Source organism: Euphorbia lathyris, chromosome 3, assembly GCF_963576675.1.
Source record: "Euphorbia lathyris chromosome 3, ddEupLath1.1, whole genome shotgun sequence".
Taxonomy (NCBI): domain Eukaryota; kingdom Viridiplantae; phylum Streptophyta; class Magnoliopsida; order Malpighiales; family Euphorbiaceae; genus Euphorbia; species Euphorbia lathyris.
Genome location: NC_088912.1, coordinates 106,633,992 through 106,706,080, shown reverse-complemented (window position 1 = coordinate 106,706,080; position 72,089 = coordinate 106,633,992). Strand labels below are relative to the sequence as shown.

The window sequence follows — 72,089 nt, the reverse complement described above, 5'->3', positions numbered from 1 at the left end:
CTAATCACATTAAGATTAAAAGCTTTGATTTATTCTACTAATGTGTTTGTTCAATGTTGAGTTATAATTGTTTATAAGACACAAGAATCATAAGGCCCAAGCCCTATACGGAAGTCAAAGCCCAAGTCAAACATCTCAAGATAACTCGGCCCGCGTCTGTCAAAACGGTGTCGCTGAGTACAAAACGCAACTCAACGTAAGAAGGATCTAGAAGACCTTCTGTTGAGCGATTTCCGCAAGTGCACGGTTTCGCTTGTAGTAATAAAAAATATCGATCCCACAGAGATACGTTTTTTAACGAAAAACTTATTTTTGAATCTTTAATTTCGAACTTGTTAGATTTATAAAATGTAAATAAAAAGTGAAAATTGGATTAATTGAATTTAGGAAATTTATTTGATTGAATTTGAAAACTTTGAGTATTTGAAAATGCTGGAATAAGATTATATATTTAGAATAAATTGATTGTTAGAAAGATCTTCTGATTTTAAGGATGAATTTTACAAAACAGGAACATTCAGAACTTATTAGAAAAAGGAATGAATTTGTTCATTTGCATTAAGCAAAGAAAACAACTTAAACTTTGTATTATTATGATGATGAAATAAATGACGGAACCTCTAATTAATTGGCTTTGAACGCGACAAAACCCTTTCGGGATAGTTGCCCTTACTCAAATTAACACTCTTTCGAGATGATAATTTGCCTAAGTGTTCAACAAAGTTTCCTTGTAATGATTTTGAATTCAAGTGCATATTAATGAAAATACCAGCCTCACTTATATTGGATTGGTTACCATAAGTGCTGCATAACGATTTGTCGAATAGAACGGACTTTATTAGATGAAATGTAAATTGATACAAGTTTACAGAGAATAAGGAGCATCGAGTTCTTCGAGGGCGTGCAAGTGAAGGGCTTGATCGGTTCCGCTTCCTTGGGTTTCCTAGGAGGTTGTCAGGCTTGGGGGCAAACACTTTACTCAATCTTCTCGCTGTAACTTCGTAATAGGGATTCGGTCGGCCACTACCATGATGCAAACTAAAACTGGAACAATGTCTAAACGCTACTGAGTTGTAATTAAACTATAAACAATATGTGTACCTCATCTTGTTTTGTACAGAATCTAATTTCTAACTCTCGAAATGTTTTTACTTAGAACTTCGACATAAGTTCTACGCTCTGATTTCTATATCTATATTATAGCATTTCATTACACTTTTTCTCAACATCAACTCTTTATTTATAGATGTTGAAGGGTTGTGTTTGAAGTGATGTATCCGTTGGTTAAGAGTCGTGTCCGTTGTGAAAGGACGTCTTTATCCACTTGAACGAACGCGTTTCTTGGATTTTCAGCATGTGTTAAATGCTCTTGGTGAATTTCTGCACTTACCGAGGATAGTAATCCGCGGCCGTGAATGACGTAGCACTGAGCTGAGCGACGGACGAATGGGAGAATTGGTTGTACCGCGCGTGTCGCGGCCGCGGGTCTAGGATCCTCTGTCGCGGCCCGGCAGGTTTTCTTACTTCTTGCTTTCGTTCGTGTCCTCGACTTGGCGGTTTCGATTTACATCGTCTTTGACTCCTTTTGAAGGGTTTTTCTTCTGTTTTAGATCCTTTTTCGTTCCTATTTGGATTTTACCAAATATTCAAGTACCTTGCAAGAAAGAAAGATATTCGAAAGTAAAAGTAATCTAAACAGATATAAATAACACAAATTCGTAATAAAAATGATGTAAATGTTAATGATATTTTAGGTATATTTTGGGCTTAACAAATCTCCACACTTAATCTTTTGCTAGTCCCGAGCAAAATTTCACTGAATTTATTCCTTAACTAATCTCTTTATAAAAAATAAAACATATATCTTTGTGTTTACCTTTTAAATTAGTTAAGCCGAAAAGACTAACTTCACATGGCAAATTTATACGCAAAATATCAAACTAAATTAGTATAAATACGATATATCATTCGTCTTGTATTTCAATTTTTAAATTGAAGTATTCGGGACGATGTAAGCACGCATGTTATTGAGTTTTCCATCTCAAGGCATTTCAAAGCACCAAACTTCCTTTCCCAAACTTGAATTATTATATATGAGTATTTAGTTTAATTTATTTGCTTAGTTACGCCCGTGATAAGGGTGGTCTCGATCGTAACTTTATATGTAATTGTTTTGTGTTCGCTTAAGAGGTACCGACCATGCCATGGGTGGACGCAATCGTTACTTTAAACTTTAAACACGCTTAATTTTTCTAATTTAAACGTTCCTTCCATACCTCGATTGTGATAAGGGTGGTCGCAACCGTGGCCAAAAGTACGCTTTACTTATTAATTTCTTCCCTTTCATACCTCGATTGTGATAAGGTTGGTCTCAATCGTGGCCAAAAGTTAAGAATACGATTTATTGATTATAACTTGGGAAAAAGAAAATTAGCACATTCATCCTATATTGACTTAAAATTCAACATGTATTATGGCTATAGTTTCCTTAAAAACTTCAATTGGTGTTAATGTAAGACAAAATCAAAACCGAGCTAAAAATTGTTAGTTCAAATTTAATGCCTATAAACCTAATTGAAAATTTAAAATAAGATTTATTGTATCATGAATTTCATGATATGAAATAGAGATTAAAAATAAAGAATTTTTACTTAAATACATTCACTCGAGACAATTTTACTTAAAATCGTGTCGAAGATTTGTGAAAAATATATTTTGAAAAATATTACCCGTATAGAAATATTTATTTCTATCGATAATGATAACCTAAAAATAATCATAAAAATTTTAACTTATGATATTTATAAATGTAAAAATGATATTTCATAAAAAATAAATGTTAAGTTTTTTCATTTGTTGCAATATATTTAAAAGTGTTGCAATATACGTTGCATTTGTATTTTGAAAAACAAGCGATGCATACATTCATTCATTCATTTGCATACATTCATTCATTCGTTTGCATAAAATGATATATGTATATATCTCCTCCCACACTTAAATTGGACCATGTCCTCATGGGGGCAAAAATGGAGATAAAACACTAAAGATAAAACAAACGGAAATAAACGAAAGATATAGCAAAAACATTCATCATAAAATTAAAGTGAAATTAGAAATTGTACGAAACATAATAAATATAAAAATGTATGAAACTGAAATTGAAATAAGATAAGATAAAAATAAAAGATAAAACCTAAGCATGTGGCGGGGAATCCGGAGGTGTTGGTGAAGTTTCCACATTTCGGCGTCGGAAAAATGAAAGCATCCGATGCCGAGTTGAACGATGCGCACGCCTCAAAGTATTGAGGTTGTCATTCATCACCATATTGTTCTCCACCAAATCATCAATTCGCAAATTCATTTGTCGATTATTTGCGTTGATTTGGTTCAAAATCCGCCTTAAATCCACCGGATCAGTGTCTTGGGTTGCTTGGGCTTGTGGGGCAGCTTCTCCACCTTCCTCCGCTCCTTCTTCATCGGTACCTACATTATGAGAACTAGAAGCACCTCCACCCATAGTGCCACGAAGATGTGCAATACGGGTAGCATACGAAATAAAAATAGGAGGAGCCGCAGAAACCAATAAATGAGCCCGCTCAAGAGCCGCAATGTCCAAAACTGGAACATATCCATGGTAGGTGGACATATCAAAAGTAGTCAATTCATCCCGTGCTCCCAAAACAATAGCGGTGATCAAATTACCGAGAGGGACTTGAGTGGTGTGAGCCCTCGAAGCACGATACAAATTATCAAAAAGCATTCCAATGCTATCCACCCACAAACCCTTGAACAAACAATCCCAGACAAACAAATCCCGGACTTGAATCTTGAAACTCTCAACACGACCAAAAAGTGAAAAGCTCAAATACTTATGAAAGAAGAACACACAATTGTCCTTAATCAACTTGCTTGAAGTGTTTTTAGAATCAAAAGAAGTTTGGTCAGACAGAGTTTGCCAAAAAGAGTTATTGTCAAAATCCCGAGGCTTATCATAAAAGTCACTAGTAGGGAAACCAAACATATTACCCATAGCCTCATAATCAACTGTATAGGTAATACCCTTATTCCGAAAAGAAATTTCTGTCCTCTTCTTGTTCATCGTCAAAGTAACCAAAAATTCAACCACATACTCTTGAATTTGTGGAAAACGCATAGAAGCAAAAGTTTCCCATCCCAAAGTTTCAATAAAAGCAGTAATTTGTGTAGTGAAGTTCAACTTCCTTACCGAATCAAAGTCAAGAAATTGCATATCCACGAACTTACGATTGGCGTTTGAAAAGTGCTTGAAACGTCCAACTTCTTCTTCAGAATGAATGTCGAAATAAGCTCCGCAACTAATCCTAAGGCGATTAGCCTCAGTGACAGCTGGCTTGTGTCCAACACGCTTTGCTCTAGGCATGGTTGTGGTGTTTATATGTTATGAATGTTAGGGTTTTAGAGAAAAAGATGAAAAAGATGAAAAGAGAGAAAAGCTTGAGGTTGAAGATGAAGTATAAGTGTTGTGGATTCTTGAGGTTGAAAGGTGTAGGTGATTGAAAAGGGTAATGATGAAATTGGGAAAAGGAAAAGTAAGGTATTGGGAAGAGGTAAGAGTAGGGAATTGGTTAAAATTGGAGGTGGTGTAAGGTTTGTGTAAGGAATAGGTATATATAGGGTTTGAATAACAAGGTAAATAGTTAGAGTAGGAATAGGAATTGGAATAGGTAGAGTTGAAATAGGAAGAGTAATTAATATAGTTAGAGGTTGAATAGGAAAAGGTGTAAATAGAGGATGAATAGGAAGAAGAATAGGTATAGGTTAAATAGAAAAGGAAAAGGTATAGGAAGAATGGAAAAATAGGTCGAAAACCGGACCTGGAGTGCCTGAATTACGCGTGTCGCGGTCGTGGATGTATATCCGCGGTCGCGGATCGCGTTTTTCAACCAACATATCCTCTGAAATTTGAGAAGAAAAATCTGAAGTTACCGAGAATCCAACATTCGCGGCCGCGAATCGCGCTGGGCAGCGAATCTTGTGTCTGAAATTTTCTGGAATTTTTCTGATGTTACCGTGGGAGCGCATCCGCGGTCGCGGATCACCTCGTAGCTACCCAAATTCAGCTTATTTACTTCATTTCGTGCATTTTCTTGATAAATTATATCCTGAACTTCTTGAAAAATGAAATCTGTACTTAAAACATAAATGAAAATCATTAAATGATAAGGAAAACCAAAGGTTTATCCTTATTAATGAAAAAAAAAATAAATGAAAATGCTTTAATTAATGAATGTTAAAATTAGAAATATGAAAGGGTTGGAACTAAAATTAATTGAAACATTTATGTGCATTCATTAAGTTAAGTTAAATGAATCTTATGTTAGGAACTTGAAATTTAATTATTAATCAATTAATTAGTTAATGAAATGATTAAGTTTGCATTTAATTGATTCATTGGTCTAAATTTATGAAATTAAAATGTAACCATATAATCAAAAACAAAGTATAATGCAAAAGAGAAATTTTTATTTATTAACATTTATTTACAAACAAACAAAACACAAGCTATGCTAAAAATTCGTCCCCTTCAATCGGGATTTTCTTAGCCCTATATCGTTCTATTTTCAACTGCACGAAGGCTTGACGTTCTTGTGCAGAAAGAAAATTTGGTCCTGATCGAAAAACTCGCTTCACTAGACCTTCAAATTCTAAAAATTCATAGTCTAGCATCGGGAAAGATTCAGCATCACTCCAAGGAACAGAAATACTTCCCTTGGTCCCTAGAATTATTCCACATATAATATTCCCGAACCTAACCTTCTTAGCCTTGGATCTAGATGCTGCAACAAGACCCTCCATTAGAATTTTTGAAGAATCAACCACGTTGCTTTGAAATATATCGCCAAGGACATAAAGATCAGATTCTTGGACGACACTACTGAAAGTGCGACCGAACAGGCTGTGACTCAGAAACTTATGCAAATATAGTATATAGTTGGAATAGAAAGACTTATTATAGGCAAGTTTTGGGTGGAAAGGCCAGATACCGGTGAGCATTCGCCAAATATCAGTGGACGTCATATCTCTTCCATGATGGCGTTTGGTAGCATCCTTCATAGGAAAACCAAACCAAGCATGCAATTCAGGATATCCAAAAGTGAAAGTTTTGCCATCCCGACGAAAACTGAGACGCACCCGACGTTTGTTAACAAAACGCATAGTGCAAAAAAACTCTAACACCCAGTCTCCAATTATAGGAAACTTCATATCGACAAATCTGGTCCATCCTAGTCGCTCCATGTAACGACTCATATCTTCCTTAATTCCTAATTGATCATTAAGAAAATCGTCCATGTACAGCATTCCGACAAAGAAAGTGTATCGAAGTTTCAGGAAGCGCCTTCCCTCATCGTGATTGAAGATGGGAAAGTTACATCCATAACGCTCTGATATATCCACATGTTTATTGCGTGAAGCAATAACTTTCTTAGATGAAGTGTTTGAGGAAGCCATGATTTTTGGAAAGAAAAAGTTCTGAACTTAGTGTCTGGATTTTATGAATGGTAAGAAAATCAGAGATAGTTCTGATAGAGATGAAAAAGAAAGTGACAGAAAACTGGACCTCTAGTACCTATTTATAAGATCCTAGGACGAAAAGAGGTGTTGTTTCGAAGTGAAAAGGCATGAAACAAACCTTTTAGAAATGAGAAAAACTTAGTGTTTCATTCTGAATAGTTACAACTGCTGAGAAAAAGTTCAATCTGGGCAAAATTTCCCCCGTGTCGCGACCGAGGATGCTGACCCGCGGTCGCGACACGCTGATTTTCCTGCGAAAATCAGTTGTCAAAACTCTAAACTCCTGATCCTCTACCGAGAATCCTCATCCTCGGTAAGTTCAGAAATTTTTCCCTTCAATTTTCAATCAGAATTCTCAACTGAGAATCTGAAATCCTCTACAAGTCCATAAATTTTCCTGACTTCTAGCCATGCCTAAATTCTCAACTGAGAATTTGAAATTCTCTATAAGTCCAGAAATATTTTTACCTCCTTAAGAATTTTATATATGTGAATTCTCAACTGAGAATCTCAAATTCTCAACTGAGAATCACTGAATTTTCTAATTTTTATGAAATTCCTAAAAATTAACTAAAAATCATGACTTGAATATATTTTTCTATATCTAAAATTCTAATGTAAAATGATATAATCTAAAACAAAATAAAAATAAAAATAAATAAAAATAATAAAAACTAATTATTAGAAAAATGAAATGATTTATATGTCAGGAAATCTTTATACGAAACTAGTTCCTATTTCGGAAATATTTTCGTAATAGATTTTAATAAGTTCCCTACTAGCCCAATATTCTTTGTTGTACCTCAAATGGTTTGGTAACTCTTTAAGTTCTAATTTAGGTGGAATTACTACTGAAGGCGGAACTGGTCCATCTTCTCGAATCAAAGGCTCTGGGTCCTTATCTTCTAATTCTTCACGCATTATAGGTTCTATTATTTCTTCTCTTTGAACAATGTCATTAACACATTCTTCAATTAAATCAAGCTTCATACAAGCGAAATCCTCCATAGGATATTTCATCGCTTGATTCATATCGAACTCGATCTTATCGTCACCTATTCGTAAAACTACTTTTCCTTCCGACACATCAACTAGAGCACGTCCCGTGTTCATGAACGGTCTACCAAAGATTAGCGGACAATTAGCATCATAAACAAAATCTAAGATAACAAAATCAGTAGGAAAAATAAATTTGTCAACTTTTACCAAAACGTCTTCAATTATACCATATGGTCTTTTAGTGGATTGATCCGCTAATTGCAAAACCATATTGGTACGCTTGATGTCTTCTTCTAAACCTAATTTTTCAAAAATAGACAATGGCATCAAGTTTATACTAGCTCCTAAATCACAAAGACAACTTGGGAATTCCATATTTCCCAATGTACACGGAATGGTAAAGCATCCGGGATCTTTGAGTTTAGTAGGTAATTTGCTTGATACTATCGAACTACATTCTTCAGAAAGAGAAATGGATGAAATTCCTTCCCAACTAATCTTTTTTGAAATTAAATCTTTCAAGAATTTTCCATAATTAGGAATTTGCGTAATTGCATCCATGAATGTTAAATTTATATGCAAATTTTTAAGTTTGTCCAAAAATGATAACAGTTGTTTATCATGGTCCTTATTTCGGACCCTGTGTGGAAAAGGTGGCTTTGGTACAAAGGGTTTCGGATTAGAGTCAATTGGTGTATCTTTTTGTTTTAATGTATCTTCTTTGGATTTTGGTAAATCATTTTCAGGTAAAGTTGAAATTCCGGGCATTTCCGGACCTAAATAGTTTTTCCCCGATCGAAGAGTGATAGCCTTAACATGCTCTTTCGGATTTTCTTCCGTTTGGCTGGGAAGACTTCCCTCTTTGCGGGATGGAATTGATTTAGCAAGTTGTCCAATTTGAACCTCCAAATTATGGATGCTAGATGATTGGTTTTTGATAAGCTGATCGAATTTATTTTCGATCCGTTTAAAACCATCGTCTTGATTACTTACCTTTCCATTCATAGCATCTATAAATTTGTCGATTTTTGAAGATAAAGTGCTAATCGTATCTCTTGTTTGATTTTGATAATTGTTTATACGATATTGATTAGCATTTGCATTATTATTATTATTACCATCTTTCCAGTTAAAGTTAGGATGATTTCTCCATCCAGGATTATAAGTATTAGAATAAGGATTAGTAGTTTGGTTTTGTCCTTGGACAAAATTTACCTGTTCTATCTCGTTCATACCTTCGTAGTCAATGTCTCTCTGGATCGGATCATTAGGATCACATGGTGCCATAAATTTATCAATTTTGTGCGATAAGGCAGAAAATTGGGCTTGTAACATTGCTACAGGATCAAGATTCATTATACCTTTAACCGATGATGTACATGAGGATGATGGTTTCGCCGTTGGTATATGTCCACGCTCTGCGGGCCACATACTGCTGTTGATTGCCATTTCCTCCAAAAGTTCTCTTGCTTGGGCGGATGTCTTTTTCATAAATAACCCTCCAGACATAGCATCTAATGAACCTCTAGTCATAGGATTTAATCCATTATAGAATGTCTGCATTAAAAGTGCATCTGGCAATTGGTGGTGTGGGCATAAACGTTGAAGTTCTTTAAAACGTTCCCAAGCTTCATAAAGAGTTTCATTATCATTTTGTGTAAAAGATGTCAACTCTTTGATGACTCTTGCGGTTTTTGCTAAGGGAAAATATTTTTGTAAAAATGCTTGGGCTAATTGGTCCCAAGTTTCAAATGTTGCAGCAGGCATAGAAGTTAACCAAATTTTTGCCTTATCCTTCAAAGTGAAAGGAAAGAGGCGAAGTTTGATTGTTTCGGCTGTTACATCAGTAATTTTAAAAGTGTCACAAATTTCTAAGAAATTTGTCAAATGTGCATTAGGGTTTTCGTTAGGCAATTCGTAAAACGTTACGTTGTTTTGCAACATATTAAGCAAAGCAGGCTTAATTTCAAATTGATTTGCGTTTATACGGGGTCTAACTACACTATTAGTTACATCGGCCATTCCTGGCCTAGCATAATCCATAAGTGTCGGTGGATCGGCCATGATTTCTGGCTAGACTACTTTGGTTTTTAAGGGTGTTTTGTCTTTGTTTTTGTTGTTTTTCTTGTTTTTCTTAAGTGTTCTTTCAATTTCTGGATCAAAAGGATCTGGTGGCGTGCCCGAATTTCGTGAACTGTGCATCAACTTGAAATTGTAACACGAGCCAAACTACCTTCAAAACAAAATTGAAAGCAAATATGTTATAAAACTGAAATAAATAAAATATAAAAGTTGTATAAAAATAATGTATAAACCTAGATTCAAAAATAAAATGCGAAAAATAAAAATTTTGTCAAAAATTTTGGCGTATCCCCGGCAACGGCGCCAAAAACTTGTTGAGCGATTTCCGCAAGTGCACAGTTTCGCTTGTAGTAATAAAAATATCGATCCCACAGAGATTCGTTTTTTAACGAAAAACTTATTTTTGAATCTTTAATTTCGAACTTGTTAGATTTATAAAATGTAAATAAAAAGTGAAAATTGGATTAATTAAATTTAGGAAATTTATTTGATTGAATTTGAAAACTTTGGGTATTTGAAAATGCTGGAATAAGATTATATATTTAGAATAAATCGATTGTTAGAAAGATCTTCTGATTTTAAGGATGAATTTTACAAAACAGGAACATTTAGAACTTATTAGAAAAAGGAATGAATTTGTTCATTTGCATTAAGCAAAGAAAACAACTTAAACTTTGTATTATTATGATGATGAAATAAATGACGGAACCTCTAATTAATTGGCTTTGAACGCGATAAAACCCTTTCGGGATAGTTGCCCTTACTCAAATTAACACTCTTTCGAGATGATAATTTGCCTAAGTGTTCAACAAAGTTTCCTTGTAATGATTTTGAATTCAAGTGCATATTAATGAAAACACTAGCCTCACTTATATTGGATTGGTTACCATAAGTGCTGCATAACGATTTGTCGAATAGAACGGACTTTATTAGATGAAATGTAAATTGATACAAGTTTACAGAGAATAAGGAGCATCGAGTTCTTCGAGGGCGTGCAAGTGAAGGGCTTGATCAGTTCCGCTTCCTTGGGTTTCCTAGGAGGTTGTCAGGCTCGGGGGCGAACACTTTACTCAATCTTCTCGATGTAACTTCGTAATAGGGATTCGGTCGGCCACTACCATGATGCAAACTAAAACTGGAACAATGTCTAAACGCTACTGAGTTGTAATTAAACTATAAACAATATGTGTACCTCATCTTGTTTTGTACAGAATCTAATTTCTAACTCTCGAAATGTTTTTACTTAGAACTTCGACATAAGTTCTACGCTCTGATTTCTATATTTATATTATAGCATTTCATTACACTTTTTCTCAACATCAACTCTTTATTTATAGATGTTGAAGGGTTGTGTTTGAAGTGATGTATCCGTTGGTTAAGAGTCGTGTCCGTTGTGAAAGGACGTCTTTATCCACTTGAACGAACGCGTTTCTTGGATTTTCAGCATGTGTTAAATGCTCTTGGTGAATTTCTGCACTTACCGAGGATAGTAATCCACGGCCGTGAATGACGTAGCACTGAGCTGAGCGACGGACGAAGGGGAGAATTGGTTGTACCGCGCGTGTCGCGGCCGCGGGTCTGGGATCCTCTGTCGCGGCCCGGCAGGTTTTCTTACTTCTTGCTTTCGTTCGTGTCCTCGACTTGGCGCTTTCGATTTACGTCGTCTTTGACTCCTTTTGAAGGGTTTTTCTTCTGTTTTAGATCCTTTTTCGTTCCTATTTGGATTTTACCAAATATTCAAGTACCTTGCAAGAAAGAAAGATATTCGAAAGTAAAAGTAATCTAAACAGATATAAATAACACAAATTCGTAATAAAAATGATGTAAATGTTAATGATATTTTAGGTATATTTTGGGCTTAACACCTTCCGGGAACAACTTCGGAACGAAGCTGCTGAGTTGATTCGACAAAGCGTACGAGATAGCAGCTAGCTAAGGAAAACTTCCAGACAAAGTGTTTCCACTTTGGGTAAAGTTCAGATGACACAGTATGCTGTCTAGTTGACGTTACCATAAATGGAGAGACACTCGGCTGAGCTGACCAAAAGCTGACCGAGGATAGAAGATACGTGAATCTGATTGGCCGAGAGCTCTGAGCAAGACAGGATGACAACGACAGGAAGCCGTTTCCCTCCAACGGTTATTTCGAAATTCGAAATGATCGATGCCTCAAGACGTCTCTATAAATAGTGCCATCAGAAGCTTCATTCCACACAGAACTTGATCAAGCCATTACGCTGACCAAATTTCTACACAAGTTCTGCAAGCAAAGAAGCAAAGCAATCTTACACTACAATTCTTATATTTGTGTAAAAGTCTAGAGTGATTATTTCAATCGTCTAAAGTGTCTTAGCAAATCATTGTATAGGAAAAAACACTTATCATTTCTAGAAATAGAAAGGAGAGGCTGAGTACTCGGTTATAGTACTCAGCGAGAGATTAGGATTGAGTAGAGGTATAGAGGAAAGTACTCTTGTTATACTCAGTTGCTAAGATTGTAAAAGGTTTGAGGCTCTACCTTTAAAGAGCTCAGTAGAGGATTTGAAATCTCGGAACGTGTTCCGGGGACAGGACGTAGGCTTAGAAGAAGCCGAACCTGGATAAATCTGCTGAGTAAAGTATTTCTTACCTTTAACTCCTTATATATATTGCTTGCTTAAAATAACCAAAAACTGACCAAGTAAAGAGGTCAAGTTGAGTTGTGCGTGTTAAACATCTGAGCTCAGGAATAGACTCTAAGTGCTATCTCCTGACTCAAGCTAAGAAATTGACCTAGTCACCAGTTGACTAAGCCAGTATCTTGCTGTTTACTCAGCGCCGCTGTTAAAACCTTTTTCCTTAGAAAAAGAAGTCTGCCCTAATTGCGAAAAAGTTTAAATAGTTCCTAACCCCCCCCCCCCCTTAGAACTATACTTGCAACCTTATAAGGGACCAACAAGTGGTATCAGAGCTTAAAAGCTCACTACAAAAGGTCTAACAACCTTGAGCTGATCCCTACCATGGGCGAAAATAGCACTCGGTTTCTCCCTGGAAACCAAACAACTCAGATATTGCCTGAGGGGCTGTCCATTACTAGGCCTCCCCTATTCTTCGGGTCAAACTATACCTTCTGGAAGAATAGGATGAAAAATTTCATTCAGGCTACAAACATGAGTGCCTGGCTATCTATAGTCCAAGGCCCATTTATACCTGTCGAAGTTGTGGCTGGCCAAACAGTTGTAAAAGCTGAGGCCAAATGGACAGAGGATGATCTTAAGAAGCTCCAAAACCATGCTTCGGCTATCAATATGCTTCACTGTGCGCTCGATGCTGCAGAATATAATAAAATCTCAGGTTGTGAGTCAGCGCAAGAGATCAGGAAAAAGCTGGAAGTCACCTACGAGAGAACCAATAAAGTAAATGAGTCCAAGGTGAATCAACAGATGAGACTGTACGAGCTGTTCGAGATGAACAATGATGAGGGCATTTCAGACATGAATGCAAGGTTTACCAACATCATTAATGAGCTCAAGAGACTTGCGAAAATCTTCACTGAGGAAGAACAAGTCAAAAAGATACTCATGAGTCTTCCTAAAGACTGGGAAGCAAAAAAGACTGCTGTTGAGGAAGCTCGGGATTTAACCACCTATAAATATGACGAACTCATCGGCTCGTTGCTGACCCATGAGATATCTATGAAAAACTTCGAGGTGAAGGAAAAGTCTGAAGACAAGAAGCAGAAATCACTTGTCATGAAAGCTGACTCCACTGACGGGAGCTCAACTGATGACGAGGAGATGGCTATGTTCACAAGGAAGATGAAAAGGCTATTCAGGAAGAACGACAAATATTCTAAGAAGCCTTACAGAAAGTTTGATAAGTATAAAGCTAACTCAAGCGACAACAAATACAAAAAGGATAGCTCAAAGCCCATTACATGCTTTGAGTGCCATCAAACTGGCCATATTAAGTTAAGCTGCCCCACACTGAGGAAAGACAAGAAGAGCGGGAAGAAGGCAATGGTGGCTACCTGGAGCGACAGTGATGAGTCTTCATCTACAGAAGCTGAGGCCACCGAGTCAGCGAAGATATGCTTCATGGCTGACGAACTTGCTGAGCCGTGCGTCTCCAAGCATGCTGACCCATCCATCGCATCAGATGACGAGGAGCAATTAAATGAGGTAATTTCTCTTCCCCAGCTCAGAAACGATATGGTTAATGCCCTGAGTGATCTCTATACACTTGTCAAGAAGTGTAATAAGAAAGTTAGAGCACTCAGCAGGCGCTGTGACGAAGTGGAAGAGGTCAAACTGAGTGGCCTCAGATTCCTTCTTAGGACAATTCAACTCTGCATGATAACATGAAAATCATACATGAGTCTGTCTCTGAAGTCCAATCAGTTTCAAAGAAACTGAGAAAGGACATCACAACTATCCAGAACCAACTAAAGGTTCCAAATAAAAGTAACATTCCTCTGAGAACTCAGTACCAAGGTACTTAGCAGAGATGGAATCCCCAGCGAAAAGTCCAGTGTGACTTTTGTGGGAAGAAAGGACACACCACTAAGGTGTGCTGGCACGCTCAGCACTGGGGTGCTGACAAGTCAGTGAAACATCCTAAACAGAAGGTCAGCTGTGACTTCTGTGGAAAGAATGGCCATACTGTCCATGTATGTCGCCATAAAATAAAATATGATGCTTTACCTGTTGCACCTAACAAGCAAGGACCCAAAAAGAATTGGGTACCTAAAAGTAACTAGTTACGATGCAGGTAAGCCTGAGGTGTGCCGAGAAGTCAAAGATGTGGTATATTGACAGCGCATGCTCAAGGCATATGACGGGTGATGAAACTCAATTCATCACGTTTGAGCGTAAACGAGGAGGGAGCGTAAGTTTTGGAGACAACAAGAAGGGTAAGATAGTAGGGTTAGGAACCATTGGAGGTAATCCTACTATTGAATCTATCTCCCTAGTCAGCGGACTCAAATATAACTTACTCAGCGTAGCTCAGCTATGTGACAATGGGAGAAAAGTTATATTTGATGCTACTGGATGTAAAATATACGAGGGTAAATCAAATGAGTTAATTTTAACTGCCCCTCGGATAGATAATGTCTTTATGCTAGACTTAGAGAAAAAGTTTTCAAAAACTGTATGCTTAGTTTCAAAGGAAGAAAATTCCTGGCTATGGCACAGGAGACTTGGTCATGTAAGCATGGAACTCCTGGCCAAATTAGCAAGAAAGCAATTGGTTGAGGGACTGCCTGAACTTAAATTTGAAAAAGATCAATTATGCCACGCTTGCCAAGCTGGAAAACAAACCAAACAATCTTTTCATAGCAAAAATATTATCTCAACTAAGCGTCCATTAGAACTACTACACTTGGATCTCTTCGGTCCAGTCCAGCCGGTGAGTCTGGGTGGAAGAAGATTTTCCTTGGTAATTGTAGATGACTTCTCTCGGTACACTTGGGTCATCTTGCTCAGAAGCAAGGATGAGACCTTTGAGACATTTTCAAATTTGGTTAGAAAAATTGAAAATGAAAAAGACCTAAAATTAGCTCACATCCGTAGTGATAACGGTGGAGAATTCAAGAACCAAAAAGTTTGTTGAATTCTGTGAAGCCAGCGACATTGACCACAATTTTTCTGCTCCTAGAACACCTCAACAAAATGGGGTTGTTGAAAGGAAGAACAGAACTCTGGTTGAAATAGCCAGGACAATGCTGGATGAGCATAGGCTTCCAAAGTATTTTTGGGGAGAGGCTATTAACACAGCGTGCTATATTCTTAATAGAGCTCTAGTTAGACCTATACTCAAGAAAACCCCCTATGAACTTTGGAAAGGACGAAAGCCCAATATTGGATACTTTCGTGCCTTTGGCTGTAAATGTTTCATTTTAAATACCAAAGATAGCTTAGCAAAGTTTGACTCAAAAGCTGATGAGGCTATCTTTTTGGGCTACTCAACAAACAGCAAAGCATACAGAGTTTTTAATAAGCGAACTCAAGTTTTAGAAGAGTTAGTACATGTGGAGTTCGACGAAACTAACCCTGCAGGTAGATACCAGCCGCTGACCGAAGATGATCCACACTCAGTACCCGCTGACCCAGAACCAGCTACTGAGTCATTCACTAAAAGGCTGACCAAGTGTAAGAGTGAACCTAAGATTACTTTCACTGACCCATCTACTTCTGCAGAGATTGTTGAAACACAGACAGCACAAGACATCAATCTACCTAAAGAGATAAGGATCTCAAGAGGGGACTCAGAAAGTGCGATCCTTGATTCTGCTGGGAATACCCTGATGACCAGAAATCAACTCAGGAAGTACCTCAGCAACGTGGCCTTCGTCTCAGTTCAAGAACCGAAGAATTTCGCTGAAGGTGAGTACGATAAATTCTGGATGATCGCAATGCAAGAGGAGCTCGATCAATTCAGAAGAAACGATGTATGGGAGCTAGTGCCTCATCCAAAGAGTCAGAAGACCATTGGAACAAGATGGGTCTTCAGGAACAAGATGGATGAACAAGGGAACGTGGTCAGAAACAAAGCAAGACTTGTAGCTCAGGGCTACAGTTAGCAAGAAGGTATTGACTACGGTGAGACCTTTGCCCCAGTGGCAAGACTAGAGGCAATTAGAATTCTATGTGCATATGCATCTTACATGAACTTTAAATTATTCCAAATGGATGTCAAAAGTGCATTTCTTAATGGAGTTATAAACGAGGAGGTTTATGTTAATCAACCTCCAGGTTTTGAGGACCCAAAATTCCCAAACCATGTTTATAAACTCAAAAAGGCTCTGTATGGCCTCAAGCAAGCACCACGTGCTTGGTATGAGAGACTGACCAGTTTCCTACTGACTAGAAATTACGTCAGAGGCAAAGCTGATACAACCTTATTCATTAAGAAAAAGGGTAAAGATACCCTGCTGGCCCAAATTTATGTTGATGATATAATATTTGGTTCAACTAACGAATCAATGTGCAAGGAGTTTAGCAAACAAATGCAGACTGAGTTCGAAATGTCCATGGTGGGAGAACTCAACTTCTTCCTCGGTCTTCAAATTAAACAAGGAAAGAATGGCATTTTCATCAGTCAAGCCAAATATGCCAAGGAGATACTAAAGAAATATGATTTGGAAAATTGCAAGCCAATATCCACTCCTATGGGCACTGACACTGTCCTATGCGCTGACGAGAATGGTAAGTCGGTGGACAGCAAATTATATCGAGGTATGATAGGCTCTCTACTTTACTTAACAGCAAGTAGACCGGACATTCAGTTTTCAGTATGTTACTGTGCTAGATATCAATCTAACCCTAAGGAATCTCATTACATTACTGTAAAAAGAATCCTTAGATATTTTCAAAGCTCAGTGAACGCAGGTTTATGGTATCCAAATAATCATGATTTCACACTCATCGGATACACTGACGCTGACTATGGACGGGATAAGCTGGAACGTAAAAGCACCTCTGGAGGATGTCACTTCTTAGGAAGCTGTCTTGTATCCTGGTTCAGCAAAAAGCAGGCGTCAGTAGCCTTGTCCACCACTGAAGCTGAGTACATTGCTGCTGGTCATTGTGTTGCTCAAGTCCTATGGATTAAGCAACAGCTTGAAGACTATGGTGTTCAAACGAAGACAATTGAAGTCAAATGTGACAACAAAAGTGCAATTGACCTTTCAAAGAACCCAATTCAACACAACAGAATGAAGCATGTCAGCATCAGACATCACTTCATTAGAGACCATGTACTCAAGGGTGAGATCAAGCTGACCTTTGTCCCAACGGACGAGCAGCTTGCTGATATCTTCACGAAGCCACTGGCCCGTGAGCATTTCAGCATACTGAGAGAAGCTATTGGTATGTTTAATCCTCTTCAGTAAATTCCTGTACTAAATGAATATGCATGCTGAGTGAATTACTATGCTGAATGATTGGTTTTGCTGAGTAACTCATAGAAATTGATTGAATATCAAATACTTAGTAAACTTGCACACTGAGTAAGTTAGGTTAAACTTAAACTTAGAAATCATCCCTTTATGCAATACTGACCACTCAGAATATCAAACGATTAGTATTCTAAACGCTGAGTGTTATATCCGTTATATTAAATGCAAGAGCACGCGTATAGCCTCCTAGGATGACGTACGCGCCGAATGTGTCATAAACGCCAGGATTATTGTCGGTTCACAATCCCGAGGCAAAACTGACACATGGATTCGATAAGATCCATTCCTCACCTCTATAAATAATGGGTAAATCCCCATTTTTATTCTTTACGCTTATCGAACTCTCTGGCAAAGAATTTCCTTCTCTCTAAAAACCTCTCTAAGCATTCCCATCTCAAACAATGACTAAGCTTTCCTTCAACATGTCCGGTGCCGGCCACCAAAAGTCCAGCTCGGGTGAACCTACCAAGAATCCTCCTACACCCAGCAAAGGAAAAGCTGGCCATTCCTCTTCTGGTAAGGGTAAGAATGTCAGGACCTACACAAAGGTCTTCGAAAATGTACGGGAATGGAAGGTTGAGCCCTCAAGATTGGTATCTGAAGCCTTCGTACAGAACGAACAACCCTTCTGTGAGTGGATTTCACAGAATGGATGGACCGAGTTGTTCTCGATTAGGATCCCACCTACCCTGACCTGGTCAAGGAATTCTACCACAACCTCCGCGTTGCAAACGACAATCCTGACTATCTGTGTATAGTGGTGAAAGAGAAAACCATCTTCATCAACCCTCTCTACTTAGGAAATCTGCTCAAGTTAAAAACTGAGGGAGCAAGACTGAGGAGATCGGGAGATCAGGATGGAACTGGGTATGAAGTAAAATTCTGTAAACCTGAAGGCTACTCAGGAGAAGTCTCAAGTTCTTCTATGGGTCAGCACCAGAAGATGGCTCATTATTTGATGACCTACTTCATCTACCCGAAGATCAACTGCACTACCTCAGCAACAAACTTCGAGCAATGCTTTATGTGGCATATGCTGATGTACACACCGATCAACATGCCAGTCTTTCTTGTCGCTGGCTTTCTACGAAGTACTGGTACGCTGAGGTTAGGATCGATCATCACCAGGATCCTAATTGACCACAAAGTTGATATCGAAGGAGAGGAGATGTCTCAGGGCTCTGAAATCACAGCGGCTTCGCTGAGAGCACTAAACTTTGGTCAACCTCTGAAGAAAGCAAAAGCTGCTGCTGCTGCAGGTGCTGAACAGCAAGCTGAGGAAACTGCTGTTCCCAAGCAGGTGAAATGAACCAAGGCCCCAGCTTACCGTAAAAGGAAAGCTTCTGAGACTCCTTCCAAAGATGTTGAGTCTCTAACAAAAAGGCAGAAGTCAGCTGGTAAGCCAGCTGAGAAATGAAGTAGGCAAGGTGAGCCTGGAACTGAGGAAGCTGTTGAGCAACCTCAGAAGAAGCAGAAGCCTTCAACACTGAGTCCCATCGATGCTATACCTACTGACATCGTTGTAACTGGTGACTCCCACTTCACCCAGTGTCAAGGTACAGTAGCTGAGCATGACGAGACTGAGGTGCATTTGGACGATCAGTTCATTGCACAAGTTGAAGAAGAACTTGATGGTGACAGTTCAGAGGAAGAAGAAGAAGAAGCCAACGGTGAGGATGATGTTGAGGACTCTGAGGAGATAGCCAGTGAACATGAGGCTGAGCATGCCGATACTGGTTTGGCTGCTGGAGATGAGCAAGTACTTGACCAACACAATGTTGATCAAGTCCAAGAGCAAGCTGACAAGCCTCATAATGAGCAACAAGAATCTTCTCCTTCTCACTCAGGAGATCCTACTCATACTGTCACTCCACCTCGTAGAAGAAGAAAGTTGGTTAAGGCCAGTGAGAAGCCTGTCATTGAACCTCCTGTGCCACCACCAACTCTTCCTGACTTTGTTATTTCAAAGCCAACTAAGGAACCCTCTACAGTCAAGCTGAAATTTTTCAAACGCCAACAAACCTCTACTGCGTCGGCATCCTTAAAAAAGCAAGCCTCTGTTTCTTCTCAACAGGAACATGCCGACCAAAATGCTTCTGCCACCTCAACAAGTCAGGTTGAGGCGATTACTGTCCATGTTGTGCATCCAAGCATTATGCTGACTTCAACTGCTCCAGTCAGCATTGACACTATTCGCATTTCTACTTCTCCACTCAACAATTATGCCGATCAATCAACCATTCCAGAACCTCAAGTGCAGATTAGTACAACTCTACCAGTCACTGACCACGTGATTTCTCTCACACCTCCTCCTACCGGTCACACTAATGTTGCTGAAAGATCTCAGAGTTATCTCAATGTCACTGAGTCTGGGAAGCGTATAATCGACTCAGTGCAAGCTCTGATTAAAGATCTTCAACAATCCACTCCTCCTGCTGCTGGGTCTTCAACTCTTGAGAATACTCAGCTTTCCCAGGTCACTCAACTTCTCAACGAAGTTAAGGGACTCAAGGACTTACTGAATGTAATCATTACCTTCCAAGCATAACAAGCTAAGCAGGATTCAATCGCCAAGCTGGCTGAGATCCAGTTGACAACCGTGCAACACTTGAACTCTCTACACCAACAAGTACAGAACTTGTCAGCTGTGAATCCCGACTATGCCACTTCATCTGAAGTCAAGATGCTCTTTGCTCAGCTTCACACCGAGCAACTCAAGACCAATGAGCAAATGGTTTCTTACAATCAGTGCTCGGTGGAGCAAATTGGTGAGGCTGTTCGCTTGCTAAATCTGAATAAGCAAGAGATGGATACTGACGCAATGAAGCAGAATGAGATGATGTCTATCACACGACAAACCTTTAACCACATTCGTCATACCAATATCCAACGTCAGTATTATGACACAGCCCTTCTAAAGACCTTTCACCAAGTCATGGCTGGTCTTACTGAAGCACTCATCTGGCAAGGCAAATCTCAGGCATTTGTCGTCAATATGATCAGCGCTGCTGAACTCAACATACCTGAAGAGGTATCCAGTGATGGAATTGCCATTTTTGACGGCGTCAATGAAAGCGCTGAGAAGCTTAAGGAGCTATCCCAAGAACTGACTCGAGCTGTCTTAACTGATGCCTTCAGACTTCCTCCTCTTGATGCTGACAAAACGGGGGAGAAAGAACAAGCAGCTAGAGCTTAGCATGAGCGTAGTCAGTCTCAGGGAAAGAAAAAGAAATAGAGATAGGTTAGAATGTTTTTGATTATGTTGTCCTTTGTACCTATTTCTTTTTAATGCAACTGACTATCTATAAAATTACTTGCATCGTTCATTACATGTGTTATGAGTTATTTTTATCTGATGCCAAGTATTAAGTCATTATAGTATCTTCAAACTAATCCTATGCTTATAGTATGATTGACTTTGACTTGTATGATTATAGAACACTGTCTTATAAAAATCATTGAACAACAAATTACTCAGCGCCCTCTGAATGATAAAACCTTCCGCTCAATAATGAGTAATATAGAATATGTTCCATGAGCTGACCTATATCTAAGAACTGACCTTAGACTTACTCAATTAAACCTTTAAAAAGTTTAGAGTAAAACTAAGTCAGTAGCTCAACCCTTACGGGGGAGTTTGCTAAGTATATTAGGTCAACTATCATGGGGGAGCTCAATACTGAGTTCCTCGCTGAATAGTTTTGCCAACATCAAAATGGGGGAGTTTGTTGAAACACCTTTCCACATAATTTTGATTTGACAAAATTGTTTAAGTAAAATATTCTAATCACATTAAGTTTAAAAGCTTTGATTTATTCTACTAATGTGTTTGTTCAATGTTGAGTTATAATTGTTTATAAGACACAAGAATCATAAGGCCCAAGCCCTATACGGAAGTCAAAGCCCAAGTCAAACATCTCAAGATAACTCGGCCCGCGTCTGTCAAAACGGTGTCGCTGAGTACAAAACGCAACTCAGCGTAAGAATGATCTAGAAGACCTTCTGGGAACAACTTCGGAACGAAGCTGCTGAGTTGATTCGACAAAGCGTACGAGACAGCAGCTGGCTAAGGAAAACTTCCAGACAAAGTGTTTCCACTTTGGGTAAAGTTCAGATGACACAGTATGCTGTCTAGTTGACGTTACCATAAATGGAGAGACACTCGGCTGAGCTGACCAAAAGCTGACCAAGGACAGAAGATACGTGAATCTGATTGGCCGAGAGCTCTGAGCAAGATAGGATGACAACGACAGGAAGCCGTTTCCCTCCAACGGTTATTTTGAAATTCGAAATGACCGATGCCTCAAGACGTCTCTATAAATAGTGCCATCAGAAGCTTCATTCCACACAGAACTTGATCAAGCCATTACGCTGACCAAATTTCTACACAAGTTCTGCAAGCAAAGAAGCAAAGCAATCTTACACTACAATTCTTATATTTGTGTAAAAGTCTAGAGTGATTATTTCAATCGTCTAAAGTGTCTTAGCAAATCATTGTATAAGACAAAACACTTATCATTTCTAGAAATAGAAAGGAGAGGCTGAGTACTCGGTTATAGTACTCAGCGAGAGATTAGGATTGAGTAGAGGTATAGAGGAAGGTACTCTTATTATACTCAGTTGCTAAGATTGTAAAAGGTTTGAGGCTCTACCTTTAAAGAGCTCAGTAGAGGATTTGAAATCTCGGAACGTGTTCCGGGGACAGGACGTAGGCTTAGAAGAAGCCGAACCTGGATAAATCTGCTGAGTAAAGTATTTCTTACCTTTAACTCCTTATATATATTGCTTGCTTAAAATAACCAAAAACTGACCAAGTAAAGAGGTCAAGTTGAGTTGTGCGTGTTAAACATCTGAGCTCAGGAATAGACTCTAAGTGCTATCTCATAACTCAAGCTAAGAAACTGACCTAGTCACCAGTTGACTAAGCCAGTATCTTGCTGTTTACTCAGCGCCGCTATTAAAACCTTTTTCCTTAGAAAAAGAAGTCTGCCCTAATTGCGAAAAAGTTTAAATAGTTCCTAACCCCCCCATGGAACTATACTTGCAACCTTATAAGGGACCAACATTCCGGGCGAGGCCACGACACCTACAAGTGGCGACTCTGCTGGGGAAGTAGAGAAATTTGATTTTGGAAGGCATGTATTAAGCCCATAACGGGGACGGATCGTATTATTTCTTTTCGTATGCATTCATATGCACTATTGCAAACCTTTTGGGTAATTTCCGTGAAACCTCTAGCGAGAGTCCATTCATCGCTCGAAAGAGGCTAGTGTAAGTTCCCCCTAACAGTAAGGCGCCGAAGGGTCCCCATCATTCCATAGAGGCGAATTTGTGCGGTCTTGTGAGGTCCCGCGATCAGCCGTGTCAGCATATAGTAGCCTTAGAAGTTTTCCTTAGGATTACATGTTACCATTTTTTATGTGATGAATGAATCAATTCGTGTTTTCAAACTGCCATGATACATGTCTAATCCCAGAATACATAAAGAAAATGAAACGATACATTAATATATACTCTTAAACCGATATATAAACCACCCCAAAACATCAAAACGATTCGAACTAAAGACGACTTAATCATCTCGTATAAATGAACTTGTGCAGCCCGCCTGGTCCCTTTCCGTGTCCCGAAGAGGCACATGTTCAGGAAATACGTTGTGATGTAAGCGCGTATTAGTACAAATCGGTTTGGTATTAAGGATAGTTATATCTCGATTCAAAAGACTATATTAACGGTAGCCGTTATTCACATTCTTTAAATACGTTGGGATAAAACGAGATTATGACAAAATGAAAACAAAGAACATTTCTGTTTTGAACGGCCCCGTTGTAACGTAAAGGGTTTCGTAAACGTGGCCCGTCCCTTCCGAATAAAAACGAGCTCTTACGTTACACCTCACGTTGTTATAAGGAGAAATGGACATATCCGCAAATGTGACTAAGAAAATAAAAGAAAATAAAAATGACCAAAATCATTCCATATCTACGATATATGTCAATCCCGAGAGTAGTTAAAGAAAATGAACCCATGTCATTAAATACGTGCCTCGAACTGGTATATATGGCGCTTTAAATCATAAAGCCGAATTAAGCTAAACCGCGTAATTGCACCATATGGACGAGACTGAGGGTTTGATTAATGGCTCGATCATTTCGACCGTTACCAAAACTACAAGAAATACGGCCCGATTTGAGTGTTTGTTTGATTTGTGTCTGAATGAGGAGAACTATAATATCCCTGCTTCGAATAAGCATGCGATTTAACGAAATGTTGATTTTCTATAACCACACTGAGATGATATATCCCGTGAATTGGAAGAAATAAAGAGTTATTGCTATCCGAAAGATTGTCATGCGCTCGAATAAGACTCATCGTCTTTTCACATAGCCAAAACGAGCAAGCGGATTTTTTACGCTAGAAACAAACACGTTACGCGATGATTCCGTTCCCAAAAATAAAATCCGAAAGTGATACCATCACTAAAAGAACACGTGGTTACGTCTCTCAATAGATCCAAAAAATCGAGACACGAACCCATGCGAATAAAAGGGGACGAATCATTGTCAATAACGAACGATTGAATCAAAAGAATAACTCATACCACGTCTAAATCCGAGATATGCTCAAAGGGAGTCAAAAACCCAAACTAGCACGTCTCGCAAAATGACAAAAGACGAGTTATTCAAAAGGACAATCCAATTTGGTCGATATCTTAGTCACCGAAACTAGATACGTCAAAACGAATTCTATTGTTTGATTAATGATTTATTTTTCCGCAATAATCGACGGCATCACGCGTCCTATGGACCGCAATGTGAGCCCATGCCAAAATCTTAGGAAAGAGACTTGGACCATCGAGTGTGTGGAGGAATAAGGGTGGAAGAGAGATGTTGTGATACGTGTACTTAGACTAACGTTTGTTCTTCTTATCTTATATATCCGTATATAATAAATGCACACACCACGAATCATGCATATAAAATCATGCATACATACTAACGGGTACTGCTCACGCAGACGTCACCATTAAGAGGTCGTGGTTCTGTGAGAGTAGTCGGCTAGTCAGACAATATGACCAGTTACAGATTGTCAGTTCTGAACCATCACAGTCGGCAGTTGTTGCTTCTGAATCATCTTCGTCCGAGTTGGAGAATTCTGTGAACAACATTAATGATCAGTTGGCCGCAATTCTAGTCCAGCTAGCTGAGCTGGCATTGAAGGATAACAAAAGTGGTAGTAAGCGTGCTGAGAATGATTGTTGGGCGTACGCCCAACGCCATCGGGCATGTACGCTCAACCTTGGGATCCGTGCCGATAAAAGGCACAGATCCCCATGCATTAAAGGATGAGAGCTCTTTTTAGGAAAAAATATTTTTCTAGAGAGAGAAAGTGATTTTTTTTGGGAATCAACTGAATTGAAATTTTATAAAGGTTAAATATTGGACAAAAAACACAAAAAAAAAACCATAACTGGTGGAATCAACCGACTTGGACTGTCAATACCGATCTTGAGGTATTATCTGAGGACTTGGGATCCTTGCAAAATCATCTCTCAAGATGACCAGACTATGTTCCAGGCATTTTCAAGAGGCTTTCCAGTGACGAAGGAAGTTACAACTCTTTTCACTGAGTTAATTGGTGTGGGTGTTGTTTATGTTAAGATGCAACAAAAAATGCCAGAAAATGAACAGCCATTGTTTGGAAAAATGATCCTGGGTAGATTTCTCTGTCATACTGGGTGAAAGAACACCTCAATGAGCAATTTTTACATCAGCAGCAGCAGCAGAGTAATTGAAAGCAGCAGTAGCAGCAGCTACATAAAGGGACTGTACTGCATTGGAAAAAGAGGCAGAATCAAATGGAAGGTAAAGAGAAAAAACACCAAATACAATGGATTCACTAGATTGGGAATGTAAGATGTGCAAATGTTGATGAGATTGCCAAAATAATAAAGACACTTTAGAATGAACAAAGGTATAAATATTCCAAGTAGTTGAGATTACATGCTTTGGTTGTACTTCAGTTCAGAGTTAATGTATCAATATTGCCCACTTTTTAATCATCTTGTCTAATCCATGGTTATCTCTGAATTTGAAGGTTGTTTCTATTTGTTCAGTTCTTAGGACACGTAATATGCTAGTTTTTGAAGAATCATTAGAGTATTTTCAGAATTGCCATTAAAACATAAAACCCAACAAAGCAAGAGTGTAAAGATTTACCATAAGGCTAACTCGATTGGTTAAGAAAAATAGTTGCCTACAAAAAACTTTAAGACAAAATCAAAATATGATTAATATTCTATAGATTAGTTGTATTATCTGTTAAAAATAAATAAAAATTAAAAGGACATGGAATATAAATTTTAAGTAGCAATTTTACATTTAAAAGGGTTAGGGCAAATTTTAGATAATAATATTGTTATGTTTTATGATTATTTTTTTTCTTTTTTCCCAAATTTTAAAGTTACACGGTATTTTTAATTTTTTTAGGAAAAAGTTTATATCATTGCATTAGATTATATTTGGAAGGTTTTAAGTGATTGACAAATACTAGTTAATTCAGTTTTTTTCTAATTATCAATAAGGTTGAGCTAAAATTGATCTTACTTGAAAATTTTAGGGATAAATTTGCATAATTTCATATGTTAAGGCTATATGTGCATTTTTTTAAAAATGTTTGGGATAAATTTGGTCTCTCTCTTACTATAATCATAAACATATAATCTTGTAACTCAACTTTCTCATTTATACAACAAAAAATTATACTAATGTTTTTAGTTACTTCTCTAACAATAATAGAGGGTATTGGATGAAATTAGATATGAATGTGGGTCCTTAGGAACTTTTAAAAATTGAGGTAGCAGTTAAGGTTTTGAGCCAAATAGAGAAGCAACAAATATATTAAAACACTATTGAAGAGGGGAATGAACTATGAAGCAAGAAACCATGCTTAACTCTGTAGAAACACTTCCCCAAGAAAGCAAGGAACACCAGCAAGTGATAGTTATGAACCCATAACCCCATCTGCAAAAAATTTATTAGCAGAAAAATATGCTTGCCGAAGCAACTTGTCAAAACTCTAACATTTTTTTTCGTTTCTATTTGCATATCTTTTTAGAAAAAACATGTCTCTTTGTGTGCAACTTAGCACATATATAATCCTTCAAATTCAAAAATGTTCATCTATAAATTCACTCTCTTTACTTGGAAATGTTGGAAATACATTAAGATGTCAAATGGAATTAAATTGACTCTCTTTATCAGTGATGGATCAAACAATTTAAATTAAAAACATCTCATATAGTTACAAATCAAGTTACCTTTCAAGCATCGCATGCATAGGTTTATCATAGACAAACTAATTATGATAGAAACGTCTTGATGACTTGAGGAGAAATTATGATCAACTTCCGTCCCTATGGGGGCGTCGTTGGGTTCGACGGGGGGAAGCTCCGATGCCAAAGTCAGTAAGATGGAATAAGAGAACAAACTGAATTGACAAAGGGTAAGTGAATGTGTACCTTGATAGCCTGAGATGTAGGCTATATATAGCTAGGAAGTTGTAACCTTTAGTAACTAGAAAGTCTCCATTAATATTCCATTAATGGCGGTTACTGGTTATCTTTAAGCTGGCGGTTAGCTAATTGATAGCTCATTAATGGCCTTCATGGTCAATTCGGCTTAACCGTTACAATGGCGAATCAAGGCATTGAGGAGATTCGCCTTGGAGGTTCGCCCGCGGATCCCTTCAAGCTGGATCAAGGAGATCCGCCAACGGGATCTTCTTTGGGGACCGGTACGCGGCGTTTCTTTAGGTGAATATCCCTTTCGGTCCTCGGGATAATATCTCTATGTTATTAGAAGCCCCCCCCAAAATTCCCTTAAAGTCCTTTAGGGCTTTTGAGCTTCCACGCGCCGTCATGAACATCTGTATTAATGATCACTCTGTTCGATGTCAATCGCAGAGTGACACGTGTAACGGGTGCACTGTCCCAGGAAAGAGAATACGTCCTTCTTCCTCCCTCGCTTTCTCTCTCTTCTCCATTTCGTCTTCACTTTCTTCTTTACTGCTCGAAGCTTTTCCTGGGAATTTCAGAGTTTCATTCCAAGCTTTCGATTTCACATATAAGTTCATCTTCTTCTATTTAACTTTTCTCTAAATGTTTAGGAGTTCGTCGTCGTCCTCTAGATCAACCTTGGAGCTTTTTAATTTGGCTTCTCCTCCTGAAATCGTAGTTAGTTTTAGTTGGACCACTTCGTCATCGGAAAATTCATCTTCCTCCGAGGACACAGTTAGCTCCGATTTAGCTGGGTTTTGTAACTCGGCGCATAATCGCTACCAGACCCATTCAACCAGAAGTCAAATTCTTTCTGCTTCTGTTTTCAATACTTCGCCGGCCGTTGAACCTAGGTGTTCTCCGGGGACAATGGCCTCTCCTTCTATTCAACATAGGAAAAAGAACCCTCGAGCGGAGTCTACTCCGTCTCGTATGAGTGCCGCGGATCTGGCGAATCGCTTCCCATGGATCGATAATTACGAGACCCAGTTAGCCGAAGCTCATCAATGACCCTCTTGTCCGCCCAGCGGTTTTCTAACCGTATACTGTAGTCATGTAGAGAGAGGGTTCCGACTTCCTCTCCCAAAGATGATGGCAGACATCCTCTCTTACTTTGATATTACTGCCAGCCAACTACACCCCAATGGTTGATTGGACATTGCTTTGGACTGCTACCTCGCTTCAAACTTAGGAGTAGTGTACACGGGCCGTGTCTTTAGAGCTTTCCATATGCCTTCAAAACGGAAGTCTGAGTCTTATCTCACTTTCACAAAATTTGGAGTGTATTCGCCATTCAGTGACAAGATGTCCAATGTCCACTGTTGGGATGAGAAATTCTTCTATGTTAAGATAAAAGATGGCGAATCACTGGGTTTTCCCTCGTTTTGGAATCCTAAGCCGCTACACATGATGGGCGATATGCGAATATTGACCGATAGCGACGAGGTGGTGGCGGAGCTCATGAAGAAAGTCAAGGCGGATGCTTGGACATACGCGGATGCTTTAGCTTTCATGATGAGCGGCATTCCTTTGATCCGCCGAGAGGGAGAACAGTTCATTTACTCAAAGATTGCGCAATTTGATCAAGGTAACTTTTATTTCTTCTTGAACTTTGATTACTTTATTGTTTTCTTTGACAGGGGTTTATCTAAGGCCAATCACGCTATTGCAGAGAAGCGTAGGAAGTTCCTAGAGGCTGAGGCGCGTAGGAAAGATCAAGCGACGAATCCTCCAAAGGATACCGGGAAACGCCCGGTGGGAACAGTGGTTGAGCCGCCACTAAAAAGGAGGAAACCTGCAGCTTCTGGAGGTCTTAAGCTTATGGCGGATGCCATGAAGCCCGCGACGCCTGCGGTGGAGATGGAACAAGTAGGTCATCTCTTTACCTGTTCATCAAGTTTAAGATCTGAGTTCTAATCCTTGAATGTTCGTGCAGATGGCGAAGCCCGATTTGGGCGGATACTGGTCCGCCAAGTATGGCGCTCAAGGATCTCTGGAGAATGAGTCAGTCATAAAAAACTTGGATGAGGCCCTGGGTCAGTTGGGCGAAGTGCAAAGGAATCAGAACCAGATCCCTGGTTCCACTCATGCGCAAAAGGGGAAAACGGAGCTCCTCATGGTGAGCCTCCCAACTAAAAAGGATTTCTTTTTGTAGAAAAAGTTGTTCCTTTGCTCTTTTCGTTTGACGAAACTGTTTGTTTTTGACAGATGTATACTCGCATACGTGCTATGGAGGCCGAGCTCCTTCAAGGCGTGGCGGATAAGGATAGCATTGAAAAGTTGGAGAAAGAGGTAGCGAATGCCAATGCGAACATCGCTTCTGCTAATGCGAACCTTGCCTCTGCCACAGCCGCCTTGGTCCTTAGAGACGCGGAGATTGAGAAGCTAAAGGAAAAGATTGTGATAGACGCCAAGAACCATGAGGACACCCTAGGAGAAGCTGAATATACGGCTAGTGAGCAAGCCTTCTATTATGGCGAACTGCTCATGGCGTACTTTTCTTTGGCGCATCCCGAGATTAATTTTATAGATCCGCAGTTCGCCGTCCCCGACCCAGAGGACGTAGCCAAATATGACAAAATGTCAGACGCTAAGGAATACCTCCGTGAATATGTTCGGAGATGGATGAAGGGACCCATGGAAGAAAGCAAACCTTCCACTAATGTCACGCTAGTGGAGCTTGAGGAAGTGCCCTCCAAGGCGGGTGAAGAACCGATCACTGATAACGCCCTTCCTCTTGGTCCCACATCTTCCATGGAAAAGGAGGTACCTTTGGTTGGCGTATCTGAGGCTGTGGAGAAGGAGGCTTCCCAAGCAAGCGTCGTAAGCAAGGAGAGTGTAAAGGAGGATGCTCCCATTATTACTTAGTCTTTTACTCGTGATTTGTAAAAAATCCTTAAGTACAATTTGTTTAATCCCTTATGGTAGCTATTTATTTTACTATTACGTTTGCGTAAGTAAATATATAGGCATTTAGGATTTATTTTGGAATAGGTGGCCAGCCATACTCCATTGCATGGACCTTTGTGAAGGTTAGAAGCTGTTCTATTCCTTTAGAGGAAGTAAAGCTGCCTAAGGGATCAACTTGCTACCTATCTTTGAGGCGAAGTGATCCGCCCGTAGGACTTGAGAGCCCTTCTTTGGGAAGGATATAAGAGAGTGTAAAGACCTTGCGTCCAAGGATCGTTTTAACTCTATCTCGATTGGGGATCTCTGCCCATTAGATTCGTTCTCCTAGGGAGAAAAAGTAGCTATGAGATAGCGAGACTTTGTTAATGTGAAGAGCGTTGGAGCGTTGGATGCCCCCCTTCTTTTTAAGATGGGAATATTGATATTACTGCAATAAACTTTTAAAAAGAACACAGATAATGAAACAAATGATGTTTATTGATAGGAGAAATGCTTTATTACAGTAAGCAGGTCTTATATTTGAGCCTCGTTAAAACCTTTAATAAGAAAAACCACATGGGAAAAAGCTTACTAAAGGAAAAAGAGTACTCAAGACCGTGTGTACACTTTATTTTCTGACAAAATACTTGCGGAGATTTTGGAGGTTCCATGTGCGCGGCAGTGTATTGCCCTCCATGTCATGAATTTTAAATGTGGCGAATCCAATCTTGTCCACTATCTGATACGGACCCGTCCAGTTGAGCCCTAACTTGCCCTTGCCTTCTCGAGACTGGATTTTGTCGGCCTTTCGGAGCACAAGATCACCCACATTTAGATCCACAAGCTTGGCATTTTTATCATGGTAAGCGGCGATCCGTTGTTTATACGCCGCGATGCGTACATAGGCTTGGTCTTTTCGATCTCCTACCTGATCCAGACTTTCCCTTAGCCTTTTGGCGTTTTCCTCCTCACAATAAAAGGCCACTCTATCGCTTGGGACCTGTATTTCGATCGGGATCACAGCCTCTACCCCATGAGAGAGGGCGAATGGCATTTCTCCTGTGGCCGCCCTAGGAGTGGTGCGATAAGCCCATAAAACGCTTGTCAGCTGATCCGCCCACTTCTTATCATGCTCTCCCAATCTCTTCTTTATCCCTTTTACGATCGTCCGATTCGTTACTTCGGTCATTCCGTTGGACCGGGGATAATAAACGGAGGCAAATCTGTTCAGAATGCCCAACTCTTCACAGAAAGTTTTGAACTCGCTACAGTTGAACTGTGTTCCATTATCGGTGATGATGGTATGGGGAACATCGTATCTTCCCACAATGTTGTCCTTAACGAATTCCACCATTCGTTCTGCAGTGATGGAGGAGACAGCTTCAGCCTCTACCCACTTGGTGAAATGATCTACTGCCACTACCACGTACTTCCTCTATCGGTGAGTTGGAGGGAATGGTCCGATGATGTCTATTCCCCAGAGGGAGAATGGCCATCCTTCTATGATGGGCCTCTGGAGATGTTTGGCAGTGTGTGATTCATCCGCGTGAATCTGGCAATTATGACAAGATTCTACCAATTTTTGTGCATCCAGTTCGGTCGTGGGCCAGTAGAAACCTGCTAACCTGGATTTCTTCAAAATGGTGGCGGATGCTTCATGGGCCCCACATGATCCCTCATGTAGCTCCTTGAGGACTTGTTGTCCCTCTTCCAGCAGAATGCACTTTAACCAAGGATGGCTAAAAGATTTTCTATAAAGGCCGTCGTTGATCATGGAGAAATAAGCTGCTTTTCTGACGATCCGACGCGCTTCATCCTTATCCCCAAGTAGAGCTCCTTCCAACAGATATTGGCGTATGGCCGATCTCCAATCATCTTCCACTGTTGTGAGTAGGGAAACTTCCTCCGAAGCGAAAGCTGGTGCTATTTTAACTTCAAAGGGGCATTGTGGATCTGTCCAGTTTTCTTCACTAGAAGCCATTTTTGCTAGATGATCAGCTTCAGTGTTTGATCCTCTGGGCACATGGATCAGTTCCCATTTAGTTTCTCTGGCCTCGAGGTGATCTAGCAATTTTTTACTTCTGCTACATATTTGGCCAAAACATCATCTTTTACCTCGTAATTCTTAATCACCTGATTGACCATCAGCTTGGAGTCACTATAGATCACTATCCGCTCGGGGGTGATCTCTTTAAGCAGGCGTAGCCCCAATATCAGAGCTTCATACTCTGCGGCATTATTAGTTGCATGAAAATTCAATTTTGCTGCGTACCGTAACTTAATGTATTGGGGACCTTTGATCACAACACCTATACCAGCTCCATCTGCTGAGGAGGCTCCATCTGTGTACATTGTCCACTCTTCTATTTGAGATTTAGGATGATCTATCCCTTCTTCGGTGAATTTGTTTACGAAGTCTGCCAAGACCTGGCTCTTCAAAGCGGACATGCTTTCATATCTCACATCAAATTCACCAAGGCGAATTGCCCATTCCATCAACCTTCCAGAAGTGTCCGGCTTCTGCAACACCTTTCTCATAGGTATATTTGTTCGAACTACAACAGTATGAGCCTGAAAATATGGCCTAAGGCGTATCGCGGTGGTGACAACAGCCAGCGCCATTTTATCAAGCTTAGAATACCTGGTTTCAGCATCTTTTAAAACCTTGCTCACATAATAAATCGGATATTGCTGGCCATTCTCTTCTCGTATCATGACTGTGCACACAGCTTTATCGGTAACTGATACGTACATATAGAGGTCCTCACCTTTCATCGGCCGACTCATCATGGGCGGCTCCGTGAGGAACCGTTTGATTCCTTCGAAGGCCTTTTCACAATCCTCATTCCACTCGAACGCCTTTTGCTTCTTGATGACCTCGTAAAAGGGCTGACATCTGCGAGCTGAACAGGAGATAAACCTGCCCATGGTGCTTGCATTTCTAGGACAGCTTTAACTTTGTCTGGATTTGGGCTAACTCCTTTTTCGCTGATCATGAACCCTAAGAATTTTCCGTATGTCGCACCAAAAGTACACTTCTCTGGGTTCAACTTAATATTGTGGCACCGGAGTACGTCCATTACCTCCTTCACATCGTCTGCATGCTTTTCCACGGTTGTGCTTTTGATGATCATGTCATCCACATAGACAGAGTAATTATCACCCTTACTATCTGCGAATATTTTGTTCATCATCCGCTGATAAGTGGCACCAGCAGTCTTAAGCCCAAAGGGCATGACTTTGAAGCAATAAGTAGCTTGATGTGTCACGAACGAGGTTTTGATTCTATCTGAGGGCTCCATGGGGATTTGGTGATAACTCGACTTCACATCCGTAAAAGAGTACATGGCATGACCGGCAGTTCCATCCACGAGTATGTCAATACACGGTAGAGGATAGTTGTCTTTGGGACAAGCTTTATTGAGATTCGTAAAGTCAATACACATGCGGTAGGATCCGCCCGCCTTCTTTACCAGAACGACGTTCGCCAGCCATTGAGTGTAAAGCACCTCCCCAATGGTGTCCGCCCGTTGGAGCTTGGTGATCTCTTTTTCTATCACCTTCTGCCTTTCGAGGCCATGGTTTCTCCTCTTCTGAGCTACAGGAACTGCATCTTTATCAATGTTAAGTTTGTGAGTGATCACGTCTGGACTGATCCCAGGGAGGATCTCATCTTTCCAAGCAAAGACGTCCTCCGCTTCATGGAGCACCTTAGTGATTGCATCTTTAACTTCGCCTTTGAGCCCTTTAGCCATTCGCACCTGTTTTTCATCCGCCATAAGGTACATTTCCGTCTCGCCCAAGGCCATTGTGATGAGCTCCTCCTCATCCTCCTCCTTAGATTGGGGGCGGATCATTAGAGATGCCGAATACGTCTCCTGAGCCACCTTTTGGCTCCCTCTGATCATTACACCTCCCTTGGTCGTGGGGATGTAAAGCGTCAAGTGGCGTATGGAGATAAGGGCTGCTGCTTCGGAGATAAATGGCCGTTCGAGGATGATATTGTAGGCTAATTGACCGTCCAAGACAGAAAATTCCAGATCACCTCTCCAAACTTGATCATCGTCTGCCAGCTCGCAATCCAAAGTGACTTGGCCTTTTGTTTGGATGGTGTGCCCTGTCACTCCCAGGATATCTACCACAGTGGGCTCTACCTGGACTGGATCAATCATGAGTTTGGCGAAAGCTCCTCTTGTGATGACATTACACGAGCTCCCAATATCGATCATCACTCTTTTCATCTCCCAGCCTTCCACCATCATAGTAACGACCAATGCATCCGTATGAGGAGAGATTTCAGGACCTGCATCGCCAAAGGGGCGATTCAACGATGCCCTGTCAAGACCAGTGGTTCTTGCTTTTTTGAGCATTGGTTGGTATCCAGGTCCACCTGCGATGACATTGATGGTACCCTTTCCTTTCTTCTTTGGATCTTCCTTGGATCTACCACCATCTCCCTTCTTGCCATCGTTTTGGATGAACCAATCCAATTTGCCTCTGTCGATGAGACGCTCAATTTCCCGAGCTAACTCCCAACATGCATCCGTGTCATGGCCATTTTTCCTGTGATATTTACAATAATTTTTAGGATTTTTACCAGTATTGGTGTACTCCCCCCGTTTAGGTTCGGGGTATGAAATGCTCCGTTTGTGTTGACTATTCTCGAGCCACATAAGGACTTCACTTTTAGAAGCGTTGAGAGGTGTGAAAGAGGTGACAAACGTTGATTTGTTCTTAGAACCCCTTTGCCTGCTTGTAGAGGAAGAATCCTGGTGTTTGTCTTTGTCTCTATCTCGATGGCGAGATTCGCCCTTGTCCCTTTTAGGAGATGACAGTGATCCTCGGTGAATGTCATCCACCTCGATAAAGTCTTTACAACGCTCCATCAATTCTGCCATGCTGGTGGGTTTCTTTCGAATTAGATCTTCTTGCAAACTCTTACAAGTGGTGTTTCTCACAAAACATTCCACTGCTACGGAGATATCCACATCAACGATTTGTATGCACAATTAGTTAAAAGTGTCTATGTACTCCCGAAGGGATTCGTTCGCCTTCTACTTTAACTCAAAAAGCTTCCCTGATTTAACCACTGGAGGAATACAGCCGGCGAATTTAGCGCAAAATTCCATGCTCAATTGATCAAAACTGTTTATCGAGCCCGGAGGTAGAGATTGAAACCACCCATAGGCTGGACCTCCTAGCGTGGTGACAAACATTTTGCAGAGCACAGGCTCGGTGGCACGGTTGAGTTTAAGCAGTATTCGGTATTTTCTGACGTGAGCTTCCGGATTGTCAACACCTGTGTATATAGCGAGATTAGGTATTTTAAAAGCTCTATCTGTTTCCTCCGCCTCAATCCAAGCTGCGAAAGGCGAATCTCTATTGGCGAACGGATTATGCCTGGCATTTTCCTCATTCATACGGAGCACCAGAGCTCTAACTCTATCATCAAAATCCTCCGGATCCACCCTTGGGCGACCCCTTCGTGGAGATCTGCTTGGAGAGGAAGAAGAGCTTGACCCAGATGATGGATCTGATGGCGAATGCCCTCCTCCGCTTCTGCGTCCGCCTCCTCCCCCGCTACCACCTCCTCCACCCCCTCCACCTGGGGGAGCTCGTCTGCTACCCCCTCCCTGGCTTCCCGACGGGATGTGTCCAACAGTTCTTGGGGGTGGCGGCGGTGGTCCGTTCAAATGGGGTGTCAATCTTGGCCTTTTACTCTGTCTACGACCAGTAGATGGGGGCGATCTGCCCCGGCGGGAGGAACCCGATCGTCGAGGCGAAGGTGATTTAGACCGCCTATCTTTCCCTTTTCTACGCTTTTTGTGTGTTCGCCTTTCGGATCCGCCAAGGGAGAGATTTGTCCGTGGTCGTCTTGGGATATCGGATCCGCCTAGATTCAATCCATGGCCCGTAGATCCGCTTGGGAGAGTTGAATTGTTTCTTTGACTTCCTTCTATGCCAGCAGGGAATAACTCACGATTGATTTGTCTGTCACCAAGTGCCGTCGTGGTAGTTACCATGGAATCCGTACTGTGAGCTTGGAGGAATGAAGAATTTTGGGCGTTTGGTCCCAGGTTCAACACGGGCCAGGATGATACCGTAGATGTGGACGCCATGCTCCAATACGGAGGGATGATCATAAATGACCGCAGGCGATTCCCTGTCTCGGGACCAAATCGCTCCACAATTGCTTCTGCACACATGTTGATGAAATCATCCGGGGGCATACTACTTTCGGCGTGTGTTGTAATAGCAGTTGTATCAGTGCGTCCAGCACTAGATGGTGTTACTAATGGTGTTTCAACCCCTGAAGAGGGATTCTGATCTCCGTCTGTCATAGTTTTTTAATGTGAACGAGAAAACCCTTTATTTGACTTGAGGAGAAATTATGATCAACTTTCGTCCCTGTGGGGGCGTCGTTGGGTTCGACGGGGGGAAGCTCCGATGCCAAAGTCAGTAAGATGGAACAAGAGAACAAACTGAATTGACAAAGGGTAAGTGAATGTGTACCTTGATAGCCTGAGATGTAGGCTATATATAGCTAGGAAGTTGTAACCTTCAGTAACTAGAAAGTCTCCATTAATGTTCCATTAATGGCGGTTACTGGTTACCTTTAAGCTGGCGGTTAGCTAATTGATAGCTCATTAATGGTCTTCATGGTCAAGTCGGCTTAGCCGTTACAATGGCGAATCAAGGCATTGAGGAGATTCGCCTTGGAGGTTCGCCCGCGGATCCCTTCAAGCTGGATCAAGGAGATCCGCCAATGGGATCTTCTTTGGGGACCGGTACGCGGCGTTTCTTTAGGTGAATATCCCTTTCGGTCCTCGGGATAATATCTCTATGTTATCACGTCTAATAACAAAAATTAGCATACCAACAATGTTTAAAACAAAGCTAAGAAATTTTGAGCAAATTTCACTTAAAACATAAAGTTGTATCAGTTAAATAGATTGTTGAGTAACTTGTTTTTCGGATGGAGCACATTCTGTCATATCTTGTTCTTCGGATGGAGCACATTGTGACATTGTGTCATCTCTTCTTTAAAAGGCAACTTCTCCGGTTCACTCGTGCTCAAAACAGGACCACTAGACCCTGTGTCCATGTAAATTGGTTCTTCAGGCAAATGGCATTTCTTTCTATACTCAACGAAATCTTTAGTTGTCTCATTCAAAGCTTTTTGATAGCCATCTAAGAGATTTCTCGTCATGTATAGTTTGTGTTTGAGCCTAGAAGTCTCCATATGTCTTCTCTGTTGCTCCTCCATCTTCGCCTTGTGCAAATTATGAACCATGTTATTCTAATGATCGAACTCGCTAAGCAACATTTGATGTTGGATACTCAAGTTTTGATAAGCCTACTCTTTCGCATGGTAGGACATCCCATCTTTTTCCAAGAGTTGTTGCATTTGTTCCATATGCATATCGAATTCGGATGTTGACTCCAAATTATTATCCCAATGTCTATGAAAAACAATAGTAGAAAGAAGTGATTATAGTTCATGTTAGGATGTGAAAACCACTAGTACCAAAGAAAATGACACTTTCTTAATGCATATTTATAAATACTAAACAACCTGTACATAAAAAACTATAACTTGAACAAGCATGTGAGAGTTTTTTTGGAGGTAGTCATAAGGGTCAGATTTGACTCTTACAGAACTACCACTGGAAAGCCCGCCCTGCTATCTCATATAGAAAGTAATTTCGAAATAACATTAGTCCTTATGTGAATCTCTTCCTGACCAGCCAGAACCAACAATGGACCATGCATTTTATAGTCTTATTTTTACACTTACAAAATAATTAATTGATTTTACTATTACAATTAATTAAATTGAATTATAATTAGTTATAAGCAAATAAAGTTTTCAAACTAGAAATTCAATTGAACTATTGCTATTCCACAAATATTATGATTATATTTATAATTACACAGAATCTTTTTTGACAGTTAGAAAACAATTAATAAGCCCCAAAACTCATTACCAGCAAAGCATGGAATATAGTGATGATGTTCCTAGCATTCAACTCATATTAGATAAGCATATTTCCCAATAGCATAGATTAGGTGTATAATCTTCACAATTCTGATTGAACCCTAAAATTAAACAGATGAAAAGTCCACAGATTTACCAGAAAGAATTATGCTTCTAAAATTCAATAGCTTTTAACTAGTTGCTCGAAAACAAAATATTTCCTGCAAAAAAAAATCATTATAGAATCAAAATCCAATGAGCAACAAATAGTAAATGCTAACAAAAAGTGAAAAATAACTTGGATTTGGCCAATTCAAATATAGTGCTTTGTGCTAATAATATTTTAGCAGATAAAGTCATGGAGTTTATTAATAGTGAAGATGTTTTGCACGGTTCATGACCATCATTTGATGAGATTCTGAAAGCATTGCTGGATGCTGATTTAATTGGTTTTCATAAATTTGAGATCACAATAACTTTCCATATTTGAGATCTCTCGGGGGAGGTCTCATTAGAATGCACACACATTTACAGAGAAGAGAATAGAAGAGAGGAACGGAGAAAACCAAAGTTGTGAAAACAGTAAGTACAGTTATATCAGCTAGACCATTTGTGTGAGATATTTAATCAGTATCAAATAATAAGTTTCATACATTCCAACAACCCTCTAAATTTTTAAAATTACTAAATTACTCTCTATTCTTATCTAATTACATTCAATAACATTATATTCTTATCCAATGACATTCAACTATCCCCATGAAATTCCAAGAGTTCATAATTATTTATATATTTGGAGTCTCTTTTTTACATGTGGCCGAGCATGTATCTAACTTTCTACATCCAAAAGATTCTATTCAGAAATACGAGGTTATTGAATGCAATCAAACAAGAATAAGAGACCATTTAGAACTTTTGAAAGTTTTGGGGAACTTAAAGGTTTTGGCCTAAGTAGATGGAGCAAGAGAAAATAAGAGAGTAAAATCGTCTCGTAATTTTATTGGTAGATAATTTATTGGTGATGATCAAACAATTAAAAAAACATATAATATAGTCATTACAAATGCAATGAATTATTACCAGAAAATGCCAAACAAGAATACAAAAGAAGCATAAAAAGTGCATGAGTTGAATCAATCTGCCTAAAAGTAGGCAACTGAATTGAAGTAAAACAATAATACCATTTCAGAAATCAGACACCAACAACTTCCTGATCATTGCCAAACTAAAATGAACAAACACATATTTGGAGTCTGCAATTTTCTCCATTGCGAATTAAGCTAAAAATTGTTACTCCTAAAACTGCAATGCGCCTGTGGTTTATTTGTCAAAACCTACTAAACACAATTTAAAGGCTTGTGAGATCCAACTCTATATATTGGTAAGTTTTCCATGTGAATAGGAAAAGAGCTCTTAAGAGCAAAGTCCCTAATGACAAAGATACCCTCACCAATCAAAGCCATTTTCTCACATTCAGATCAATCGTTACAAGCATAGTTTCATCATAGGAAATAACAAACAAGCTTGATTTGTGTCAAAAAAACTTATCATAACAAAAGAAGCATAAACAAACTTGTGGTTTCAATTTCAAGTAATCATATCATCCTGACACATCAGATAGGTTATATAATGCACTAATAAACAAACATACCAAAGAGAAACATCTAATAACAAAAATTAGCATATCAAGTTTAAGACAAACTTGTATGGTTTCAAATAATAATATCATCTTAGAACATAATAGACAGCTTATGTGAGGAACTTATAAACAAACACATTTAACAATAGATTTATTGAAATCACTATTAGAATCCTAAAATTCTCACCTTTTGGCATAATCATTTTAAAAAATCTACTATAGAAAACAAGTAATTAAAGAAAAATTCATAATGATAGATCATCTGTAAACATATATAATAAGATACAGTAGCTGCAAAACTCATTATATCTAGTTCAGAATTTCCATTAAAACATGAAACCCAACAAAGAAAAAGTGCAAAGATTTACCATAAACAATTGTAAGCAGTAATTCGATTTGTTAAGCAAGATAGTTTCCTGCAAAAAAAATTAAGACAGGATCAAAATACATATGGATTGGTGAGCAACAAAAAAAACACAAACACATAAAGAAGTTGCAATTGCTCATTTCACCTGTAAACAAACACAACCTTTTTTGCTAATAATATTTTAGCAGATAAAGTTATGGATGTTATTAATCCGGAAGATGATTTTGTAGGGTTCATGACCATCACTTGATGCTCCTCCCTTCTTTCTTGAGGAAGGGTTTCTACCGAATTAAGCTTGATTCTCATTGGAAATTTACCCGACCACCTAGCAGATAGAGAGATCCTAAAAGCATTGCTCAATGCTAACTTTCTAGAGAAGATAAACCCTAATCCTAACCATCGATTTCTATAGATTGGATTATGCCACTTTTTGGAGAAGATAAACCCTAATCCTAAATAGTGGATATATGGGCTATCTACAAACATTGGGTAACCCTAATTACTATTCCACGATTGAGAAGAGCAAAGGTGGAAGTCCAGTTATATAGGTGATGACATTCCTTACTCTCAAACTTCACCTACTCCCTAAAGTTTTAAAGTTCTAAATTAGACCCTCTATTTTTGTCTAATTATCTTTAATAAGCTCCTATTTTTGTCCAATTCCATTTAATAACTTCTATCTTTTTATAATTAAATTCCATAGCCTCAAAACTTCAATTGTTCTCTAAATTTTTGAAAGTTCATAAGTATTTACATATAAATTTTTTTTGACATGTGACACATGGTGTCTCTCACTGTAAGAGTTTGGGCCAAATATTGGTATTAAATTTAACACTAATGTTTTTAAGTGTAGTGGTGATTTAACCTTAACGTACAAAATGGTGCAAATTTAACTATAATATTTGCAAGCAAGATGAATTTTAGTCCTACGTTATCGAAAATTAGAAAACATGTTTTATTAGTATTTCACTATTGCTTTAGGTTATTAGTTTATTACTAAAAAATATTGTAAAAATTCTGCTAAAATGCTAAAAACTAAATCTGCTACATATAAATTAATCACAACTTTTTTTGTCAAATTGTCTAAAATATTTACAGTGTTATTAATATAGTTATAAACAACAAATAAAAAATATATGAAACTGCTTCGATTTATTGACAAACTTATTTGGAAGATACGATGTACCAATTAAATAATAGTAAACCAGTCTTTTTAAATTTTCAACAGCGCTTGGCTAAAATTGGTCTTCCTTGAAAAAATTAGGATTTAATTTGCATCACTTCATATGTTAGGGGCTAAATATGCACTTTGATTGAAGCATTATGGTTAAATTTGACCCTTATCCCAATAAAAAAATGTACAAAAACTTGCAACATAAATATCACATGTTGACAGCTTACCTATGCCTTGCCAGGTCATGGGTTCGAATCACAGTGGGGATTTTTCTTTCTTCTTTCATGTAAGCGCACTGCGCAATTTTTTTAAAAAAAAAATCACATGTTGCAATTATTGAGTTTGTATTGTGATCATGTCGTGTCAATTTTGAATTAGTGTCAAAATGATTAAACCGTAATCCAATCCAAAAAATTTCATATCAATCTCATATTAACCTAATTGGGATAGTATTGATTACGTGTGGTGTTATGGTGTCATATATAATTTCGCTATGGATCAAATTTATTTTTAGGAAAACCCCACTTTTAGTCTTGAGGTTATTGGGATTTTCCCTCTCATTTTATAAAATGGCTTAATTTATATCCTTGCCTTAAAATATTGGTTCAATTTTATCATTTTCTAATAAATTCCGTGGACACGTTTTATTCGAAATTATTTGAAAATAATAAAATTAAACCAAATTTTCTATTATCAAAATAAAAATCACAAAAAAATTATGAATGGACAAAATTAACCTGTTTTATAAGATAAGGACAAAATTATTATTATTTTCAACGACTTTGGAAAGAGTTAGGCTTATTAGTATTTAATTGAAAAAAATAATGGATTAAACAAAATAAAATCACATGACATGCATACTATGTTTGTGCTGGGTTTTTGAACAAATATTGCAATTAAAAAAGTTATTAAAATTTATTAATTATAAGATTAAGTAGATTGATTTGTCTAAAACTAAATCTAAAAATAAGATTTGTTTGGTGCCGTCAGTATCTCATTGTTTCTAGACGAACAGTTTGATTGAGTCCCACCGGTTGTGCTGCTAGAGTTAAGAAAGAGTCGAGCCAGTGGCAGGAAAAAAACATATCTTATCCCTAATTTTCTTCAATCTGGCGAGGAAGTTAGAGGGAAGCTTAAACTATTCTTAGTTGGCTAAGAATGGAATTCGAGGGCAAACTCCAAATATGAGAAACTCCAAATAATCATTTGGAATTGGAAATTGAACATCACTGGGTGCACATGTCTAGAACAACATGTTCATTTACTAATTTAGAAGAAAATTAGTTTCATTGCATCAAAATCTAACTTAAAAACACAAAAACCATTCCACTAATTAATTATATCAGAGCATTGAGCAATGCTTACATAATCTCGTCTCTAACTTGTAGAGTTTGATAAATTTCCGACGAGGAAAATGAACTACAAATGAAGAAACCAAGCTTAACTCGGTAGGAACAATTCCTCAAAAATGTAAGGAGGACCATAGAGTGATGGTCATGAACCTATACAAAAGCATCTTCAAGATTAATAACCTTCATCACCCTATGCATTCCTTGAAACACACGACAAAAAAGAGGAGCAAAATAATTTCTTCGTAAAACATTTAAAAGGGGCGCTAAAGGGTCACAGTTTCAAACACACGACAAAAAAGAGGGAAGTGTTATCTCAAAAAAAAGTATTTGAACAGAAACATATGCTTGCCACCACAACTTGTCAAAGCCATCAACCTTGTCAAGGCACATAGTGAATGGACATTAAAGCTGAATGGCCACCTGCTCTGAATTTCTTCTTGCAACAACCAGATGATGGAGCATCTGAATCTCCATTGCTGCATCCATCTTTTTTAGAAAAAAAAAATCCCTGAGCAATTATCGCCATCTGAATCCCCTTGCTTTGGATTTCCATTAACTACAGACAAGATGCAAAAATAAGGATCACCATCTAAAAGCAGGACGCAGTTGTAATTATAATAAAACAAATGGGTAATCTAAGACATCCACATAAAGGCATTACAAATGCAATGAATTATTACCAAAAAATACCAAACAAGAATAGAGAAGAAGCATAAAAAGTACATGAGTTGAATCAATCTCCCTAAAAGTAGGCAACTAGATTGAAGCAAAACAATAATACCATTTCAGAAAATCAGACACCACCAACTTCATGATCATTTGTTAAAAACAACAAATTAGTATTTTGAGAGAAATATCTAGCATTGCCAAACTAAAATGAACAATTGTTAATGCTTTACTAAATGAACAAACACCCATTTGGACTCTGCAATTTTCTCCATTGCAAATTAAGCTAAAAATGGTTACTCCCAAAGCCGCAATCTCAACCAGTTGGAAATACATGAAATTACAACAAAGATAATTGTCTGATGAAATTTAGATAATATTCAGATCAAGATTCACCAGCATAGTTTCATCATAGCAAATAACAAACAATCTTGATTTGTATAAAAACATTTATCATAACAAAAGAAGCATAAGCAAACTTGTGGTTTCAATCTCAAGTAATCATATCATCCTGACACATCAGATAGCTAGGTTATATAAAAAAACACACCAGAGAGCAACATCTAACAACAAAAATTAGTATATCCAGTTTAAAACAAACTTATAGAGTTTCAAATAATCATATCATCATAGAACACATCAGACAGCTTATGTAAGCCACTCATAAACAAACACATTTAAAAATAGATCTATTGAAATCACAATTACAATCCTCAATTCTCACCTTTTGGCATAATCATTTTAAAAAAACCACTATAGTAAACAAGTAATTACAGAAAGATTAATAATGATACAACATTTGTAAACACATATAATAAGATCGAGTAGCCGCAAAAACTCATTATATCTTCAGAATTGCCATTAAAACATAAAACCCAACAAAGAAAAAGTGCAAAGATTTACCATAAACAATTGTAAGCAGTAATTCGATTTGTTAAGCAAGATAGTTTCCTGCAGAAAAAATGAAGACAAGATCAAAATACATATGGCTTGGTGAGCAACAAAAAACAAAAACACATAAAGAAGTTACAATTGTTCAATTCACCTGTAAACAAACACAACCCTTTTCTGCTAATAATATTTTAGCAGATAAAGTTATGGAGGTTATTAATCCGGAAGATGATTTTGTAGGGTTCATGACCATCACTTGATGCTCCTCCCTTCTTTCTTCAAGAAGGGTTTCTACCGAATTAAGCTTGATTCTCATTGGAAATTTACCCGACCATCGAGCAGTTAGAGATCAGATCCTAAAAGCATTGCTGAATGCTAACTTCCTAGAGAAGATAAACCCTAATCCTAACCATCGATTTCTATATATTTGATTATGCAACATTCTGGAGAAGATAAACCCTAATCCTAACCGTATCCATAATTGATATATGGGCTATCTGCTATTCAGATCTCATAGAGGAGATATCTATGAACACTAATTGCTATTCGGTTATTGAGAAGAGCAAAGGTGGAAGTCCAATTATATAGGTGATGTCATCCCTTACTCTCAAACTTTACCTACTCTCTAAAGGTTTAAAGTTCTAAATTAGACCCTCTATTTTTGTCTAATTATCTTTAATAGCCTCCTATTTTTGTCCAATTGCATTTCATAACTTCTATCTTTATATAATTAAATTCGATAGCCTCAAAACTTCAATTGTTCTCTAAATTTATAAAAGCTCTTAAGTATTTACCTACAAATTTTTTTACATGTGACATAAGGTGTCTCTCACTGTAAGAGTTTGGGCCAAATATTAGTCTTAAATTTAACCCTAATGTTTTTAAGTGTAGTGCTGATTTAACCTTAACGTACAAAATGTTGCAAATTTAACTATAATATTTCCAAGTAAGATCAATTTTAGTCCTAGTTATCGAAAATTAGAAAAATACATGTTTTATTAATATTTTACTATCACTTTAGGTTATTAGTTTATTACGAAGAAACATTATAAATATTTTGTTAAAATGCTAAAAACTAAATCTGCTACACATAAATTAATCACAACTTTTTTTGTCAAATTGTCTAAAATATTTAGAGTGTTATTAATATAGTTATAAACAACAAATAAAAAATATATGAAACTGCTTCAATTTATTGACAAACTTATTTGGAAGATACGATGTGACAATTAAATAACAGTAAACCAGTCTTTTTAAATTTTCAAGAGCGCTTGGTTAAAATTGGCCTTGCTTGAAAAAATTAGGATTTAATTGACATCACTTCATATGTTAGGGGCTAAATTTGCACTTTGATTGAAGCGTTATGGTTAAATTTAACCCTTATCCCATTAAAAAAAATGTACAAAAACTTGCAACATAAATATCACATGTTGAGAGCTTACCTATGCCTTGGGAGGTCATGACTTCGAATCACATTCGGGTCTGGTGGGGATTTTTCTTTATTCTTTCATGTAAGCGCATTGCGCAAATTTTTTTTTTTTAGAAAAATATCACATGTTGCAATTATTGAGTTTGTATTGTGATCATGTCGTGTCAATTTTGAATTAGTGTCAAAATGATTAAACCGTAATCCAATCCAAAAAAATTCATATCAATCCCGTATTAACCTAATCGGGATAGTATCAATTACGTGTGGTGTTATGGTGTCATATATAATTTTGCTATGGATCAAATTTATTTTTAGAAAAACCCCACTTTTAATCTTGAGGTTATTGGAATTTTCCCTCTCATTTTATAAAATGGCTTAATTTTATATCCTTGCCGTAAAATATTGGTTCAATTTTATCATTTTCTAATAAATTCCGTGGACACGTTTTATTCGAAATTATTTTGAAAATGATAAAATTAAACCAAATTTTCTATTATCAAAATAAAAATCACAAAAGCATTATGAAAGGACAAAATTAACCTGTTTTATAAGATAAGGACAAAATTATTATTTTTTTCAACGACTTTGGTAGGAGTTAGGCTTATAAGTATTTAATTGAAAAAAATAATGGATTAAACAAAATAAAATCACATGATATGCATACTATGTGTGTGCTCGGTTTTTGAAAGGATATTTCAATTAAAATAGTTATCAAAATTTATTAATTATAAGATTAAGTAGATTGATTTGTCTGAAACTAAATCTAAAAATAAGATTTATTTGGTGCCGTCAGTATCCCATTGTTTCTAGAAGAACAGTTTGATTGAGTCCCACCAGTTATGCTGCTAGAGTTAAGAAAGAGCCGAGCCAGTAATTTTCTTCAATCTGACGACGAAGTTACAAGGAAGCTTAAACTATTCTTAGTTGTCTAAGAATGGAATTCGAGGGCAAACTCCAAATATGAGAAACTCCAAATAATCATTTGGAATTGGAAATTGAACATCACTGGGTGCACATGACTAGAACAACATGTTCATTTACTAATTTAGAACAAAATTAGTTTCATTGCATCAAACTCTAACTTAAAAACACAAAAACCATTCCACTAATTAATTATATCAGAGCATTGAGCAATGCTTACATAATCTCGTCTCTAACTTGTAGAGTTTGATAAATTTCCGACGAGGAAAATGAACTACAAATGAAGAAACCAAGCTTAACTCGGTAGGAACAGTTCCTCAAAAATGTAAGGAGGACCATAGAGTGATGGTCATGAACCTATACAAAAGCATCTTCAAGATTAATGACCTTCATCACCCTATGCATTTCTTGAAACACACGACAAAAAAGAGGAGCAAAATAATTTCTTCGTAAAAAATTTAAAAGGGGCGCTAAAGGGTCACAGTTTCAAACACACGACAAAAAAGAGGGAAGAGTTATCTCAAAAAAAAGTATTTGAACAGAAGAGGGAAGAATACTTGAAAGATGGAAGAGAATTATTTTTCACGATATAAATATATTATATAGTATATTTGTATATTAATAAAAACGATTATTCCTTGAATAAATATTTTCTGTAGCATAAGTAGATTTAGCCACGGAAAAAAATTATGGTGTCAAAATTCGTGGCATAAATGTATATTTGCCACGAAAGAAAATTACCCTGTTAAATATATCATATTATCACAAGTTTGTAGTAAAATCTCTTTTTTCCATGGCTAAATGGAAATATGCCACAAGTCACTAGTACAGAAATGCTTACTTGTGTCGCACTTTTTCACGTTGTTGTGTCGCACTTTCGTGCTACACAACAGGGGTGCGACACAAGAACTTTGCATCGCTCTTGAGAGCGACACAAGCTACTCATCTGTTGTGTCGCACTTGTCAAGCGCGATACAATAGAGCGATAACTCTTGTGACGCGCTTCTAGAGTGCGCGACACAACATATGATAATTCTTGTGACGCGCTCCAAGGGTGCGCGACACAAACTCCCTGATTAATTTGGCACACTTTGTATCGCTCCTTCCTCACACGCGACGCAAAATATTAATATTTTTTAAAAAAAAATATATATTTTTTGGATTGAATAGAGCTCTAATATTGAACTATAATCACATCTGGAAACCACAAAGAGAAGCCATCCTCCGAGCTTTGAGATTTACATATGTTTCATGAGCTTTTTTATGGAGAGCAATAATTTCAAAGGAATCTTGACATTTTTTCCCTTCTGTAGTAGCATAATGAAGGTACTCTTCATCAGTAAGACTGCAAAGTAAAAAAACCTAACATTAGCTGCAAAGATTAATTAAAACATATTAGGGTTTTGATTAGTCAAGACTTACGGCTGCATTACAACTGCATCTCCTTGCTCAAGTAATCTAGCAAACTGACCCACATATATGTAAGGTGCCATAGCTTCAGTACTTCCATCAATCTCATCAGCAGTTGGAAACATTGAAACTGTAAGCTCAAAAGATGTCCGCTTCTCCTTCAGGTAGTTACTAGCTAACTGTAATTCAATGGAATAAGAAGCATGACCTGATTAAATTTTGTACGAGAATTTGAGGACTGAAAAATCATAACATATCATGGCAGCTGGCAGTTTAATTAAATTATTCTCCAGTTAAGCAAACAAAATACACCTAATGATGGTCTAGTTCCATAGTTGTGAAAGGCGCAAGGAGCATGTTAAACTTGACTAACATGATTCAACAATCCCTTTATCATGCAAAACCTAGGCAATCAAACATATTTGAACCAAGAAAATATAAAGATCCCTACTTTGAAGCAATAGCGAACATTTAACTCATTAGAATTGAAACTCTTCTTTTCAACACGTGTTTTAATCCTGCGTCCTTCATCTCTGTAATATGTACTGGCTAATTCAGCAAATATGGTGGTCAGCCTGCAAAATTGTTGCTCAAAATTAATACAAGGATTAACAGAGAAACTGTTTGAAACAGCTGATCAGAAATGACATACTTGTTGATGGACTGTTTAAACTGTGTAGAATCACTAGGGTTGAAGATAACAAGGTATTTGGAATAAAGTCCAGCACGCTTGCGAAGGGCAATCACTCTATCTTCACTAATGTCATCTGCAATTGAAAATTTTCAATCATTCAGTAGCTGCAATCAATTGCAGTAGAAATCATTCAAATGTAGGTAATCTTTTAATTTGAATTACCATTAGAAGTAGATTGCACAACAATCAGGACAAGTTTGATGTTCTTAGGACGAACCAGAACTCTGTCCATATCGCAACACAAAAGAGGGGCAATAACAAGTGAATACAAAAAAAAGGACATTAAGTAAAATTACAAAATGAGAAACAAAGAGTTTCAAAGGGAATACTTGAGAGTTTCAAGATCAGAGCAGAGCTGAAGCCATTGAGCAGGATCGCCGGAGACATGATCGAAAGAGCAGCGATTACAGCAGGAACCTTAGTCCGGTGCTTGAGAAGCCAATCTCTCTCTCTCTCTCTCTCTCTCTCTATATATATATATATATATATATATATATATATATAATCATTGAAATGAATGTCCTAACACACGCGCACAATAAACTTGGTCAAGTTTACCAGATTGTTTACATAGTTGCTTCATAGTTGCTTCCTGGACAACACTTGGTCAAGTTTACCAGATTGCTTCATAGTTGCTGCCTGGCAAAAACTTGGTCAAGTTTTACCAGATTGTTTACATTGAAATAAATGTCCTAACACACTCACATAATAAAACTCAGAGATGAGGAAAACAATCTATCATTGGCATCTTTGATAGGTTTATTGTCCGATTTTATCAGATAGAAAACATATTTTTCTACTTATCTCTTTGAGAAGTATGCTCTATATCTTAGAAACAGAATTTTTTTAACTCTTCCTTGAAAGCTCATACAACAGATTTCCATGAGCAAGTTTTAAAATATGTACCAGACATTTTTTTTTGGAATTCATAAACAGAACTACAGAAGGGATTAGTGCAAAAAATAATGCATGCCTGCAACTTCAATTTACTTTATGTTGATCATCCTAAAAGCGTTCTGTTCTTGCTATTTTCAACTGAAACAAACTAATACTACTTGTATCTAAGGTTGACTTATCCCAAAATAGTTGTGTAACATTACAAATAAAGCAAAAGATTTTACTATAGCAAGACGATGGGAAAAAACATTAATAACCAATTCTATTCAAATTATAGCAAAAACAAGAGTATACCTGCTACAACAACAATTATGAGAAAATCACCAACTCGTTTAACTGTCCGCACGCCCCTCCTATTTGATTTGAATCGCTTAAGAGATGGGTCTTCCGCCAAGAGCTAGAATGCAAGAAGTTAGCATGTTAAGTTTCAAAGCGAACCTCAAAGAATTACATATGAAGTTCCTCTACCAACAAATTAGCACACAATATTAGCAGCAACATCTATTCTGCATACTAGTTTATCCCACAAACAGCAATTTAACATCTATTTTCCAATCCCCGAGATATTAAAGTAATGCAGGTATAATAGCAGCAACATCTAGAGTTCAGCATACAAAGTTTATCCCACAAACAGTAATTTAGCATCTATTAGCCTATGATATTGTTGTTTAAAGAAAATTCTAGCATAAATTCTTCCTTTATTGGGTTTATTTTGAAACCGCCTTGAAGATATTTATTGGGTAAAACTTGATATCTTGAGACACTGGAACATTCTGATAAAACACATCATCCAATGAAGAAACCACAATTAATTGATTTGAAAGATAACAAAGGTTCCCAATTCAGAAGATAAAATCAGGTTTGTTTCAAAAGCATGAGAAAAACTCATGGAAAGGAAAAACTCACAGCTTTCTCGCGCGGCCCAAGTTCGACATGGAAACCTCGACGCGAAAGAGAGAGTGCGTCCTATGTCCTCTGTTGATTAGATAAAGAGAAACATCAATAGAGAAATATGAAGATGAAAACAATCTATCGATCAATTCCATGTGTAAAGAAAGTAACCTGAGAATGAGATCGAAAACGAGTAGAGAAGTTGGAATTTTTTAGTAGAAACACCATTTTTTTAAGAGAAAGGCAGTGAGTTATTCTATTCAGAAGACATTTAGGAAATCAATTAACAATAGCAGTAATTGGAATTAGAACAGCTGAATCAAACCCAATCCCTAGAAGCTCGTTTTGAACTAGATTTTCACAATTGGAAAGGCTATAATAATGGTACCAATAATGGAAAAATGGGTAAATTTCGTTAAATGCTTTGATTGCCAATTGAGGAAATCCATGTATGAAATGATTTGTTTAATTAGAATATTCATTTTTAAGGTTTGATTTATGAATCCAAGACCCTGAAATAATCAAATTAAGATGCTAGAGAGGGAGAGAAAGATACCAGAAGTTTGAATTGATCAGTGGGAGTGGATCTTACACACTTAGATGATGAAAAACCTTCAACGCAATAGAAGCAATAGAGCCCATTTCCGCAATCTTGGTCCGATGAGCACTTATCCAAGAGCTAAAAATCACCAGAATTAGGAAAACATGTATTTGGAAGAAATCACAAAAAATCATGTATTTCACAAAAATTCGGAAATATGGAAGAAATCGAGAACAGAGATTAAGAAATTAAAGAAAATAGAAGTAGAAGAATCTTACCTTTGAGGAGGAATCAATGTCGGTTTGAGGTTGAACGGGATTGGACCACCGAGTAATGAGAGGCAACGTTTAGGGTGAAGAGTAAAACTCTTATTTAGGATCCGCAGCCGTCGTAGGAAAGCCGCCCGTCACAGGAGATCATCTGAAACAAAAATATTAAGGAATGAACCTGCCGTGAAGACCGATGATGCGAAGAGGAGAGTGGTCGCCAGAAACGTCAAGAGAGAAACAACAGCCGCTATGACTCGATCTCTGTCATTTCCGTCGAAGTAGAATGCCGCAGGTGAGCAAATCGGCTGCCATAGGGACGAACAAAACAGAGACCAAGGGAGAGAGTGTGCGAAGGAAAGAGAGAGAGGAGAGAAACAGGCAGCCGGAAAGAGACAGGGGACTTCCGGAAGCCATGGACGAGAGCTTGAAAGCTCTTGATTCATGGTGTTGAAGGATGAAGAGGAAGAGAAGAGTCTGGAATGAAAGAGGGGGCTGCCAAATGATCGCTAACCTAATTGAGAATATATAACAGGCTTTTTATTCTTTTAACTCTCCTTATTTTGTTTATTCAGGTTTAGTCCCTGCTAATCTAATTTTTGTCCAAATCGACTCATTCCTGATCTATAATTTAGTCCCCCATTACTTACGAATCTGAACTTGTTTACTTTGTCTCCCGTTGATAACACAAGAGAAACTTCTGATCGGATCACGTCCCTGGGAGGCGCCGTTGGGATCGGCCGGGGACACTCCGATGCCAAAGTCAGTAGAATATAGGGAGAATAAACTATATTGACGAAGCTTAGAGAATATAAAAGTAAGTGTACCTTGATAGTATGGAAAGGTAGGCTATATATAGTTGAGGAATTCGTAACCCCTAGGTAACTAGAAAGCCTCCATTAATGCTCATTTAATGGTGGTTACAAGTTACTCTTAATTTGGCGGTTTGAGACTATTTAATGATTCATTTAATAATCATTTATGGCCGAGACGGCGGCCAGCCGTTACCTAGGTAAATGGAGAGATTCGCCTAAGAGATCCGCCGACGGATCTCTTAGAGCTGATCTAGGATGATCCGCCAGACGGCTTCCTTTGCTACGTGGCATATCTTAAGGTAATTACCCCTTTCGGTCCTTATGATAATATCCTAATGTTATCAGAAGCCCCCCCTCCAAAAATGCCTTTAAAGTCCTTTAGGGCTTTTGGACTTCTGCGCGCCGTCTTATGCTTCCGCATTTAATGTGCACTCTGTTCAACGTCCTTTGACTGATCGACACGTGTAATAGCACACGGCCCTAGGAACGTTTCAAAAACCATCTTTCATCTTCCGGAGTTTCTCTTCCTTTCTCATTTTCCATTTCCTCCCGTTTTCGAAGCTTTTCCTCAGAAACTTCAAAGATCCTACTCAAGCTTCTACCTTTCCATGTAAGTGCTTTTTCTTTTACTCTGAATGTTTAGAAGTTCATCTTCATCCTCTGGGTCAACTTCCGAGCTCTTTAATTCGACGCCTTCTCCCAAGATCGAACTAGATTTTAGTTGGACCACATCCTCGTCGGAAAACTCCCAATCTTCTATCGGCGAGATTAATTCTGGTTCGACTGAGTTCAATAACTCGGCGCGTAACCCTTACCAGACTCGTTCCACCGGAAACCCATCTTTCTTTTCCGGTTTTACCCCGGCCGGTGCCCGCAACCGGTTTCTGGGTTTAATGGCCTCTTTTTCTGTTCCTGTTAGAAAAAAGAATCCTCGAGCGGAGTCTACTTCGTCTCGTATGAGTGCCACGGATTTGGCGAGTCTATCAGATCGCTTTCCGTAGATCAAAAATTACGAAACCCAACTCCCAGCTTCTCATCAACGCCCCTCCAATCCGCCGGTGGGCTTATTTACTGTATTTTGTAGTCATATTGAGAGAGGGTTTCGCCTTCCTCTTCCTCAGATGTTGGCGGATATCCTCTCGTATTTTGACATCGCTGTCAGCCAGCTACACCCCAACGGCTGGCTTGACATGGCGTTAGATTGTTATCTTGCATCAAATTTAGGTGTAGTGTATAATGGCCGAATCTTTAGAGCTTTTCACAAACCCTCCAGGAGGAAGTCGGAGTCTTATCTTACATTTGCTAAATTTGGTGTTTATTCGCCCTTTTACGAAAAAATGTCCAACGTTCATAGTTGGGACGAGAGTTTTTTCTACGTGAAGATAAAGGAGGATGACCCGTTAGGTTTTCCTTCTGTCTGGAATTCTCGTCCGCTACACATGGCGGGTGATATGCGAATCTTAACACACAGTGATGAAAAGGTGGCGGATCTCATGAAGCAAATTAAGGCGGATGCATGGACGTATGTGGATGCCTTAGCCTTCATGATGAGTGACATTCCTCTGATCCGCCGAGTGGAGGATCAATTCATTTATTCAAAAATTACTCAGTTTGATCAAGGTACTTTGTATAATTCAGGAGCTTTAATTATTCTGATATCTTCTTTGACAGGGGTGTGTCTAAGGCAAATCGTGCTCTTGCAGAGACGCGCAGGATGTTTCAAGAAGAGGAAGCCCGTAAGAAAAATCAGGCGGCTAACCCTCAACCTGATACAGGCAAACGCCCTATGGAGATGGCTATCGATCCGCCTCTGAAGAAGAGGCGGCCCAATAATGTTGGGAGTACCAAGATAATGGCGGACGCGATTAAATCCGCCAAACCTACTGAGAAAGTGGCTCAGGTAATTAGTCTCTTGATTTTGTTTCCTGCTCATCTGATTTTAAAGCGGCGTATGGTTTTTCCTGTTTAAGCAGATGGCGAAGCCTGATATCGGCGGATATTGGTCCGCCAAGTTTGGGGTTCAAGGAACTTTTGAGAATGAATCTCTTTTAAATGACCTGGACGAAGCTTTAGGACAGGTGGGAGAAGTACAAAAGGATTATGACCAAATTCCTGAATCGATCCACGTCCATAAGGGAAAGTTTGAGCTTCTTTCGGTGAGTTTTTAAAAGAATGTGATGATTTGTTTCGTTCTTAGGCTAAATCCTTTTGTTTTTTCTCAGCTGTATGCTCGTTTACGCACTCTGGAGAATGGAGTTCTTCAGAATGTGGCGAATAGGGCAACTATTGAAAAGCTAGAGAAAGAGATAGCAAATGCCAATTCCACTATTGCCACTGCCAACGCGAACCTAGCCTCCGCTACCGCTGCTTTAGTCCTTCGAGACGAGGAGATACAAAACCTGAAGGCAAAAATAGCTTCTGATGCTAAAAGCCATGAAGATGCTCTTGGGGAAGCGGAATACACAGCGGGCGAACAAGCCTTCTTTTATGGAGAGATGCTTATGGCGTACTTCTCTTTATCCCATCCTGAAGTTGATTTCACAGATCCTGAGTTCGCTGTCCCCGAACCGGAAGATGTGGCAAGGTTCAAGAAGATGCCCAATGCCAAGGAGTACCTTCGCAACTATGTGCGAAAATGGATGAAGGGAACTCTGCCGGACGTCAAACCTTCTACCACAGTTGCGCTGGATGACCTCCAGGAGATGCCGTCCAAAGCTGATTCTGAACAAAAAGGGGATAAGGAAGTATCTCTTGAAGGCGGATCCCTGACTGTGGAGAAGAAAGACCCTCAAGTGAGCGTTGGGGGCGAAGGAAGCACAAAAGAAGATGCCCCTATTATCATTTAGTTTAACAAGTTTTTGTAAAAACTTTTCAAGCATAATTCCAAACATTGCTATGTATAAACATTATGCTACTTCTATCCTTGCGCAGGACAGTGTTTTTTAATGTGAGTATGTTTAGGATTTTTGTTTGAAGTAGGTGGCCAGCCATACTTCATTATATGAACCTTTGTGAAGGTTTGGAGCTGTTCTATTCCTTCTTTAGAGGAAGTAAAGCTGCCCAGGGGTTCAACTTGCTACCTATCTTTGAGGTGAAGTGAGCCGCCCGTAGGACTTGTGAATTCCTTTTTGAAAAGGATAAGAGAGTGTAAAGACCCTTGCGTCCAAGGATCGTTTTAACTCTTATTGAAGATTGGGATCCGCCCATAAGATTGATCCTCTTATATGCTTTAAGATAGCGATATATTGCGAATGTGGAGAACATTGGGTGCCTCCCCTTTCTTTTTAAGACTGGAATATTGATATTGCAGCAGTAAATTATAAAAAGAACATGAATAATAAAACCAATGATATTTATTAATGGGATGAACACCTTATTACAGCGAACAGGTCTTTTATAGATGAGCCTCGTCAAAACCTTTAACAAGAAAAACCCCATGGGAAAAAGCTTGTTAAAGGAAAAAGAGTACTCAAGACCACACTTTATTCTCTAACAAAGTATTTGCGGAGATTTTGGAGGTTCCAAGTGCGTGGCAAGGTGTTGCCCTCCGTATCTTGTATTTTGAATGTGGCTAGTCCCACCTTCTCCACTATCTGGTATGGACCTATCCAATTGATCCCCAACTTGCCCTTGCCTTCTCGAGATTGGACTTTATCAGCCTTGCGAAGCACAAGATCTCCTATCTTTAGATCCACAAGCTTGGCATTTTTATCATGATAGGATGCGATCCGCTGTTTATATGCTGCCATGCGTACATAGGATTGATTCCTGCGATCCTCAACCTGATCCAGACGCTCCCTTAATCGCTTATCGTTGTCTTTTTCACAGTAAAAGGCCACTCGATCACTGGGGACTTGTATTTCAACGGGGATTACGGCTTCCACTCCATGAGAAAGGGCGAATGGCGTTTCTCCCGTAGCAGTTCTTGGGGTGGTGCGATAGGCCCACAAAACACTTGTAAGCTGGTCCGCCCATTTTTTGTCGTGTTCACCCAACCTCTTTTTTATCCCTTTTACAATCGTTCGATTGGTCACTTCGGTCATTCCATTAGACTGGGGATAATAAACGGAGGCGAATCTGTTCAGGATGCCCAATCCCTCACAAAAAGATTTGAATTTGCCACAGTTAAACTGTGTCCCGTTGTCAGTGATGATGGTATGTGGAATGCCATATCTTCCTACGATGTTATCCTTGACAAACTCCACTATCTGTTCTGCTGTAATGGAGGAAACGGCCTCGGCTTCTACCCATTTGGTGAAATGATCCACTACTACTATTACATACCTCTTTTGCCGACGAGTTGGAGGAAACGGGCCAACGATGTCTATTCCCCAAAGGGCGAACAGACGGCCTTCAATAATTGGTCTCTGAATGTGCTTGATAGTGTGTGACTCATTCGCATGAATCTGACAACTGTGACAAGATTCCACCAAACTTTGGGCATCTAACTCAGCTGTGGGCCAGTAAAAACCTGCTATCCTGGATTTCCTCAAGATCGTGGCGGATGCTTCATGCGACCCACAAGATCCTTCATGCAGCTCCTTGAGGATCTGCTGCCCTTCTTCTGGTAGAATGCATTTTAGCCAAGGATGACTAAAGGATTTTCTGTAAAGACCATCATTGATCAAGGAGAAGTAAGCTGATCTCCTGACAATCCTCTTCGCCTCTTCCTTGTCTTCTGGTAATGTTCCATTTAGTAGATATTGGCGGATGACTGTCCTCCAATCATCTTCCACCGTTGTGAGTACGGACACTTCTTTAGTAGCGAATGCTGGAGCCATTTTTACCTCGAAGGGACAATCTGGATCCGCCCAGTTTACTTCACAAGAAGCCATTTTGGCCAATTGATCAGCCTCTGTATTGGATTCCCTTGGTATGTGAACCAATTCCCACTTAGTTTCTTTAGCTTCAAGGTTATCTAGAATCTTTTTGACTTCTGCTACATACTTGGCTAGAACCTCGTCCTTCACCTCGTAATTCTTGATCACCTGGTTGACCATTAGTTTAGAATCGCTGTATATCACGATCTGTTCCGGGGTGATTTCTTGAAGTAGGCATAAGCCCAATATTAGAGCCTCGTACTCCGCAGCGTTATTAGTAGCATGGAAATTTAACTTTGCTGCGTATCGCAATCTTATATAGTGGGGACCTTTGATCATAACTCCTACACCAGCTCCATCTGCAGAGGAAGCTCCATCGGTATACATCGACCACTCTTCTAATGGAGGCTTGGGATGAGATATCCCCTCGTCAGTGAATTCATTCACGAAGTCCGCCAGGACCTGACTTTTCAAAGATGACCTGCTTTCATACCTTACATCGAATTCGCCCAGGCGAATCGCCCATTCCATCAACCTTCCCGAAGTGTCCGGCTTCTGTAATACCTTTCTCATCGGTATATGGGTTCGAACTATCACGGTGTGCGCCTGAAAGTATGGCCTAAGGCGAATTCCCGTGGTTACGACAGCCAGTGCCATTTTGTCCAACTTCGAATATCTGGTTTCAGCATCTTTCAAAACCTTACTCACGTAATAAATGGGGAATTGTTGGCCATCTTCTTCTCGCACCATGACTGTGCATACGGCTTTATCCGTAACTGACACGTACATGTATAGATCCTCCCCCTTCAAAGGCCGACTCATCATGGGTGGCTTTGTAAGGAACCGCTTGATTCCTTCGAATGCATTTTGGCAATCTTCATTCCACTCAAACGCCTTTTGTCCCTTGATAACTTCGAAAAAAGGCTGACATCTACGAGCTGAGCAAGAGATAAACCTGCCCAAGGCTATGATACGCCCATTGAGGCGTTGTACTTCTCTGATATTCCTAGGAGGTTGCATTTCTAGGACTGCTTTGACTTTGTCAGGATTTGGGCTAATTCCTCTTTCGCTAATCATGAACCCTAGAAATTTGCCATATGTTGCCCCGAAAGTGCATTTCTCTGGATTCAACTTGATGTTGTGGTGGCGAAGTACGTCCAGTACCCCCCTTATATCCTCTGCATGCTTCTCCACAGTTGTACTTTTAATGATCATGTCATTTACATAGACAGAATAATTATCAGTCTTACTGTCTGCAAATATCTTGTTCATCATCCTCTTATAGGTAGCTCCTGCGTTTTTGAGCCCGAAGGGCATGACTTTAAAACAATAAGTCGCTTGATGAGTTACGAACGAGGTCTTGATCCTATCTGAGGGCTCCATCGGGATTTGATGATAACTTGACTTTACGTCAGTAAATGAATACATTGCGTGACCAGCCGTTCCATCTACGAGCATGTCTATGCATGGCAAAGGATAATTATCCTTAGGGCAAGCTTTATTGAGATCCGTAAAGTCAATGCACATGCGGTAAGATCCGCCAGCTTTCTTGACTAGCACTACGTTCGCCAACCACTGAGTGTAAAGTACTTCCTCAATGGCATCCGCCTTTTGGAGCTTGGCGATTTCTTCTTCTATCGCTTTTTGCCTTTCTGGACCATGATTTCTCCGCTTCTGAGCCACAAGAACTGCATCTTTATCGATGTTAAGCTTGTGGGTGATCACATCTGGGCTGATTCCCGGGAGAACTTCGTCCTTCCATGCAAAGACATCTTCAGCTTCACAAAGTACTTTGGTGATCGCATCCCGGATCTTGCCCTGTACCCCTTAGCTATTCGCACCTGCTTCTCTTCTGCCACAAAGTACATTTCGGTTTCACCTAGGGCCATTGTGACACGCTCTTCCTCATCTTCTTCTTTAGATTGAGGGCGAATCGTTAAGGATGCCGAATATGTTTCTTGGGCTACCTTTTGACAACCTTTGACCATCACACCTCCCTTGACCGTGGGAATGTAAAGTGTCGAATGGCGAATAGAGATAAGAGCTGCAACTTCGGAGATAAAAGGTCGTCCAAGGATAATGTTATAAGCTAACTATCCATCCAAGATCGAGAACTCCAAATCTCCTCTCCAAACTTGATCATTATCAGCAAGCTCACAATCCAAAGTTACTTGGCCTTTCGTCTGAATGGTATGACCTGTCACTCCCAAAATGTCAACCACCGTTGGCTCCACTTGGACGGGATCAATCCGGAGTCTGGCGAATGCTCCTCGGGTAATGACATTACATGAACTTCCCGTATCGATCATTACCCTCTTCATCTCCCAACCTTCGACCGTCATAGTGACGACCAGTGCGTCCGCATGGGGTAAAATCTCAGGACCCGCATCCGAGAAGGGGCGGTTTAGCGATGTCCTGTCAAGGGTGGTTGTCTTCGCCTTTTTCAATGCTGGCTGATAGCCAGGTCCGCCTGCTATGACATTGATGGTACCCTTTCCTTTCTTCTTTGGGTCCTCCTTGGATCTATCATCTTCCTTTCCTTCTATTTGGATGAACCGATCCAACTTTCCTCTTTCAATGAGTCGCTCAATTTCTCGAGCTAACTCCCAGCAAGCGTCTGTATCATGGCCATTTTTCATGTGATACTTGCAATAATTTTTAGGATTCTTTCCTTTATTGGTGTACTCCCCTCCTTTTGGCTCGGGGTATGAAATGCTCCGTTTGTGTTGACTATTCTCGATCCACATAAGAACCTCGCTTTTAGAAGCATTGAGAGGTGTGAAGGAAGTGACAAACGTCGATTTGTTCCTAGAATCCCTTCGTTTGCTCCGAGAAGAAGAATCTTGACGTTTTTCTCTGTCCCGATCTCGGGGATGAGATTCGCCTTTGTCTTTTTTTGGCGATGATGGAGAACCTCGGTGAATATCGTCAACCTCTATAAAGTCTTTGCAATGCTCCATCAACTCTGCCATGCTGGTAGGCTTTTTGCGGATGAGGTCCTCTTGTAAACTTTTACATGTAGTGTTTCTCACGAAACATTCCACAGCTATGGAGATATCGACATCAACTATTTGTATACACAACTGGTTGAAAGTGTCCACATAATCTCGGAGGGGCTCATTCACCTTTTGCTTTAATTCGAAAAGCTTTTCGGATTTCACCACTACAGGGATGCATCCAACAAATTTTGCACAAAATTCCCTGCTCAATTGATCAAAGCTGTTTATTGAGCCTGGAGGTAAAGATTGAAACCACAAATAAGCTGGACCTCCTAGTGTGGTGACAAACATTTTGCAAAGCACGGGTTCAGTAGCTCTATTGAGTCTGGCTAAGATTCGATATTTTCGAATATGAGCCTCCGGATTATCTTTGCCTGTGTATATCGCAAGGTTGGGAATCTTGAAAGCTCTGTCGGTTTCCTCTGCCTCGATCCAGGCTGCAAAAGGCGAATCCCTATTGGCGAATGGATTATGCCTAGCATTTTCTTCGTTCATTTGGAGTACTAGGGCCCTCACCCTATCATCAAAATTCTTCGGATCCGCCTTGGGGCGACCCCTTCGTGGCGATCTACTTGGAGAAGAAGAAGAAGAAGAACTTGACTCAGACGATGGATCTGATGGCGAATGTCTTCCCGCATTACCACGTCCGTTCCCTCCCCTTCCTCCCCCATCTCCTCCACTACCTCCTCTGCCTGGTGGAGTTGGACCATTTCCTCCTTGCTGGCCTCCTGACGAGGTGTGTCCAACAGTTCCCGAAGATGGATGTGGCGGTGGTCCACCTATATGAGATGTTATTTCTGGCCTTTTACTTCTTCTACGACCAGTAGATGGAGGAGATCTACCACGGCGTGGGGATCCTGCTCGCTTATTTTTATTCTTTTTATGCTTTTTACGCATGGGCTCCTTGAATCCGCCAAGAGACGAATTTGTCCGCGGACGCCTGGGTACATTTGGTCCACCGAGACTAAACCTTGGAACCCCCGATCCGCCAGGAGGGACCGTATCATTCCTTCGACTTCCCTCGCCAGGAAATAACTCCCTGTTATTATGGAATCAATATTATGAGCTTGAAGGAATGAAGAGCCATGGGCACCCGGTCCCAGACCAAAGTTTAAAGGAGGTAAGGATGAGACAGATGTCGTAGATATTGTACTCCAACGCGGAGGGATAGTCATGGATGCCCGTAGGCGGTTCCCTATCTCAAGTCCATATCGTGCCTCAATATCCTGAACACACATATCGATGAAAGAGGCAGTGGGCATATTTCCATCAATATTTATTGTAGGAGCAGTTGTGCTTATGCGTCCAGCACTAGATGGTGTAATTATCGGTGATTCAATCCCAGAGGAGGGATTTGGTCCTTCATCGGTCATGATGTTTCACTGTGAACGAAAAAATCCTTTATTTGATCAAGGATTCCACCTTCACCGCACCAATTGATAACACAAGAGAAACTTCTGATCGGATCACGTCCCTGGGAGGCGCCGTTGGGATCGGCCGGGGACACTCCGATGCCAAAGTCAGTAGAATATAGGGAGAATAAACTATATTGACGAAGCTTAGAGAATATAAAAGTAAGTGTACCTTGATAGTATGGAAAGGTAGGCTATATATAGTTGAGGAATTCGTAACCCCTAGGTAACTAGAAAGCCTCCATTAATGCTCATTTAATGGTGGTTACAAGTTACTCTTAATTTGGCGGTTTGAGACTATTTAATGATTCATTTAATAATCATTTATGGCCGAGACGGCGGCCAGCCGTTACCTAGGTAAATGGAGAGATTCGCCTAAGAGATCCACCGACGGATCTCTTAGAGCTGATCTAGGATGATCCGCCAGACGGCTTCCTTTGCTACATGGCATATCTTAAGGTAATTACCCCTTTCGGTCCTTATGATAATATCCTAATGTTATCACCCGTCAATTAGATCGAACCATGTTTTAATCATGTACCTAATTGTTTGAATTAACCTTAATTAAGTCGTTCCAAATAGTAGTTCGTATTAGTTGTGTCGCACTTTTAAAAAGGAGCGACACAAAGATAACACACTTCTTGTGTCGCTTTTATAAAAGCGTGTCACAAAGATAACACATTCCTTGTGTCGCTTTGGTAAAGCCGTGTCACAAGCTTGCTCTTGTGTCGCACTGTAAGACAGGCGATACAAGAAGTAACTCATTTGTGACGCACGCTCGTCAAGCACGACACAAGTGATGACACAGAATACTTAGTTGTGTCGCGTTTACAGAACGCGCGACACTAGTTATTCTGTTGTGTCGCTTTATCTTCAAGCGCGACACAAGAAGTGCGACACAAGTGAGCATTTCTGTACTAGTGAGTTATGAATTCCCGTGTCATGATTCGTGGCTCAAGTGATGATTTCTTGTAGTGCCAAAAGCTGACAGAGGACAGAAGATACTTAAATGTGATTGGCCGAGAGCTCTGAGCAAGACAGGATGACAACGACAGGAAGCCGTTTCCCTCCAACGGTTATTTCGAAATTCGAAATGACTGATGTCCAGACGTCTCTATAAATAGTGTCATCAGAAGCTTCATTCTACACAGAACTTGATCAAGCCATTACGCTGACCAAATTTCTACGCAAAGTTCTGCAAGAAAAAGCAAAGCAACCTTACACTAAATTTCACATCTTTTGTGTAAAAGTCTAGAGTGATTATCTAATCATCTAAAGTGTCTTAGCAATCATTGTTTAGGACAAACACTTATCATTTCTAGAGATTAGAAAGAAGAGGCTGAGTACTCGGTTATAGTACTCAGCGAGAGATTAGGATTGAGTAGAGGTATAGAGGAAGGTACTCTTGTTATACTCAGTTGCGAAGATTGTAAACGGTTTGACGCTCTACCTTTAAAGAGCTCAGTAGAGAATTCGAAAGCTCGGAACGTGTTCCGGGGACAGGACGTAGGCTTAGAAACCGAACCTGGATAAATCTGCTGAGTAATGTATTTCTTACCTTAAACTCCTTATATATATTGCTTGCTTAAATAACCAAAAACTGACCAAGTAAAGAGGTCAAGCTGAGTTGTGCGCATTGAACATTCGAGCTCAGGAATAGACTCTAAGTGCTATCTCCTGACTCAAGCTAAGAAGCTGACCTAGTCAACAGTTGACTAAGCTAGTATCTTGCTATTTACTCAGCGCCGCTGTTAAAACCTTTTTCTTAAGAAAAAGAAGTCTGCCCTAACAAAAAAAAGTTTAAATAGTTCCTAACCCCCCCTTGGAACTATACTTGTAACGTTCTAAGGGACCAACAACGATGACTTCTAATGGTATTACTGCATCATGCCCAAACGTTAGGAAAAACGGACTCACTCCAGTCGCTCGTGTCTTAGACGTTCACATAGCCCAAAGTGTTTCTGAGAGAACTTTATGCCACTCCCTAGGATTGTCTTCTAGCATCTTCTCCAAGATTTGGATCAGGATCTTGTTGGACGCCTCGGCTTGACCATTCGCTTGTGCATAAAATGGAGTGGAATGAATCAATTTAATCCCGTACTCTTCCGCGAACTCATTCATATCTTCGCCTGTGAACATGGTTCCTTGATCCGTGGTAATGGATTCTGGAATTCCGAATCTGTGAATTAAATTCTCTTTGATGAACTGGATTACTTGTGCTTGGCCGACTTGCTTCATTGGTGCTGCTTCTACCCACTTGGAAAAGTAATCTGTGGTAACTATGATGAAACAATGGCCTTTTGATGAAGCTCGAAATATTTTCCCAATTAGATCGATAGCCCATCCTCTAAAAGGCCATGGTTTCACAACTGAGTGTAATTCTTCTGAGGGCACCCGTTGGACTTGGCCATACAATTGGCACTTCTTGCAACCCTTCGCATATGTGATGCAATCTCGTAGGATCGTGGGCCAGAAGTACCCATGACGATTAATAAGCCACCGCATTCTCCTTCCTGACTGGTGAGCTCCGCATATGCCTTCATGGACTTGCTTCATGACCTCCATTGCTTTTGGGAAGCCGAGGCATTTAAGTAGCATTCCGTCGTAGCTCTTACGGTACAAATCACCTGCCATCAACATGTAATTTCGAGATTGAATGCTTAGTGAATATTTTACTTTTTTGGATGGGTCATTGAGGTAATCGATGAATGGGTTCCTTCAATCCTGAATTAAGTTAATGTCGATATCGAATGATTCGAACTGGACACCTCTATCCGCCACGGAAGGATGACTGTAGACACCGAGTCGGAGGACCTGTGACGAAAACCTGTAACAAGACAGTTGAAGCGGTTGGTTCCGGAAGTTTTAAAGCAAAAAATATATAATAAAAAACGAGAAGTCAGTAGGAGTTGCGGTCGTCGAGTGGATGGCTCGCGAGTGCTCAGCGACGTGGTGCGAGCGCCTAGCAATAGTCGACGCGCGTCCGACGACAGTTGGACGCGCGCCCGACAGCGCGGGGCGTACGCCTAACGTCCGCAGGGCGCGCGCGCCCGACAGCCGTTGGGCGAGCGCCCAACGACGCGGGGGCGAGCGTCCAATGTAGGTGGGGCGAGCGCCCAACGTCCGTTGGGCAGACGCCCAACATCCGTTGGGCGAACGCCTAATGACGTTAGGTAAACGCCCAACCTGAGTTGGGCGTACGCCCAACCTGCGTGGGACGAACGCCCAACCTGAGTTGGGCGTACGCCCAACCTTCGTGGGGCGAACGCCCAACCTACTTTGGGTGACGCCCAATTTTAATCGGGCGTCGCCCAAAGTTTCCGGGGATCCGTGCCTATAAAAGGCACGGATCGCCATGCATTTAGGGGGGAGAATTTTTGGAGCTTCTCACTCTAAACATTTTTAGAGAGAGAAAGTTAATTTTTTGGAGAAAATATTTTTTTTCCAAAAAAAATCCAAATTTTCCAAAGTTGAATATTTTATCGAAAATACAAAAAACACCGGAAAATCATAACTCGTGGAATCAAGCGACTTCGACTGTCAGATACCGATCTTAAGGTATTATCCGAGGACTAGACTCGTTTTATTTTATTTAATTTATTTTCTTTATTTATTTATTCTTATGTTATAGCTTTTATTTATTTAGTCATTTATTTATCACATCTTATTTATTATTCCGTATTTATTTAATTTTCGTCACGTGTTAAATAAACGTTCGGTTTTGTTTTGAAATAAAAACCTCGTTTTAATATCCCAATACGAACCGTGATCCGATTCAAAGGTAGTTCGGGATTAAAAAACGTTGTAATTATAAAGTTTTGAAAATATTTCTAAATAATATTTTGAAATAAAACATCGTTTTAGGAATCTCCGTTATAGACTATGATCCTATTTTGGTAGTTCGGAGACCCAAAACGATAGAATAGATCTAATCTAAAGCTTTTGAATAAATCTGGAAACTGTTTGACTAATTCTTTAATTTACCATTTTCTGTCCTAAAGGCTGTTTACCGACGGATTTTCCGTCGGTAAAGCTGCTGAAATGTAAAAAATGCTGTTTTGATCCCTCTTTCTCAACTTTTGGACTTTTGGTTCTTGATATATATATGTATAATTATGTAATACATGTATTCCAATTATTTTTAATTTTTTGGTATATATTTACTTAACATGTTTAGATATTATTTTTCATCAATTTGATTTGATAAGATTATATGTATATTTATAGATTTTCCATTTAATTCATTTAAATTATACATATTTGTTATTTTGGGGTTATTAAGGGTTATTTTCTATAAATACTCATCATAAACCATTTTGGGGGTTAAATACTATTTTCTTATTTATGAACCTTATTCATTTTCTTTACATGTTTTTAGTTATAATAAAAACATATTATACCTAGTAGTATTTTCATCACTATTTTTACTTATTAATGTGTATTATTTTCTCTATTTTGTTTTAATGGGTATTATTACTCATTTTTTGTACATATGTATATCTATGTATATTTACTCTATTTTCCTACTTATATATATACTCTTTCAAATGTATTTGATGTGGGTGAATTTGAGATTCAATTCATTAATTGTTGTAGTCATGTTCAAGTGAAGGCTAATTGAGTGGAAAGGGGGAAATAATCCATAAAAAGAGAATTTAATTTGTCCATTTAAGCTAAAGGTTTTTTTTAGAGGTTCCAAATGTAAATAAAAGGTTTTGGTTCTTTACCACTTTTAAATAACTTTCTCAAATGTCATGTTTTAAAACCTTAATCCGTTCCAACGACGGATTAAGCGAACCTTGTAATTAAAACCGTTTCTTAAGTTGTACATAATGGAGTTTTGAATCGTTTTCTTATCCAAATGGTTTTGTACAAAAATAAATGGACTTGTATGCTTAATCACGTTTTCTGGTTAAAAGCTTTTTATCTCACACTTTCAAACACTCGAATCGTTCCAACGGCGAATCGAGTCGATATACCGCAAATTAACGGGGTTTTGAAACGTATCTAAATCGTTCCAACGGTGATTAAGGTACGAACCATGTAAATAAACTCGTTTTGGGGAATGAGCTTAGCTTAGAGTTAGTGTATAATATGAAGTATAAATCACACTGTGAATAAATCAATTCTTTCTTCTCCCCCTCTCTCTGTCCTACGCACTTTAAATTTATGAAAAATGGGTGATTCTTTACTAAGATGGCTTTTAATGACATGCTCAAAACGGTTTTCAAAGCGAGAAAGAAAAGGTTTCAAATGAATTTTAAACTTAAAGAAATATGCGATTAGTCCATTATCGCCTAACACGTTGAGTAGGAGGCCGGTGGCTCATAACCGGGCGATGTCGGGGTGCCTAGTAGCCTTTCTCCGGGAAGGAACTAGCCTTCTCAGCTCGTACCTAAGTTTCCCGAACCCTCACTGGTCTCCCCAAGGGATCGGTGTTCATTTTCCCATTCGTGGGTGGCGACTCTTCCATACTCCGAGCTCCGGTCCTGCCGAGCAGCTTGATTCCGCGATTGGTTGCTTTCGGCGCCAATCACCGCTTACGTCGCCATGAGGTGTCCACCCCCCGGTCCGGCCGGGCGAGGCCATTCGGCACCTTGTCTAACAAGTGGCGACTCTGTTGGGGAAGCGAGAAATTTGATTTCGGAAGGCGTGTATTAAGCCCTTAATGGGGACGGATCGTATTATTTCTTTTCGTATGCATTCATAAGCATTATTGCAAACCTTTTGGGTAATTTCCGCGAAACCTCTAGCGAGAGTCCATTCGTCGCTCGAAAGAGGCTAGTGTAAGTTCCCCCTTACAGTAAGGAGCCAAAGGGTCCCCATCCATTCGTTAGGGGCGAATTTGTGCGGTCCTGTGAGGTCCCGCGATCAGCCGTGTCAGCATATAGTAGCCTTAGAAGTTGCCATAGGATTACCCATTACCGTTTTTGATGTGATGAATGAATCAGTTCGTGTTTTCAAATTGCCATGATACGTGTTAAATCCTAAAATATGTAAAGGAAATGAAACGATACATTAATATATACTCTTAAACCGATATACAAACTACCCCAAAACATCGAAACAATTCGAACTAAAGACGACTTAGTCATCTAGTATGAATGAACTTGTGCGACCCGCCTGGTCCCGTTCCGTGTCCCGAAGAAGGCACATGTTCAGGAAATGCGTTGTGACGTAAGCACGTATTAGTACAAATCGGTTTGATATTAAGGATAGTTATATCTCGATTCAAAAGACTATATTAACGATAGTCGTTATTCACAATCTTTAAATACGTTGGGATAAAGCGAAATTATGACAAAACGAAAACGAAGAACATTTATGTTTTGAATAACCCCATTGTAACGTAAAGAGTTTCACAAACGTAGCCCGTCCCTTCCGAATAAAAGACAAACTCTTACGTTATGCATTGCGTTGTTCTAAAGAGAAATGGATGTATCCGCGAAAGTGACTAAGAAAATAAAAGCAAAAATAAACGAACAACCAAAATCATTCCGTATCTACGATATATGTCAATCCCGAGAGTAGTTAAAGAAAATAAACCAATGCCGTTGAATATGTACCTCAAACGAGTGTATGCACCGTTTAAAATCACAAAGCCGAATTAAGCGAAACCGCATAATTGCGCCATATGGACGAGACTGTGGGTTTGACTAATGCCTCGATCATTTCGACCGTTACCAAAACTACAAGAAATATGGCCCGATATGCGCGTTTGCTTAACTCGTGCCTAAATGAAAAAGAATGGTAACATCCCTGTTTCGAATAAACACACGATTCAACGAAACGTTGATTTTTCTATAACCACGCTAGGAGGGTATATCCCGTAAATTGGAAGAAATAAAAATTTGTGGCTGGCCGAAAGATTACTGTGTGCTCGAATAAGACTCGCCGTCTTTTCACGTAGCCAGAACGAGCAAGCAGGATTCTTGACGCTAAAAACAAACACGTTACGCGATGAGTCCGTTCCCTAAAATAAAATCCAAAAGTGGTACCATCACTAAATAAACGCGTGGTTGTGTCTCTCGATAGATCCAAAAGATCCCGTCGTAATCCAAAAATCGAGACACGAACCCACGCGAATAAAAGGGAACGAGTCATTATCAATAACGAATGATTGAACCAAAGGGAGTCAAAACCCGAACTAATGCGTCTCGCAAAAGGACAAAAGACGAGTTATTCCGAAAGGACAATCCAATTTGGTCGATATCTTAGTCACTAAACGTTGATACATCAAAACGAACTGTATTGTCTAGTGAATGCTTTACTTTTCCGCAATAATCGACGGCATCACGCGTCCCCTGGATCGCAATGTGAGCCCCAAACCAAAATCCTAGGAAAGAGACTTGGACCATCGAGTGCGTGGAGGAATAAGGGTGGAAGAGAGATGATGTGATACGTGTAATTAGACTGACATTTGTTCTTCTTATCTTATATATCCGTAAATAAATAAACGCACACACCACGAATCATGCATATAAAATCATGCATACATACTAATGGATGACCGTTCGTGCAGACTTCATCATTAAGCGGTTGTGGTTTCGCGAGAGTAACCGGCTAGTTAGGCAGTTTGATCAGCTACAGATTGACAGTTCGGAATCGGCAGTTGTGGCTTCTGAATCATCTTCGTCCGAGTATACTCAGTCTTCTGCCAGTATGTCTGCGACCGACGAAATAGTGGCCGAATTAGAAAATTCTATGAACAATATCAATGATCAGTTGGCCGCAATTTTGGCCCAGCTAGCTGAGTTGGCGTTGAAGGATAACAAGAGTGGTAGTAAGCGCGCTGAGAATAAGGTGAACACTGGTCCCCGCTTCGGGAACGAGGATGACTATCAGGACTATATCCAGAAACAGCTTGAGAAAGAGAAGGCTAAGGAAGAAGAGTGGAAGCAGCACATCACTCAAGAGGTGCAGGATCTGCGTGGGGGAAGTTTCGGGAGTCAAGACTTTTATAATTTGAAGAACTGATTTTCGGAAACTGCTTTGCCTTTGAAATTCCGGCTTCCGGACATGAAAAAGTTCGATGGAACTGGGGATCCTACTGCCCACATGAATCAGTATGTTGCGGTAATGAAGCACACGATCTTGACTGAGGATCAAGTCCTGGGGCTGTTTAATACTTATCTAGAGGGGGCTGCCCTCATATGGTTCCATGCGTTGCCGATGGTTACGAAGAGAGATTGGAAGGAGTTGGCAAAATCATTCATCGCTCAGTATAGCTTCAACACTATGCTTGAGGTTACTCTGAAGGAGCTAGAGAGCACTAAGCAACAGACTGGGGAATCTTTTTCCGATTTTATGAGGAGATGGAGAGCCAAGGCGGCAGTTATGAAGCAGAAGCCGCTTGAGCAGGATCAGATCCGAATGGTAGTTGGTAACACGTTGCCGTATATTAAGAATGAGCTGCGGTATATGCCTTTTACCGATTTCAATCAGATGTATAGCTGCGCCTTGACAGTTGAGGGGGACGGAGAGCCGAAGAAAGCTTATACCAAGTGGACGAAGTCTGGATATAGTGCCGGAGGGCCAAGTGCGAGTGCAGAATCTTCCGCAGTGAAAGTCCTTGATCTTAATGCTATCGAGAAGAGGCGGTTCGGCAAGTTTGATCAGACCTACGTAAAAGTTTTCGAACGATTGCAGAAAAAGAGATTGTTGAAAGCCCTCACTCCTTATAATAAAGCTCCGCCCACTCCGCAGATACAGGCTAGGGGATATTGCGAGTTCCACAGTAATTATGGGCACACTATTGAGAATTGCGAGAGGTTAAAGCACGAGATCCAAGATTTGATTGAGGAGAAGAAGATAGCTGATCCTTCGTCAGCGAACCCTTCCACTAGGCGTAATCCACTACCTAATCATAGGGTGAGCATGATCGGAGTTGGGCTGAAAGAAAGCATGGTTGTGGAATCCTTCGGGGAAAATGAAGAGGAGTTGTTGGACTCCGATGAGAAGAGCAATGTAGGAAATGGTTTATATGTGTCCTTCCTTGGCAAAGAACATGAGGGTGAACCGATGGATGAAGGGTTGGACGGTGGAGCACCGTATGATGAAGATAGTGCCGAAGAGACCGGGGAAGGGTCATCTCGAACTATTGTGCCAAAATTGAGTCTATTTAGTGGAGGAGAGAATCCCGATGTGCACTTGCGTGAGTATATGCATGATATGTTTGTTGAATCCTTCGGGGTGGAGAAGATTGCTTAGTGGTTCCACCATTCGTTAATAGGCGAGCCTTTGGGATGGTTCCACTCGTTGCCCGACTCCTGTAAGCATGATTAGGAACAGTTGTCGGATCTATTCCTAGAAAAGTACAAGAAAGCTAAGGATAGGATCGCAGAGCGCTTTGCGATGCAGATTGGGCCTATCAAGCATCCGTTACCGAGGGTCAGTAAGTATAATGGCAACAAGGATCCGATGGAACTTCTTCACTTCTACTTGTCGGCCATGGGGCCTTTGGGTTTTAAGGAAGAAGAGATCACCAGTCTGTTCTGTAATTCGCTGATGGGTGAGCCGTTGATGTGGTATATGTCGCTCCCGATGCATGTCAAGAGCGATTGGGCGGCAATGACAAAGAGGTTTATCAAAGATATACAATATGGATGCTTGCGGAACAAACACCGGACTCGCCCTCCTATGAGACACCTGAAGCGGTGTTAGCAATGCCTAGGTATGGTGGATACCGAGATCCTATTGAGCATGCAAAGTTATTCCGCAACCATATGTACGACGCTGGGTTCCCTCAATGTGAATTACATGAACATTTCCCGGAAACTCTCATGGGAGAAGCCTTGTTGTGGCACCAAGGCCTATCAGAGGAGGAAATGGGTCATTGGATACCTCTTAGGGATGCTTTTGTGTCGAGATATGAGATGTATGTTCCATGGACGGGATCCCTGGAAGATCTGGATAGGATCAGGCAATTTCCCGAGGAACCGTTTGTGGATTACGCTAGGAGGTGGAGGTGGAGGTATCGTTACGAGCAGTGTCATGAAACGATGAGTGATAAGGTGCTGCTCATGTGCATACAGAGAGGCGATATTCCGATGGCGGCAAGAAGGATGAGCAGAGTGTCCCTCAGGGATAATGAGGAGTTGATAAGCTGGGCCATGTATGGATCGGCGGATCCCTTTTATTTGAATTCAAATGTTCCTCACATAATGGATCTGATGATTGTGGACATTTGGGAAAATTCTCAGATAAGGAGGATGCTGATCGGAGGATTCCTATCAATATTTGGGATGAATCTGATGATGAGCCGGAAATCACCGTCATGACAAGATCAGGTCGAGTGGCCGAGGGAAAGGCACCCGTGGTTGAGACTGAGATAGGGGAATGATCGGCTCCCAAGCCAGATGACCAGGTCCTCGAGCAGTTGAAGAAAACACAAGCTAAGTCTACGGTGTGGGAAGTCATATGCCATTCCAAGTACCACCGTGAAAATCTGATGAAAGAGCTGCAGAATTTGGTTATTTCTACCGATACTGAGCCGGCAGCGTTAGTAGGGGCAATTATGGCCCGGAAGAAGACTGAAATCACTTTCACCGACGAAGATCTCCCAGAAGAGGGGAAGGCTCACAACAAGCCTTTATACATCCGAGCTGAAATTAACGGGAAGAAGACTAGCTGTGTGATGGTTGATGATGGATCGGCCATTAATGTTTGCCCGCTGAAACTTTTGTCCAAGTTGGGAGTGGAAAGAGGAGATTTGACTTCCTCAGAAACCGTGATCAGAGCCTACGATGATAGCCGCAGACATATTGAAGGAGTCTTTAAGGCCAAGCTAAAAGTGGGGCCGCACGAGAAAGAAACAGAGTTCACTATGCTGGATATACCGGTAACCTTTGCTGTGTTGTTGGGACGCCCATGGTTCCATAAGTTAGGAGGTGTGCCCTCCACGCTCC

General features: G+C 39.7%; 2 protein-coding genes and 1 non-coding gene across 3 annotated transcripts; 1 reads left to right on the top strand and 2 right to left on the bottom strand.

The window, feature by feature from the left end:
* Positions 1-9,133: 9,133 nt before the first annotated feature.
* Positions 9,134-9,240, top strand: LOC136225025 (small nucleolar RNA R71). Its single transcript, XR_010686764.1, has one exon. It is a non-coding gene; the product is annotated as a small nucleolar RNA R71 (small nucleolar RNA).
* A 33,554-nt stretch (positions 9,241-42,794) lies between these two features.
* Positions 42,795-44,622, bottom strand: LOC136221875 (uncharacterized). The gene is made up of 3 exons (XM_066009347.1): positions 44,242-44,622; positions 44,100-44,147; positions 42,795-43,086 (listed from the first exon to the last, which is right to left on the bottom strand). Exons 1-3 carry the CDS (start codon positions 44,401-44,403, stop codon positions 42,910-42,912), a joined length of 387 nt encoding a protein of 128 aa, XP_065865419.1. The 5' UTR covers positions 44,404-44,622; the 3' UTR covers positions 42,795-42,909.
* A 2,694-nt stretch (positions 44,623-47,316) lies between these two features.
* On the bottom strand, positions 47,317-50,971 carry LOC136222845 (uncharacterized). The gene is made up of 8 exons (XM_066010546.1): positions 50,942-50,971; positions 49,733-49,835; positions 48,871-48,958; positions 48,704-48,765; positions 48,500-48,614; positions 48,299-48,422; positions 47,860-48,026; positions 47,317-47,782 (listed from the first exon to the last, which is right to left on the bottom strand). The coding sequence occupies exons 1-8, from the start codon at positions 50,969-50,971 to the stop codon at positions 47,629-47,631; spliced, it is 843 nt and encodes a 280-aa protein (XP_065866618.1). The 3' UTR covers positions 47,317-47,628.
* Positions 50,972-72,089: the final 21,118 nt, after the last annotated feature.

What these genes read in the sequence shown, in the direction of transcription:
- LOC136221875 (XM_066009347.1), bottom strand. Translation starts at nt 44,403, where the DNA reads ATGAGAATCAAGCTTAATTCGGTAGAAACCCTTCTTGAAGAAAGAAGG. An exon ending in AGGGTTGTGTTTGTTTACAG is followed by an intron (nt 44,148 to 44,241) that starts GTGAATTGAACA and finishes TTTTTTCTGCAG; the next exon opens with GAAACTATCTTGCTTAACAA. An exon ending in ACTGCTTACAATTGTTTATG is followed by an intron (nt 43,087 to 44,099) that starts GTAAATCTTTGC and finishes TCTTGTCTGTAG; the next exon opens with TTAATGGAAATCCAAAGCAA.
- LOC136222845 (XM_066010546.1), bottom strand. Translation starts at nt 50,971, where the DNA reads ATGGGCTCTATTGCTTCTATTGCGTTGAAG. An exon ending in CATAATTGTTGTTGTAGCAG is followed by an intron (nt 48,959 to 49,732) that starts GTATACTCTTGT and finishes CACCGGACTAAG; the next exon opens with GTTCCTGCTGTAATCGCTGC. An exon ending in TTTAAACAGTCCATCAACAA is followed by an intron (nt 48,423 to 48,499) that starts GTATGTCATTTC and finishes ACAATTTTGCAG; the next exon opens with GCTGACCACCATATTTGCTG.